Below are 72,089 nucleotides of genomic sequence, written 5' to 3'. Positions count from 1 at the left end.
TTTTTATGACTTACTATAATATATTCTGATGTGGAGATTTTGGAAATAGATTCCAAAAGAATCTTCATGTCAAACCCAATGACTTCAAAGTTTGTGATTTTTCAATTTTTATTTTTCCTCCCTCAATAAATTATTTGGAGTTAAATTCCCCTTTTCGTTTCTTTTATTTTCTTTCTTTTTATTTTTCTCAAAATAAATAAAGATTTGATGATTCAACGTTAGGATACAAATTCTTGATATATATATATATGTATGATATTATTCTTAAAGCTAAATGAAAATGCATGCATGAACCCACATATGTATATATATTAATTAAATAAAGAAAAAAAAAAGAATGAGATATGAGATTCTATATACATTCATAATGTTAATTTAAAATGTTATAATGTTGACTTTATAAATGGGTCTGCTTGACCAATTCGAAAACCTATGTGTGTAGAAGAATCATGTGCCATATATGTGTATAATATATATATATTATTTTTCATAGCAAATTGTTGAGAGAATATTCTAATGATACCAATGAGAGACTGAGATCGGGGTCGGTTTATGATGGGACCTCAATACAAAAAAATCCAAATACTATATATAAAGTTTAAATATTTGCCTTCAAATCTCTCCCGGCCCTTTTTTTTATATATATAATTATTATTTTTCCTCCTTTTTCTCATTATTCTTCTTTTGTTTTTGGTATTGTAAATCAAGTTGTTATATTCAATTCTGTAAATATATGTAGCATCAATATGTTAGAGATGATGTTCACGATTCCTTCATACTTTTATTCTACATGTTAATAATATTATAACTCAAACTTTTTTTAATCCAAAATGAATTATTTAAATAGATTTTGAACGAGCAATATAATCAGATGGACCAAAATATTTACTAATTTAGTAAAATGTAATGATTTATTAGCGATAAACATCGATGGATTACTATCATCTATCACTTGCTTAATAGTGCATGTCATGAGTATCTATCACTGGAGGATGAAATTGAGTTTTTATGGAGGGTATAAGTGGTAGGTTAGATTTTGAGATTTACCATATGGCAAAATGACCAAATTGATTGATTCATTAGGCAGTATTGCATGCTCAATTCTTCCACCGAAAGCTATGTAGACATTGTGTATAAATGTTCAAAAGAACCTTGTTGAATCCTTTTGCTTGATTTTTTAAGATTTGAGGCATATATACTGCCTTTTTGTACATTATCATATAGAATATGATAAAGAATCCCATATCAACTCTATGTTCTTTATAAATTTTGATTTTTGACATATTTTAAGGAATATTATCTTCTAAATTTGATATGAGTTTGAGAATTTAATCTTTCGTGCCAATATATTTAAAAATGATTAAGCGAACAGAAATCATACCTGCTTCATTTTGGAATCAACTTTTCTAAATACCTTATGCCATTGTTGAATTATGATGATCAAGAGATTGTGAAAGCTTTCACGTGTACGTAAAATGTATGGAAGTATGTATGGAAGTAAGCATGGATATATATATAAACCTTCTATTTTTCGATAAAAATTTATGTCTTAGATTTAATTGAACTATACTCATATTGTCATCAATACACAACTACTCATCATGTAAATCTAAGTTAGTATATATGTTTTAAGTAAAAATTCTAGTGACCGGTTGATATACATAAATGTGGTGGAAAGTTGCTAACAGTTATATCATAGGTTGATGTTTCTTAACCTCGAAATTTAGAGGGTAAGCAAAACTTTAATGTTAGAATTATGAATATGCTTTTATTAGAAAATGGGCAAAAAAAAAAAAAAAGTGCATATTGTAAGGATTTAAAAAGTATTGATAATAATGTTGACAAGATGAGGCACACTTTGAAGCAACTTGGCAGCATATGATTGTCTTTTTTTATCATTAACCCCTTGAGGTCATTGGATTTACCTCCTTTTTATCCATTGTTTTTCTTTTTAATCTATAAGCTTATCTTTTCTTTCCTCTATCTCCCCTTTTTTGAAAGGCTATGATGATGGGTAGATATATCCCACAACTTATAAACCTATATCTTTTATATTTCTATGATAATTAAGGAAAAGAATTCATCTCCATCCACACTAATTAAACTATCTTTTTTTTCTTTCTCAAATCTCTGCATCCACACATTAATGGTGTGTTTTTGGATAACGTCATGATTTGAAAAGTTGATTCGAATATAAAAGGATTAATTTTGTCCGTATCTACGTAACAAAAATAATTAACTTTGTTGCAATGAGATTTACATGTAATCAAATGACATGTAATATTGATAGAAATCTTATATGTAAACTACGTTTTAACGTAGTTGAATAACTATCATATTTTGATTTAGAGACTTTAATTTAATCTCACCATGAGAAATTGAGATACAATTTAAAACTTCATACTTTTAAACTTTCTTTTCTTTTGGTTTTTTTTTGTCTTTTTACAAATAAGTGTCTTTACTATATTATGCCATTTTTTCGTTCCTCTCATATTGAAATACAAGCATTACCAATCGTTAGAAGTGATTAAAAAGGTTTTGAATGAAACGTTGATTTCCCTTCTATTTCAAAAGAAATTACCAACCACTTTTCTTTTTTTCATTTTAATTGAAATTTAAAATAAAAGTAGAGTGTAACTACATATTTCTCTATATAAATATTGATGTTAAAATTTAGACAAGAGAAAACACACAATTAAACTTTCAATTTGACAATAAACTAAAAATTAAAAAATAATGTAAACTACAAAACAAAAAATGTCTAAACATTCCACAACCCTCCAATACCTAATTTAGTAAGAGACTGTTCGAGCATCAAAAAAATTATTTTTTTAAATACTTTAACTAGAATAAACTCTAAAGTTTTTGAAAGAGTTCAAATCACAATTTGATATGTTTCTATTACTTATTATACTATTATAAATTTCAATATTTCCAACCTTTTACAATATATTGTTTACTATGATGGGTAGCTTAAAAGGGGGAGGCCATATGATTAATTAAATCCATCATTTGGGTACTTCTATCATTGTATTATTTAATTATTAATAAACAAAAAGTTGAAATTCTTATCTCTCTGAAAAAAAAAAGTTTATATATTTAACATATGATGACAGTCGGCAATTCCCATCAAAAAATTGTGTCAAAAAATTTGAAAACAATGTCTTTTCATGTCTACGTCTATGCTTATGGTTTTTCTCCCCTTTTCCAGCGAATCAATCTCTCAACCTTTCGTGTAATCGCATTCTTTTTTCTTTCTTTTACTTTTCTTTTATCATTCTTTTCTATAAAAACTCACATACTAATTAAATTTAGATATTATTGTCATTTCAAACTCAAAAAGTCAGTTTCAGTAGGATTTTTTGTCCATTTTATAGAATGTTAATTGATTTTATGATTAAATTGTATGTTTATCTAATATGAAATCGTAGTTGAGATTATGATCCATTTAAAAAGTGACATGTAAATTTGAAAAAAAAACTAAAAGAAAGAAAGTTAAACCATAAACCTCATTTGATGTATCATCCAATTTTGAATTATAAAATAAAAATATTTATCAACCTTGTTGGAGTATCATTGTCAATATAAATGGTAAAGGTAATAACCAACCCATAGTTTAAAATTCATAAACTTGGTATAATAGTTGAAGATAATGAGATAAATTTTATAATATATAAAAAGAAAATCAAGTTCCAAAAATGTTTTATTTTAAAAATAATACAGGTCGGTATGTACAAATTTTTAAACAATGCATGCAAATAAACAGATTGAAATTTAAAACATAAGGAGTGGTTCCTTTTGCATATGGGTTTATTTAGTGCCACATTCTAAAAATTAAACATCTATCTCATTAAAAGTCTCTTTTCCTCTCTCTCTATCTGTTTGTATAGAAAAATACAATTAAAGAAAAAAAAGTAGTTTTCTTTTCTTCTTTTCCTTTTAGTATTATCATGTCAAGATGGAAAAAGGAATGAGGAAGAAGGTTGATTGGATATTTGAATAAAAGAAAAAAGAAAAAAAGAAAATAATGGCAACTGAAAATAGTTAAAAAGAAAAAGAAAAGGAAGAGTTTTCATAGTAAGGTCCAGATAGATATGATGGACTTCCACGTTGTCGGCATCCCTATCATCATTATTATAATATAATCCCAATTTCAAATTAACTAAATATGTCATTTTTTTTTGTTTCTTTATTTAATCCTCCAATCTTAACTTCAATATTTTCCACTTTTTTTCCCTTACATTATCTCGGGTCAAATCATATTTTTAAAAGAAAAAAAGTTATGAGGATATTTCATGTATTAATTTTCATTGACATATTATTATTTGTTACTAAAGATAAAGAAGAAAAATAAAGTAAGCAACTGAATAAAAATAATGTAGTTGATGTTTTCATCCACGTAGGAATTGAGAGTTGAATAATTTTGCTGATATTGAGATTTTAAATTTTGGTTTTACACAATATTCATTAGTGATGAAGATTCATTTGAATGGAGATTTATAATTTAGAGATAAATAAAATGGTAAGTTGATTAATGGATCCATATCTCAAACAAAATAGCACTTACCAAAAACAGAGAAAAAATAGTGATGAGCCTTATGAAAATAATTATAATACTACTGATTATCTAATAATCCTCTCTTATTTCAATAAATATTAGTTAAGTGTTCTCAACCACCCACATATACATTATTTCAAAACTCTTAGTTTGATACCGTTTTTACTATTTTACATTTATCATTTTTATAATTATTTGCTATAGTGGTTAATTACTATGTTATTTTTAAACTAGCTAAAATAGTTTATACATTAAGTACATATTATTACAATCGAAACTAAAACAATCTACATTCTTAAACACAAGCTATTTTAATCCAAAATAACGATAATAACTTAAGACGCCTTATAACTTGCCTCTCGCCTCAAACGTCCAGTAAGTGTTTAAAAATTTGTTTCCAGATACAAAAAGGTGTTTGAATCACTTAGTTGATCATTGTAGTTAGTTGATAATAAAAGTTAGTATTAGGAGTGTAGACTATTTTAATTAAGTTAATTATAATAGTCTGTGTTTGAGATATAAACTAAATATTTGTGTTTGATTGTGAAATATTAAACACCATAATAAAAAAAAGTGTAAGTAAAAGATAATAAATACTTTAGCGAGCAAGATTTTAATATGATATTGATTATACTTAATTGTCAGTTACAAACGTCGTTATCATATTTTGTGCTCTAGACATGAAGTGGACTATATTCAAATGGCTCCTAAATGCTCACGACCTATTTTATAACTATTGATTAGTATTTTTTTTTTCTTTTTAATTAGACAACGATATATCTATCTAATCTTATCAAGCTTTTTAGTTTTGATTTTAATTAGTGTATAGATATATATTTTTCATCCATACTATCTTTTTAAAGTTAACGATCACTCATTGAATTAAAAATTGATGCTTCATTTAGAACAATTGGCATCCAAATGACTAAATCCAACTAAGTCAAAAAAACAAATGATGGTTGATGAGTAGATACTAATTAAATAATAATTACATTGAACAAAAAGTACTTCGTGATATTATATCAACAACGTGCCTATCGAAACTACTATATATATAAATTTAGGATTCTACAATGAATATACGATTCCTTTGTTTAATTTTAATCTTTATATTTTTGGTTATCTAATAAATTAAATTTAAGATATTTTTAAATATATATATATATAAATAAAAATAAAAATATAGTAACTACAATTAAACTAAACAAAATATGATTATATATATCATTTAAGGGTAAAAATATGCCAATTTTCCTATATAAGTGAAAGAGAGAGAGAGAGAAATAGAAATAGAGTTTCACATTGAAGAGAAAGTGGGGAGGTATTAACTCATTGATTGTCCAATTATTATTATCAAGTTCCCATAGGAAAGTCCAAATACAATGAAACTAATTGGTTGGCAATGATAAATAATAAAGTGAAAAACAAAAGGGTCAAGATTTATAATGACCCTTCAAAAAAAGTTAGTGACTTCCATTCAAGAGAGAGATTATAATAATTTTCTTTTTCTTAAGACAAACAAAAAAATGAACATTTTGACTTGGGATTCTCTTCCAAGTTGGCCATGATTCTCCTCCTAATACTTTTCTTCTTCATCTTTTCCTCACGTTTTCAACTATTATAATACATACTTTGTTTTAAAAAATTATTTGAACAAGCTAAGCAGTCGGACTATCTCGACATTGTATAGATTGACTAACATTTAGTAAAACTATATCATGTGACACTTTAAACTTTTTTAAGTAGATAAAAGTAAAAGAATTAGGTTGTACCTAATCATTGCTTTTATATTCTAATATCAAAATTTTCTATAACTATTAAATTAGATATAGTTTAACTAATTTACGATATGTGTTATCAATCAATAGGTATGTGATTTGAATTCTTCTACCTTAATTTATTCTTCCATCGTAAACATTTGGTCGTATTTTTTATTTTTATAAAAATATTTTTATATTTTGAAAAGCTAGAGAGCCTTTTGTTTTTTCTCTTTTTAACATGTATTTTTATAGATCATTTCCAACAATCCATGCCCATAGATCCAAATCTCTTATAAGATTTGGATTAATTATATATCTTTAGTACATGGGAGCACTTTTGGGGAAATGAATACGAATTGTCTTCATCTAGCTTTACGTATCTTCAAGATTATTGATTATATATATTAGCTGATCATTTTGAAGAGTAATATTCCAATCAAACATCTGGTTCAAAATCTTTGAGTTGTATATTTGATTGCTATTGATTTGGAGAATGTGGACTATGTTATATTCTTTTGAAACTTTAATACCAACTTTCTATGTTTATGTTACACACACATTCTCAAAATCTTATTTTTCAACCTTTTCAAAAAAATGATACTTGGACTTTAAACTTTTTTAAAAATATAATTATTATTTGTCTTTACTATATTACTTTTATACTTTAATTCTTTGATTTAAATTCATGTTCATATTGACATATTAATAGTATATGTACTTGAAGCCCAAAATCATTAATAAGTTGAAATTAAAATAAAAGTTGGTACATGGCATATTTGGATAACCATTCTATTTTTGAAAAAATTAACCGTGGTCTATAACTTTCTTTCTTTTCTTTGTTATCTATATTCTACTTATGGTTTAAAAACTAAAAACTAAATTTGAAAACTAAAAAAGTTATTTTTGTCTATGGAATTTGACTATTTTTTTCAAGATTATTGTATCGAAGAAAGATAGATGAGGAAGAAATTAATATGCATGTTTGATTTTAAAAAATAAGAACAAAAAATAAAATAATGATCAAACATAGCCTTACACATCAAAATCAAAATATGATATATATATATGAATGAAGATACCAACTTACTTAATTGTCCTTGACACCTTGTCACATGCTCTACTAAACAAATAACTAGTTAGCTCTAGAAGGGAATATTTTCTTTGGGTCTCATTTGGTGTTTTTTAATTTCTACCTTTTCTTTTTTGTGGTCAACATTAATTTTGGAAAAACCATAGACATTAGCTCATTGTATACGTCATATGCACATGATAAACAAAAAGTTAGAGCCAAAGACAATGAAGATACCAACTTCTAAGCTAAATGTAGAAATGAGGGTAGCTAGATACCTCTCTTGATTATTTTTGTGGTGGAATTCTCTGACATTTATACATAGTTATTCATATTTCCATTCAAAGTCACATATTTGACCTAAATAAATACACGTAACAAAAGTTTGGCATGTTTTATATTGTTAATGAGTAGGTATATTTGTTTAAACCTTTAGATTATTTTTATGTTTTAAGTCATTTGAGTTATGTTTAGGTTGAGTTTATATGGTATGAGTAATTTTTTATAAAATGGTTAATGAATAAAATTTATTTGAAAAACAATACCATGTGGTATGAAAAACACTCTAATGGATTGTTTATAAATGGAGTATTGAGAATCACATACTGAATACTTTTATCCAAAAACAAAAGAAGGCCGTAGTAAAAACATATTATATAAATACATTTTCTTTTGAGATATTGGTCATTCTCATAATATATTAGACAAATCTAGAATATTGTATAGAATGAGACAAATCTACTACACTTTTACAAACATATATATGGTTCATGCCATTCTATATATACTGTGTACTACGAGAAAATAACGTAACATTGAAGCGATATGGTGGATATATATATATATGTAATACGATCGAGTTGATTAAACGTTCCAGTTTGAAATCTAAAGTTTTGTTTGATGATAAGTGTTTTTTTTTTTTTTTTTGGTTTTTCAAAACTAAACCTATTTTTGTTTTTAATTTTTTACCACGTTATGATTGAGGTTAGAGAAATTTGAACTTCTCATCTTTTAATTAAGAATATAGACTTCAATTATGTTGGATGACATGATTTTCTAATATTTGTCTCATTAAAAGTTATGGTTTGTGTGATTTATCACGATAGAAATACAAAATACACCCAAAAATTATTAGTTTACAGCAACTTCATGAATCTAATCAATAACTACTATGAAGTTTTTAGAAGAAAAATATTAATAGCTTATTGAATTTCTAATGACAGAAAAACAGACGTTTTGTTGTTTCGAACAAATCGGATTTTCTGGAAACAATCCCTAGCAAATTGTGTTAATCATGAGACAACATTTAAGATTTGAAATTGACGACTAACAAAAAGTTGGTAATGGTAAAAAAATCAACAATGATAAATTAAATTGTTTTAAATAACAAAGTTTCTAAAAACATTTACAAATACGACCAGATAAACTACGTACTATATATTTGTGTCTATCATGATACATATAGACATAAATAGTAACTTTCGTAATTCTATCATTTGATAGATTGTGATATTTTATTAAATTTTATAAATACATTCAACCATGTTGATATATTTGAAAAAAAAAGAGAAGAAGAAAGCATTTCGTGTACTCAAAAAACTAACCATTCAATCAATTATGAATAGAGAGATGAGTCGTTCAAAGGTTGAATATCTTTACCTCTTTCAACCCTTCTTAAGACTTTTTCTTTCCATTTCAAACATGCATGTGGTCACCTCATTTTATTATTAATATTATTTTGTATCATTATTTTACTTTCAAATATTAAACATTATTTTGCAAACTAATTAATTTGCTACCTAAACCTTTCTTTTTCTTTAATTTTTATTCATTATCATTTATAATATAGTTTCCATATCTTAAACATTTTTAACAATAATATTATTAATGATCCCTCTCATTTCAAAAATATGGTTCATGTATATTCACACAATACACCCATTTTTTAACTTTAAATTTATCCTCCAAAATTTTCAATCTTGAAAAGTCTTTTTTTGTTTCAAAACTTAGCTAAGACGTCACAGGTATACAAAACCATAAAAATAATAACCTATCAATTAAACATAATAAGTAAAGATTAACTTACTATAATTTAAAAGGAAAAATGACAAACTTTAGAAAGAAAAAAAAATACACTAAATGTTTGATCGATCATACACATATAAGATTCTTTATTTTTTTTATTTTTTGGAAGTTAAGTGAATGAAATAGATTAAGATGGATGAAACTAAGTTTAATTGAAGTGTTAGGTAATTGGATATTTATTGTATTACAATGGTGAATAACTTATCCCATTAAAGAGTTGTACAATATTATAGTTCCTTATATATACATATCCTTTGACCAATCCTCTTTCCAAACCAAAAGCACAACAATACAAAATTTACCCAACTCATCAATTATAATCAAAACATATTTATTGAATGTATTCAAATATATAAAATTTAATTTTTTTTAGTTGGGGTCCATGAGGGGTAGAAGAGTATAGTCAGTGTTGACTAGATTATGTGCAAAACCCACTCTTTAATTTGTTGGAAGTTGGAAAAAGATAGTTTTTAATTTAATTGTTATTCTTTCTTGGTCAAAAAGAGACAAATTAGGTTATTATTTCGATTCTAATATTTCACAATGGTATGATATCGATATCTCTATATGATTTTGTTTTATATTCCATTTAGAAAGACTTCTCATGCGGATTTAGAACGTATCACGGTGGGTCCTTGAATAATAATTGTCTTTAATATATATTTATACATTTTGTTTTCTCAAATGATCAAATTATGTGATCTTTGGCATGTGGTAGGGGTATGGTTAATTGATTTTTCTTGTTTTTTCTAAATTTACAATACACGTATTTATATATGTATTGGTTTTTTCTAATTTTAAATTATTTAAATTTTTATGAATTTCTGACCCTTTATGTGAAAATTTTGAATGCATCACAATATTGCCTCTTAAAAGGAGTGAAGGAAATGAGAAAAGAATAGAGCAAATTAAATTGTCCTTTAGTTTTGCCTCAAATTCAAAAAATCTATGAGAAAGCATTGTTTTCCTCCTGATTTACCTTCAATAAAAGAAAATATCATTATATTTCAATGGTTGTTTATTTATTTTGTAATAGTTTACTTTTTCAATTTCTACATGTAATCCATTTTATTTTTTAAAAAATAAATAAATAAAAAAAATGATAGGAATAATGATAAAACTATTAAAAATATTTTCAAAATATACTAAAATTTTATATTCTATGATTATTGATAAATTTGAAATTTTATTATATTTTAGTTTATTTTGTTATATTTAAAAATGTAATGCACTCTATTTAATGAAAAAAATTTAAACAAATTAAATTTCTACCCATGAGAATCTCACGAAAGTATAACATCTTTTATTATTTAACAACTTAGTTTTTCTTATGAATATTTGCTTTCTTAATTCAATTTATCAATTTACATATATGATAAAAAAATTACATTAAAAGTTAATAGTAGAGACATAATATTTTTCAAAATTTATCTATTTTTCATAGGAGAGACTTTTTTTTTGAAAGAAAACTTTATAAAACCTTGAAATCGAACCATGATGACAATGATCAACATTAATAACATCCAAAACCTAACTACGAATTAAAAGTCTCAACAACTCCCAAAACCATGTGCAACCAAAGAATTAAAAAGGAGAAATGGACATTTCATATTTCAAAAGAAAAAACTATATAATACATATAAATTTTTAAATATTGATGCATTTTTAGATGTATTTTTTCTCCAAATTATGCATTAATTCTGCAGTATTTTATCCTATGTGTTTACGTGTATGTTAGATAGAAATATTATAAATCAACAAACCAACGACACACATACATACATAATAAACCATAATTTACGTTGATACAAAATGTCACACAAAAAATTAAACCTTGATGACCAACCTAAAACTATCCAAGTTATAATTACTTATTTTTCTATGCATTTTCACTCATACATTCTATACACATGTGAGAGTACATATTTTGCGTGCGTGCATGTGTGTAATGTATGCTTATTATACTATGCACGATTTTAACATTGCAATTTTACTATCGTTATAAAATGTAGGTGTTTTGTATGTTTACCTTAGATATAAAAGTTACATGCATAAAGTTTTAATATATACAACGCGTGTGAAGTTTTTATGTTATTGATACCACAATCGAGTGTCGAAAATATATAGAAAAATACATATGATTGAACCATATGTAAAAAATTAAACAAATAAAGATTAGCTAACAAAAGAATCACAATTCTTTAGTTTACAAAAATCGCGTTGTATATAATAATTTCTTACTCAACTTTATGCATTCCAAACAAGTTGTTTTATAAACTCTATAGATAAGTAAACTCAGTTATTACCCATTTAACTCAACCATGCACTAAACACATCTATTGAAATTATTTCGAAATGATGTAAGAGTAGGTTTGCATCTCGAAGAGATAGAAGTTGCATCTGGAACGGATAGAGGGGGGGGGGGGGGGGGGGGGGGGGAAGGGCAGGGCAGGGCATGTTGAATGGTAGTAAATGAGAGTGGGTTGGGATTGTGATGTAAACATCAAAGGGATGGGGTTAGATTAGAGAGTCAAAATCATATATGGCATTCTCTTTTGCCCATGTCTTATTCACTCCATCCTTTCAAGAATATTTGTCCAAAACCCTATTTTCTACAACCCAACAATTCTCTTTTTTGGTAATTATGAATAATGCCAAAATGCATTTCTATAAAAACAAAAACATAATAATATTCATAATAAATCTCTATTTATTTTATTTAGTCCTTCTGTTATTTTGTTTTCATGTCTCTCAAAATTGAGTATATGTGTGTTTACTACATATTTGTTTATTCTTTTTTTAAATGTAATGTTAGTGTTCAAAGGCAGATTTTTTTAAAATTTCTTTTTCAGTCCATTTTGATATAATTTCTATTCTTTTTATTTTTTGAAAATTGTATTTGTTTGTTAATGATATTTTTGTTTTAAACTATATTTCTGAAGAACTACCTTTTTAAAGAAAAATAAAATAATAAAATATTGTTCATTCTTTTCTTCTCTTCTCATGGTTAAAGTTTTAGAAAGACTTGTTAAATACAGTAAAATGAACAAAAATATTTTAAAATATAGTAAAATATGACCATCTATTTGTGATAGATCATGATAGACTACTATATAGATATGTATAGATGATGATATTTTTGTTATATTTGTTAATATTTTCAATAATATTACAATTTAAAGACAATTTTTTGCTTTAGTAATATATAATAGTATTAAACTAGTTGATGTAATAATAATAATAATAATAAATACTCAAAGAAATTTGCTTTATTAATATATTTTTTCTTTCCAAAATCTTGTCACATATTGGAAAATGATTTAGCCGAATAGTGGGCTCATGGAGCACATATCAAGCATTGGGCTTTCTCTTGCTTGGAAGTTAGCGTGGGCTGAATTGTCTAAACGTTTTCCTTAATGTGAAAGGAAAAACATTAATATCGCTTAGCAATTTTGAAAACAAACTCATAATAATTAAACACTCATAGGCATCAAGAACCATAAATTCTTCACATTCAATAATAACAAAGATTTGAAGAAATAAAAGGAAATCTTCGTTTCTATGTGAATTTGTACAAAAGAAACCCCCACCCAACCCGGTTCGGTTCGGTTCAGTCGTACACAGACCGTGGCTATTTGGGTTGGGTCGATTTTGGAGGAATACAGACCCCTCCCCAGCCCAACTAAACAAGGGTTGGGTTGTTTATTTGATGTTTTTTTTTGCTCGAATCGTTTCTTCCACAATTCCCCCTGATGCAATTTTGAAGAATGCTTCTGGATTTTCTGCTCTCGTATATTGATTAGGATTTATTTCGTGAGTCCTAAAACCTCAGGTCAGAGGCTTATCTAGTTCCTTCTTTCTTTTTCTTATCTTACCATATTGTTTTTCGCTCTTTTCATCCAGTTTTTGGCCTATTCTCAGGGTTGGGTTCTGTTTCTGTATCTTACCTTTGTTTAAGACCCATTTTTGTTGATTGTTTGTGAGATTGAAACTCAGGCAAGCTGTCCCTTTTGGGCATGTTTCATTTTTTGAATTTGTTGGATTTGTTTTTTGGAATTTGGTGTTTTTGTTGTTGGCTTCTTCTGTTTTAGAAATTGGTGTTTATGAATGCGATGAACTTGATGAATTAATAGAAGTTGGCGCAATCCCGCTGTTATAGTTTTTCTTATTCAAATGTAGGTTCTAAGTGAATTTTGTTTAATCTTCTTGGATCAGTAGCTAGTAGTTGTTGAAATATGTGACATATTTGTCAGCACATTTCTCAACAGATTTTCTTGCTAATTTCAGTTGAAGCTTTATATCCATGACTATTTAATTTGTATCTATTTGGAATCTTTTTAGTTTCTGCCGATCATAAATCACTCAACTTGCTATAAGCTAGTAACCCGTTTATACCCCTAGCCCAACTAAAGAAGGGCGGGAGACTTCTTCTACACGTTTCGAGCGCACAGCCCTCCCCTCTCTTGAACTTCTCTTCCGCTCACTATCTCTCTCTCGCACGCCGGCCACGGCGTAGCTTGCCGTCGACAAGTCCAAAACCCCTCTCTTCCTCTCCTTCAGTCGACGCCACCACCCAGCCACCCTTGCGCCGCTTGACTCGCCGGACGACGACCAAATCGCCACTACTTGTCTTGTCTCATATTTGTCTTGTACCGCAGCTGTGAACACCACGTGGCTCCGCCGTTCGCGCTAAATTTTGGCTTTGGGGTAAGATCTATTATATTCTATCGTGTTTCTTGTAAACTTTCAAACACCCACCAAGTTTTGGCTTGAATTAAACATTATCCATTACATTTTGGTGTTAGATTTGGGTTCTCGAGGGGAATTTAATCGCTGTCTAGCTGTCAGGAAGTTCAAAATTGGGTGATCGACACAAATTTGTGTAAAATTTCAAGCTTTATGGTTTGGGTCTTGAGTACCCATTTAACTTTAGTGTTGATATTGAATAGCCCATAATGTTGAATGCTAGACTTTGAAGTTACAAGGTTGTTATGTGCTATCCATTAGAATTAAGGCTACTCTGATGAGTATTTAGTAAGATTTTGGGTAATTTTAGTAAGTTTCATGAATGCCCATTTAGTTTTGACATGAAAATAATGTCGCCACAATGTTTTGAATAGAAGAGTCGAGACTTGGAGAACTCTAAAGTATTGTTCACCACACTTAAGTTTGTTTGGGACAAGTTTGGATATAAACTCCAACTGAGACTCTGGACTAGTTTGGATGAGTTTGTGGTGAGACACCGTCGATGCTAATATAAGTGTGAAGATTATATATATAAAAGTGTAGTTTTCCTCTCTTTTCAGGTTTTGGCTAACGACCCATATTTTAGGGGAGATGCTGTCGAATTTTCTATAGAATTTTATAAAACTTGTTCGCTTGTCTTTTAGATTGAAAGGTCGTGTTCAAAAAGTATTTCCATGCCACGATCTAGGTTAGAGGGAAAAACCTAAATCGGGGTGTGGATAGGAAACCTTTTTTGTTATCCATTTGGCTTGGTGGGGATACCCCATCTCTTTTCTTTTGTACTCCTCTTTTTTGATAATTAAAGTTTTGTTTCTTATTTTAAATAGTAATAATCATAAAAGAGGAAATATTACTAAAGGATTTGTGGATTGCACTCCAATTAGAAGTTGTATACCATACATGGTTGCACCAGTTATTTAAATAGTTGAACTTGTAATGTGAAGGCAAACTTTTTCTTACTACCTTTCAGTCCTTTGATAGCGATTGTATTTCTTATTTTTTTAATTTATTTATTTTGAATCTGTGTTTGTATGATGGCCTTCTGGAGGTTGGTAATGGAATATGCGTATATTGGAACCACATGCTCCCATAGAAGAAAACAAAAGTGTTCTTTTAAAAGAAACAAGCTAAGGCTATTTACGTTAATTATGAAGTATGGTTATTTTGAGCTATGCCTGAAATGCTTATTTATCTTCATTTTTATTATTCTAAACTCTTTGTTTGGCTTCTTAACCAGCTTATGGAATACTTACTAAAATGGCTGGTGGAGGAATGATCGGGCAGTTACTAAGGAGGAAGCTTAAGACCCAGTCTACCGTAAGAACGTTGCCTTTTTTTTCTTCTTTTTCCCTGGAGAACTCATTTGACAAATCAAATCTGCAATATTTTGTCAAAATTGTGAAATTGTGCTATCTTAATTTACTCTAGATTGTAAATGAAGGTTCCATCTTTCTCAACCTTTCTCAAAGATTGATCAACCTGGATCTTCTTGTTTGATGCAGTCCTTTGGAGCACTTGCTTTTCTTGGAGATGGCGTGCCAGAACATTTGAGCTTTGCAACAGCAGCATCCTGCTATGAGGCTGATCATGGGTTACAGTGTCCAAGCTACATCTGGTCTCGCAATGGTAATCTCAGTTCACATGTTCATGCATCGTAAGTTTTTCCTGGGACTATGGTTTTCCCTTGATGAAAGATACAGTTCAATGTTTGTTACCGTTAAGATAGTTATATTAATTCATTAAACTTGCTGATAGTTGAGGAGTTTTTCTTCTCACTATAATTGATTTGACGTGTTAATACATAGTTAATGCTTTTAAAACTTACTCGTCCTGTTCTTTCTTGACAAGTCTTTTCTTGCCCCATAAGAACTTATGATATGGAATCCAAGTTATTAATTACATAAAAGTAGTGATTGGTGAATCAAATTTCTAGTATTTCCATATAAGCAGGTGGTCTGATTTGTCAATGACAGTTTATAATTGTTAATGGTGTATCTGTCTTATATATGCTAATTTCAAAACAAAATTTTCATTCTTACGTGAAAAGCTACAAAGTGAAATAAAATTCCACGTAACAGAATCGGAAACTGGAGCGAACCAAGAATTCTACAGAAAGCGCTCCCCAATTTGAGGAAAGAAAGAAAGAAAGAAAAAAAGATGATAAATGGAATTTTGCTATGTTGAACACCTTGCTTCAATTTTTTAGCTTTTCCATTGGCAAGTCTATTATTTCTATCTAATCAAATATCCTATGGACTATACTAATATTTCATACACCTGGAATTCTTACTAATTTTAAAATTGTTCCTTCCCGCTTACAGTACACCACTTTTATCATTCCTGATTTCAGTTTCACTCGATGTCCTCAAACAAACCAGTACACCTCGTTTATCTCTAAATCTCAGAGAACTAACATCTTTGGATCTCATATGTTATATGAGTTTTTGGCTAATCCTGTATGATCCTTAACTTAGGGTATTTTGTTATTATGAGTGACTTACTGACTAGAATTATTTGATTACTCGTGCTTGCCAGAAAGTATATTTTTAATCTATCTCCACTATCACATTGCTGATTGGTTATTGATTTTGTTGACAGATGCTCACTCTATGCTTTTTGGATGCAGGTTGACATCCAACTTTCTACTGCAGTCAACTTATAGTTTAAGTCGAACTTGTAATGTTTATAAAAGAGGTACTGGTTTAGATGTATGTGAATTAAAAATGGGACGCGGCTTTCATTCACAGTCATTTCAAAAGCATTGGTTTTCACCCCTTTCTACTCGTTATATTGGGAGGTATTCTTCCTTGCACAATATTCAGCGCAGCTACTCTACAGCTGCTATTGAACGGAAGTCCAAAAATATGCTTTTCTACCTTGTAGCATTGGTTCTTACCATGGTAGGATGTAGTTATGCGGCTGTTCCTCTTTATAGGAGGTTCTGCCAAGCTACTGGTTATGGGGGCACTGTTCAGCGCCGTGAGGTATTTTTCTTTAGTTTTTGTTATTGTGTCAGATTCCTCATACCTTTGCTTTTCAATTGAGAAAGGATTTCCTTTATGCAGAGTGTTGAAGAAAAAATTGCTCGCCATGCTAAAGATGGAACAGTAACTACAAGGTTTCAATTCTCTTTAATGTAGTTCTATTTTGAAGCAATGATTGGATTAGTTACGGTTTTATTTTTCAAGTATTTTGTTGCTAAACTAATTGTCCTGCTAAACCTTAGTACAAGCATTGCAATACTTTTGTGCATTGTATCTTTTCATGTTTGCACTAGATTAGATGTGCAGTTGCAAGCTGGTTTGTTGCAGAATGTGAGGCATAGATGCAAACGTTTAGAAGCCGATGGAAATTGAATAAATTAGGACAGTAAATGAAATAATATTTTGACTGCCTTTGGTTTTTTCAATTGTCGTTAGATTGCAATGCCTTACCATCAATAATACTTTTAGCAAGCAAAACAATCATAGTTTCTTCTTCATTTATATTATTATTATTATATAGAAAATATCCTTGAAGAAAAATTGAAGCACAAGTAGCTACTCACAATATTTGGATAAAATAATTACCTTTCAAAAGTAAACATGGTCTCAAGGAAAGAGTCTTTCCTTTTCTTCGATGTTGCAAGATTGAATGATCTAAAGATTTATGTATCCACCAAATGTATAACTTTGGGCAACATGCTGGAGAAGGTTACTCTTGCTTGTACTTTTAAATGGACACGTTAGTCAACCTTCTAAGGATCTGCAACAATGCTTTAAGTTAATTGTTGAATAAGCAAGCACTCCAGTCATAGAAGATTGTATTATTGTCATAGACCAAAATTTTGTTAATCATCTTCAATCGTGTGAGTGACCCTTGCTCTTCCCTTTGTGGAATTGATAAGGAATTTGTTCAAGGTTATGTTGCTCTTCAAGAGAGAGCTTTTAGTCTTAAAGTTAACTCAAATAGGTTGTTGGTAGGTTATATTGATTGTTTCAACAATCAAAGGTATTCCGAGTTTTTGTTATGATATCAGTTCTTTGCCACTCAAAATTCGTTGCTTTTTTCCTGGATGGCATCTTAAAATTGGATGTATTGATACTGGCTGTGGAGAGAATTTGTCGGGCTTTAAAGCATGAAAAACTTAAAGGATTTTTTGTGAGAGAGGTAAGATGGACTATAGGTGTTCGAGAAGGAGTCAATCAGCCTGAAGAGTTGGAACAACCACAATTTAATAGAGTCGATCTGGTTTAAATGAATTTATCTGTAAGAAAGATACTTGAAGTTTCATTTGTTACAAGAAAATGATTTACTGAATCACTTTTACTTAGAACAATCCACGTTGTAGCTATTTTACATTTGTTGCTGGTTCTGCGTTCTGGGCTTCAAAGTTTGTGGTTTTTAAGACCCTTCTTTGTGCCACCCTGGTGGATAATTTTCGGTGTAGTGAACAGGATTCTACATCTTGGTGGGCGTTCAAACCTTTTTTTGTAATTATAGTCTCATAACTAATGATTGGAATGGTTTGATGGTTTAGTTTGTGTGGGAGGGATTTCTTCTACACCCTAACCTTAGGTGGTTGGCCTTTCTTTCATGTTGTATTAATAAAAATATATAAAAAAAAAGTCTAATTTCTCAATGCCTGATAAATTTTCATTTTGTTACCAGGGATATTGTTGTCCAGTTTAATGCTGACGTAGCTGATGGAATGCCTTGGAAGTTTATTCCAACACAGAGAGAGGTGTTTCCTTATGCATATGCATGTATAACTCACACACGCTCATGCTCTGCGAAAAAATGTTTTAATCTTGATACTTCTGCTTGTGTGCGTGTAGGAATGTTTGCATTCACTTCTGTTCTAATGCCATTCATTTGTTGACTTGTCCTTAACTTCTGGCATCTCATTCCATCAACAAGAAACAATAAGGCACAAATATGCACGCTCCATAAGGAACAATACTTTCGATGGAGTAAAAACTAACTTCATCTGTTGTAGGTAAGGGTAAAACCTGGAGAAAGTGCACTTGCATTCTATACTGCTGAAAATAGAAGTTCAACTCCAATTACTGGTGTGTCTACGTACAATGTTACACCTATGAAGGTAACTAGTTTCCCTACATTGTATTGTAGAAACCACAATTTTAATAAATTTCAACTATTGTATGCTGTAAAGGAGATTATTGGCTTTATTTATGGAAATCTCGCTAGTGCTTGAATTGTGAAGTGTTAAGATGATCAATGAAGTTTGATCTTCATTGGCTTTTTCAGTTTGTTTCTCAAGTCACTGATCTTTTCATTGCGCTGTTCTATCATTCATTTGTTAAGAGTAAATTCTATCCAGGGTTAACAATCTACATGGGTTTGCTTGGTTTTTAAAAAAATGTTAGAAACTGCTTGTAGATTGATCTTTTAAAACTGTTGCCTATCTTTTTTAATTTTAGAATGGAAAAAAAAATTATGTTAATACATCAACGCGAATGAACAAAATCAAAGTTGCACCTGGAACTCTTACTTTATGAATGATCTGTAATATTCTTTGTAATAGTAAATCATTCTCCCTCTGTCCCTTCTGTAAATGCATATGAAAACACGATTAGTGAGTTTCGTAAACCTCTATGCTGACTGATTCTTTACTGTTTATGCCTCCTTATCCATCTTACTTTATCAATTTCATAACATAATAGTTGTTTCAAACTTTTGAGGCTGTCAGGAAATAGACAAATGTTCGTTTCTGTATAGAACTCATCAAAATAACAAAGAAGATTGAAACTTTTCTTTTGCACTTGAACTTTGTTACAGGCCGCAATCTACTTCAATAAAATACAATGCTTTTGCTTTGAAGAGCAACGTCTCCTTCCCGGGGAGCAGATCGACATGCCTGTAAGTGTATAAAATTCATTTTTGTAGTTGGAGTTTTTAGGGGAATCATATGGTTCATGACCTGATTCTGCAGGTGTTCTTCTATATTGATCCTGAGTTTGAAACTGACCCAAAAATGGACGGCATCAACAATTTGATTCTATCATACACTTTTTTCAAAGTCTCAGAAGAATAGGTGAATGAACACCGAACAGGGGTTTAGATATCCAATTTTTTGCCATTGATAGAGAATTGTCCAAGAAAGAAAATCGTTATTGAGATTCTATCATATGCCATTACTTCAGATCATGGAAATAATAGAAATTCGAGATTGAGATAATTTGAGGGACTGATGATTGATTATTGTCCAATGCACCACATTTTCATGAAGTAATTATCATAATAATTTGAAAGTGGAAATTGTCAATTTGAATGTCTCATTATAGTTATCCTATTTACGTCCCTTGATTTGGAAATTTTGATGAGTAAAACACGGTAAGGCCCTTCTAAAATTTTAAATACCATTTACTTACCAATAATAACAATTATCAATTGGATATATATTGTATTATTTCTTTTATATTTATAATCTAAATTATTAATTTATTGATTTTGTTCACTACAGTTGGAAATCGTAATAGGAATTAAATAGGTTTGTCCTATGTTTAATTTATTAACCGAAAATAAAATTTGAATTTATTTGATAGCAATATTTTTCTAACTCTAATAATTTATTTAATATTAACAAATAATAAGTAATGAAAACCGAAAAATATGACCTTCAACATAAATATATAATGTAAAGATATATTAAAATATAAAAACTAAAAATTGAATGAAATTACAGAAATAAAAAAGTCTATTCCTTCATAAGTTAGAGATTGAAAATTGGTAAATAAAGAGTAAAGATATGTTATAAAATGTGAAATGTGAATGTCCAAAAGCTTCTTCCTTTATCCAAACTGCTTTGAGAAACGCGCCAATTCAACTGGCACCCACATCTCCCAATCATATTTCGACACGTATATATTCAACGAACGCCACGTCTGCTCCCCTTCCTCTTTTAATCAATCCCCCAACCGCCTTCCGGTACCTTAGCTTCTATCTCTTTCTCAACGTGTTTGCGATCGTCGTCCGAAGACATGGCATCACCAAGAGAATCAAATCGGGCGCCCGAGGATGAATCTCATGCAGCCTCCCGGCGGATCGAGCGTCTGTCCTTGCACCTGACTCCCATGATTCCCCTTCCCGGAGATGATTCGTACAGAATGGAAATCGTAACGTGCGCCGGAAATTCCAAGGTGGGCAGAATGGATGTCGACATGGAAAGTTTATCAGTGTTTATGAGGGGGAAACATAGGGAGATTCAAGAGCGCGTTTTTGACTACTTCAATTCGAGGCCTGAATTGCAAACGCCGGTAGAGATCTCTATGAACGATCATCGGGAGCTTTGTATGAAGCAATTGATCGGTCTCGTGAGAGAGGCCGGAATTAAGCCGTTTAGGTTTGTCAATGAAGATCCTGGTAAATATTTCGCCATTATGGAAGCCGTTGGAAGCGTCGATGTCTCTCTTGCCATTAAAATGGGTGTACAGTTCAGGTCGTCTTTATTTTCATATCATATCATCTCCTTCTTGAATATTGAATCTTGGATCAAATTGTTTTGTTTCTTTCTTAATTAGGCTTTAGCTAAATCACTTCAAATATTATTTGGAGTTATTCTGTTTTTCTCCATATCAGTTTCTTTAGACCTTTTTTACTATAATTTTTTGTACCCAATATTTCATTAATATAAAATAAAACATATTATCTAGATTCTCGCAATAAACTTGGAGAACATATGAGAATAAGTTTCTCAATGTTGGAACTAATTTGAGAATTTATATATTGGATGTAAGTTCTAACAAAGAACTACAGTTTCTTGGGTAGCGTGTTTTAAGTTTCAATCTTTAATTTGGATTAGTTTAATCAGGAAAATCCTTTTGACCAAAACATTTGCTCACCATGAATTTAACTGGAATTTCTCTTCCAAACTTTTGAGCTCTTCTTCTCTAGAGTGAAGAAAATTTGCTGACCATGAATTTGAGTTAAGCTTAGTTATGCTATATTAATTGAAATTTGGCATATTTATGTTTCATTTTGTAGTCTTTGGGGCGGCTCTGTTCTCAATTTAGGAACCAAAAAGCACAGAGACAAATTCTTTGATGGTATTGACAATGTGGATTATCCTGGATGTTTTGCTATGACTGAACTTCATCATGGTAAGTTTAGAATGTAGAATTTTGTTGTTTATTTTTTATTTTTTAAAGAAGTTTAGCCTTATCTGTAGCACAAAGAACTTGTTTTCCACTAAGTTCACACCTCATTTTATGTTGTATGCTATACAACTTATATGGTAATATTAATTAGATGCTTAACTTTAGGGAATCTAATTAAATCTTGTGAGCTTATTTCAGATCTTGTTCAGTACTATAGGTTTGCATTTTGATATAGAATCTCTTCCTTTTACTTCTTTGAAGGCTCAAACGTTCAGGGTCTACAAACAACAGCTACATTTGATCTGATCACTGATGAATTCATTATCAATACACCAAATGATGGAGCCATCAAATGGTGGATTGGCAATGCTGCAGTTCATGGAAAATTTGCCACTGTTTTCGCTAAGCTGGTGTTGCCAACTCACGGTTCTAAGAAGACTGCTGATATGGGTGTTCATGCGTTCATTGTTCCAATAAGAGATCTTAAGACTCATAAAACTCTTCCTGGAATTGAAATACACGATTGTGGCCACAAGGTAGGCCTCAATGGGGTGGATAATGGAGCATTGAGATTCCGTTCAGTGAGAATTCCACGAGATAATCTCCTTGATCGATTTGGACAGGTTTCCCGAGATGGGAAGTATAAGAGTAGTTTACCATCGATCAATAAAAGATTTGCAGCCACGTTAGGAGAACTTGTAGGTGGAAGAGTTGCCCTGGCATATTCGTCAGCTAGTGTTCTTAAGATTGCTTCTACAATTGCAATTCGATATTCGCTGTTACGTCAGCAATTCGGTCCTCCAAAGCAGGCTGAAGTCAGTATTCTGGATTACCAATCTCAACAACACAAGCTAATGCCAATGCTGGCATCAACATACGCCTTCCAATTTGCTACTATACAACTAGTGGAGAAGTATACACAGATGAAGAAGACTCATGATGAAGAACTAGTTGGAGATGTGCATGCATTATCAGCGGGGCTTAAGGCTTACATTACTTCATACACAGCGAAGTCATTGAGTACCTGCAGGGAAGCCTGTGGTGGCCATGGATATGCTGCTGTCAATCGCTTTGGTACCCTTAGGAACGATCATGATATTTTTCAAACTTTTGAAGGGGACAATACAGTTCTTCTACAACAGGTTTTGCTAACATAATCATTTGCTTGTTGGCCATTGGTTTTCCCTTAGATGATAGTATATTTATTCTTCAATTCATTCATTCTGGGTTCTTGCTATTAGTTATTAGGCTCATCTCTATGATGCAAAAGAACTTCTAATAATTTTTAACCGTTGGATGACTAGAGCTGAACTTTTCTCTTTTTGTATAGGTCGCAGCATACCTCTTGAAGCAATACAAGGAGAAATTTCAAGGTGGGACACTTGCACTTACATGGAACTACTTGCGAGAATCCATGAATACATATCTGTCTCAGCCAAATCCCGTCACTGCACGCTGGGAAAGTGCGGACCATCTGCGAGATCCTAAGTTTCAGCTAGATGCCTTCCAAGTGAGTATAATAACAGTTGCCTCCTGAAAATGAAAATGCTTCTAATGTTCAAACTCAGAGTCCTTATTCTTCATGATATTCATCTCACAGTATCGAACATCTCGGTTACTTCAAAGTGTGGCTGTTCGTCTTCGCAAGCATACTAAAACCCTTGGTGGCTTTGGCGCATGGAATAGATGCCTGAATCACCTTCTAACTCTTGCAGAATCTCATATCGAGTCTGTAATCCTTGCTCAATTTATTGAAGCTATACAAAGGTTCCTCTCATTCCAACACCTGTAGTTGCTTCATATTGTTTTCTGTTCTTGAGTTTAACAAATTGTTATTTTACATCAGATGTCCCAATGCGAATACACAGGCTACTCTGAAACTCGTATGCGATCTTTACGCCTTGGATCGTATATGGAACGACATTGGAACTTACCGAAATGTTGACTATGTAGCTCCCAACAAAGCAAAGGTATTTGTAGCCAGCATCAAATGGTGTATAAATAACTAAATATCATACACTGTTTCCATTTCCTCGAGTTGAATTCGTCTGCTAATTTTCATTCTGCCCTGCAGGCAATTCACAAGCTCACCGAATATCTATGTTTTCAAGTGAGAAACGTTGCACAAGAACTAGTTGATGCATTTGATCTTCCAGATCATGTAACTCGGGCTCCCATTGCAATGCAGTCAAATGCTTACTCCCAATACACACAATACGTCGGGTTCTGATTGCCAACCCACGCAAATCGTATTCAAACTTGAAGGCGATTAGTAGGGGTGGTTAGGCTTCTAAAACCTCGATAAGTTCTACTATCACTTATACAAATCATTGACTGCCAATTCTTGAAACCTCAAATGATTCTGGTATACCCATTGTCATGGTGGTGTCTTTTCTCCTATGTATTGATACATAAAATATGGAGATCATAAGATGTTGATAGAAATGTCAATGATTAAATATTGGTTGCAATTGATATTTACGTTAAGAAATGACATTATCTAAAAGGATTTGTTCTGTCAAAGAAGTTTGGCCAAACTGTTACTCAATGTTAGCTTTTCTTCTACTATTTTGTTTTATATTCTTTTACATCTTAATGATTAGTTAATGGAAAATTTAAAGGAAGAATAAAGCAAGATACACTTTAATACTTTCAGTTCCAATTAAGGTGTTAAATTTTTGTTGACAATTTTGATCAAAACATGCTTTATGATGATGTAATGAAAAATTGAAGGAAGAATTAAAGCGAGAAGCACTTTATGCTTTCAATCTCGATTAAGGTGTTAAATTTTCATGGTCTCAACCATTTTTTTTTTCTCAACATACATTATTCATATTCAAGAATTTGATTATGGACTTTGACTTTGTACAAATAGGAATTCCTAACAGATATTGAGGCCTTTAGTTAGAACTAGAACGCCTTTCCTAGAATTCAATGGTCCTAAATTGATTAGATTCTGCCTAAGATCACAATAATGAAGAAAAAAGGAAAGAAAAGAATTTGACTTTCAAGAAATCAACAGGATTTCTGGAAGCAGAATAAAATGAGCATCATCATCATGCAACAAATTCCTCAAAACTATACAAATATTCCATCTCAGCCCAACTTGAGACATATTTGTACTTCCCCTTAATTACATGGTTAATATCTAACTGGCTTATAATTCAAATATGTTGATTGTGCGGCCTCGCTTTTCTGTCTAACATCTTCGTACATTTTGAGTGAGGCCTCAGAAAATTTCGTTAGTCGATCGAGAACTTTTGTTAAACTTGAATGTATGCAACTTATATTTGAAGAGAATGTGGCATTTTCGTCGGCCTTCCCTTCTAGTTCTTCACCAGTGTTTGCTTCGACAAGCTTCTGTTTCCTCTGTAGTTCAGCTTGTTGGGATATTGAACAGTTCAATTCTCCAAGAAGGCTCTGATGGCATTGCTGAGTTCATTGGATGGAAGGTCATCAATTCCGATTAACCAATCACGACAAAGGACAAAGATAGGTGGGGCAATGACACGGCGAGGAGAGAATGGCCTTCTGCTCTTTGAACGATCCTGTGGCTGAATACAATGCTGTAGCCAGCCGTTCAAAGCACCAACATACGATGCAAGGCTGTTGATCCAGTTTGCAAAGCTTAGGCCAAAACATTCGATTTCTTGTTGAAGTTGGATCGATATCTGCCTCTGTGCATCTGCTCGAGGTGTACCCATGGCAGTACTCTTTGAATGATATGCCAATGATATTGTTATGTACTGTGAGTGATGACATTCAAGCATCGCCTTCCACATCCTGATCAACCTGCACCGAAACAAAAAAGTATTGACAAAACAGCAAACAATCTATAATAACCGGCTACAAAATGAGTCATATCGCCTAATCACTTCGGTTGTGAAGAGGAAAATAAGATCCCTTCTTACCCCTGAATGAGCTCAATAAGTTGTGGCTGCATCTCTTCATCCCTCATTTTCTCAATGCGTTTTGATATTGAATCAACAGAATAAATTGCAACTCGTATCCGGGAGTGCAGATCCTTGACAACTGCCCTCGTTTTGTCGATGACTTGTGTACTGTAATCCTTTGCAAATAGATATCTGAGTTGATCACACTTACGATCATACTCCTTCCTAATGGATTCGCTTGCCTAAAAGCACGAGTGATATGAAAAGACAAATCTTATTAAAAAAAGAGGTCAAAATGCAAATTGATCACCAAAATCTTATTCAAGATTTCAATAACCTAAACAATCAGCTCAAGATAACATCTGTATGATAAACTTTTGCTAATGATACTTCACCATTTTGTATATCATAAAAATGGTTCATCAATCTATAAGATTTAAGCTAGAATGCAATTACTGAAATGATGAGCTCAAGATATCATCTATACGATAAACTTTTGCCAATGATACTTCACCATGATATCATCGACGTACCTTGACTTCATCGTAGAGTTTCCTCTCCCACGCGTAAAGCCGATCCAAGGTAGAGGAATGACTTCCAGAGATCATACAGAACTCTTCTACAAACTCACTTCCACTGTCATCGTCATCTTTGGCAGCAAGAGGATTCCTTGATGAAGATGACCGAGTTGATGTTGACCTTTTCCATGTAATCACTTTTGTCTTATGAGCTTCTTCTACATATACATTATGACTCTATTAATACAGCAGGCTTAACAAGGAAAGGGCTATATCAGAATATTAAATTCAAGGGTTCTATCTCTTTCATCCAAAAAGAACTTTACCATGAGAATAGAGGGCAGGTTTGCAGGACAACAAACAAGTCGTAATCGACGTAAAGGGTCGAGAAAAGCAAAACCGGATATACTTCCTGCAAGAGTTGAGATACAACAGTGGAAATTAATGAACTAATCAAATACACATATGAACAGCTATAACTAACTCAAGCAAATTAGTCAGTTAATTGACATTTTTTCTTCAATGTACCGTTTTCTTCAAGGTATCCAACTCTGATTTTATTGGCTTCAAGCATTCTAGAGATCTCCCTCCCAGATTCCGAAGCTCTCTGAAACCGATTATCGATCTCCTTAATGCTGGAAAGAAAATCTTTAGCTCTATGAGTAATAAACTCTGAGGGATCCTCTTGTTCAGTACACAATCTCTTCTCCAACTCCATCCCGCCTCTCGAAGCAGATTGTTCAAGCACAACTTTGTTTGATAAACTTGCCGAATTAACCTCTTTATCTTCCCGTCTCGTCATCTCCAAATTTCTTTCTTCAACAGCCTCAAAGGAACTCAAATTCTCACCATTATCACCAGCTTTTTGCACTGCTTCTAGCTTTGAAGTTCCTTCATGAGATTTATCTTTGGTGGGATCAATCATTTCTCCCTTAAATTGCTTCCACATTCTCTCATCCTCAAAGCTCACATCCATTCCACCAGTCCCCAAAAACCTAAAGCTCTCAATTTCATCATTGGTATCAAAGTAATCCAAGACGGCCCTGACTCGTGGAGTGGCGGCGGGGGTGGTGGAGGCAATGGGAAGAATCAGCAACTGATTCTTCATACACAAAACTATGGTTACTTGGCCGGACCTTGACAGTAAGAGGAGTTCCACCTCCGGCGACCATGTAACTAATAGTGGCTATCGGCGGAGAAATGGGGCTTTCCTGCAATGGAGACTCCGAAGCATCGGCAGTGTGCGACGGACATGGAGACGGATAAGAGGAATGCGACGGCGTTTTGTCGATCTCGGTAGCCGATGTTGACAAAGACGATTCTATCAACACCTCAGCCTCGGCATATCGTCGGAGAGAAACGCCGACGTTTCTGAGGGCCTGAACGTAACAAACATGCGCAGCGGCTAGAGCGTATCTCGAATCGATGGCCTGTTTGATGTACCGTTTTCGCTCCTTACAAAGGCGTAGGGCTTCGTTGTTCTCGATTTTGGAGTTCGTACCACCCATTTCTCGCCAAAACTTTCACTACCCAGGTCATGAAATTGAGGTCGAAGCCATAAAATACTAATTAAAAGAACACTCACTTTGTAATCAATGGCTTCCGGACTCGATTTTCAAAGAAATCCACCAGCATCAGACATTGTAGAGCATCGAGATGAATACGAGAAACAGAGCAAAACAAAGCGAAACCTGTATAGAAAAACAGAGCAGCCTCTTTTCAACGAACAACTCAAAAACTCAGCACGAAATCAAGAACCCACTACAGGAAAGCGTGTTTGTAAAGAAAAGGACAAGACACACAAAAGGGAATGTGCTTAAGAAGACAGAGTTTTCTTCACATTACATTTCACAATATGACAAAAGAAAACAGAGGATTATTACCTTGTTTTGAAGCACGAAAGAGAGCAAAGCTAGAAAGTTCAGTGAGCAAGAGCTCATAAATTCAAACCCATCAAATACAAAACTTGAAGAGAATGAAAGAGAAAAAACGAAACGATCTCAGAGATTATTAGTATTCAATGAACCTCTGAAACGAAGATTTTTGCAGAAATAGAGAGGGAAAGGCAGTAATGATGAAGCAAAATGGAGATCAATAAAACCTAAGAAGGAAAGAAAGAGAGAGCTTAGTGGGAATCTGCTTACACAATCACCATGGCAAGAAACTCCTCGAAAAATGTGTAGATTTTCACCCAAAAAAATTCAAAAGAAAAAACATAAGTTATTAGAAAACATTCATACTTCACTGTTTCAATTAAAGAATTATAATGGCCATTCCTTTTTATGGGAAGGACAAAAGAAAATGAAAGAAAAACTAAAGCAAAAACCTTTCACACTAAGCAGAACAGAGGAAATTAGTGTCAGAAAAGGGAGAGAGAGAACATTTAATGGAAAAGATGGGTAGATGACGGAATTGCCCTTGATTTTCACAAGAGAAAGTGCAACGGCTCCTTAAAATCCGGTTTTTAGGGAAATTGCGTTTTGTTTTGTAGCAACTTTTGCCAGCTAACTTCGCCATTTTTACACTAATGGAGCTCTCTGTACTGCTCTGTTTCTCTGTTTAGTGGAATGAGAGAGAAAGGGAAAATAAGATAAATTGAATTTTGAATATTCTTCTTCTTTTCTTTTCTTTTCTTTTCTTTTCTTTTTTTTTTCTACTTTTTATTCTATTATTGAATGAAAAAGGTTTTTTCTTTTGAAAGTTTTGAAAGATATTTGATCTAATTTATTTAATAATATGCAAAATTTAGATTATCAAGTCTGGAAATTTAGTATAAATTTGAGTATGGCAGAGAATCTTTGGTACATGATGACAACTTAGTGACATGGAAAGGAATGTTTACTTTTTCCTTTGTTATAAAGATTTGTGTAAATTTTATGATACATTTTTCTTTCTTTGATCTCTTTCTTTTTCTTTTCTCATCAAAAATTAACAAAGTTTTAGTTCAGTCCACCAGCCAACTTCTTCATTGTTTTATTGGTTAAAATCTTTTAGTTAGATCAAAAGTTCCAATATCATCTCCCCATCCATTCAAATATATAGCTTATTAACTTTAATATGTATCAATTTAGTTGATATTGTTAAAACTTATGTCTAAAATAGATAATATCATATAATTGTGAAAACCTTTACCTCATGGAGTGTTATAAGAATCATGTCTTTGACCTAATCGTGTTAATGGATCATCAAATGTCAAACCAATAAATTGTGAGCCACACTGATATATATAGTCTGGTTCAAATTCATGGTTATGCTCTATATATATGTACAATCTCTAACAAAAGTAGAAGAAGAAAAATTATGTCAAGAAATGTTTGAAGAAGTTTCTTTGTTCCATGGAAATCAAACTGCTCTAACACTGTTATAAATTAGTGCAAAGTGAATTTGCAAATAATTTAATTAGCATGTAAAAATTTAGTTTGTGTCATTCTTAAGATGCAGCTAAAATGGATGAGCCAAGGTTGATAGAATTCATAGCTAATCATTGCTTTAAAAGATCGATCCAGGTGAATTTGCAAAAAATTAGGGAAGACCTTTAGTCTCGTTGGAGCGCGCTCAACAAGACCTAGAGACTATCTTTACACTTTGTCAGACCAAGTGACTAGTTGAACTCCGACAATTATTGGTCCAAATTCCTTACAACGATATATATTCATAACAAAAAACCGCATTGAGAATTGAGTTGACACATAATTTGATTGGTTATTAGAGTAAGTAGTGACATAAGACAATCATTCAACCAATAACTCAATACTTCTAAAAATTAAAAAGAGAGCAACGATGAATTTGAGTGTTATCTTACCTAAAGGTAAGCACTATATAAGCAATAATATATATATAGAGCAATCACCATGGGTACACAAAAAATTCCATGCTCTTATTTGCTATAAAATTACTTAGTAATCTACTAGGGTGTGTTTGGGGTGGGAATTTAGGGGTTAGGAAAAGAGTTATGATCCAAACTTTATTTGGGCAAACGGTTTACATTTTTGGGATTAGGGTTTAATAAACCTATATATTTTCCTACTTTTATCTTCTCATAACTACAAATTTTCCTACTTCATCTTATTATTATACTACACTCATAACTTTTTTCCAAACACATCTTATAATAACACTACAATTATAAATTTTTCTCCAAACGCATATTATCATAATACTACCACAATAATTCTTTCCTCAAACAAATATTATCGTAACACTATCCTTCATATTGCTTCTTTCAAACAAATATTACCATAACACTACCAATAATAACTCTAACCTCAAACACGTATTATCATAACACTAGGATTATTATAATCCTAAGATTATCACAATCATTTTTCTTAATAGTTGTGTCCCTCTTCCAAACACATACTTATTGTTTTGAGTTAGGCATCAAAATATTGGTAGCTTGACATCACGTTAATTTTTGTTTTTATTATTTTGCAAGACACTTTTCGTATTATTTAAGAAAAAAATATTTCTAATGCTGATTTTTTTTTATATGAACACAATACTTTAGGTTGACAAAGATTTCTACGTTAAAAAACATTTTCATAGAATCTAAAAGTACACAATAATTAATTAAATATTACAAATTATTTTAAACTATTCAAAAACTATATCGTAAAATCTTTAAAATAATAAATAAAAAACAAAAAAAGAACTATATTGTTACGAAGTTCTATGAAAACTTTTTGTACTACTAATAATAATAATATTAAATTGAAATCAATCTTTTTACAAACAAAACCTTTTATACAACTCTTCTTAAACAGAAAAAAAAAAAAAAAGATCATGCTAAGTTAGAAATTTTCATTTTTTAAACAACTTGGATAAATGTTTTTGAAATCTAATGAATGTTTTTAACCATCTTTTAAGGGTATCTTATGACGCTTCCTAATTTTAGTCGTGTGTTGATTGATGAATTATTGAATTTCAAACTAAGAAACAACAATGAAAATTGCAAAGATCATCACTTTAAACTTTTAAAATAAAATTATTTTAGAATTAGATACCAAACCGCATTGTAGTCGAAATGAGATTCATTAAAAATAAAATTGAAGAAGTATCTATTTGTTTTAGTAGTGGTCGACAGGAAAGTAGTTCTTGTTTCAAAAGTCACGGTTGAAATTCTTGTTGAAAATTATCGTTCTATTAATTGATCATATATGAACTCATATTCACATTAGCAGGAGAAATGTTGGCATTTGAATGAAAGGTAAAAGACTATGTTTTCATAGCGAGACAACAAAGTCTAACTCTTTCTTCTCTTCATCTTTGCGTAAGAAAGTTACCGTTAGACCACACTTGGTGGAATGAATGCATTGCTTTTAATCGTGCTTACCTACCTAGAAATATATACATCTATCACATTTTACTGTTACCTTACCGTTATTGATTGACCACGACAATAACGATAACCGTAACAATAAATTAAGCATGACAATTTCATAGTTTTCATATTGTTATAGTAACAATATTTGTAACTGTAACAATAAAAATAGTGAATCTCATGTAATCTTCCGTTTCAATTCGATATAACTTTTATTCTTCAATCAAATTATAGAATTTGATTACAAATTTCAAAAACCACATTTGATTAAGATTATATATAAAAAAAAAAACAAGTAAACAACAAAAAGTAATCAATTGGTGTCCACTCTTTACATTACTGTTGATGGATTACTTTTGAACCGTGTAAATGTAGTTCTTAGGATGTGTATTATTACATAATACTTAAATAGTAATTATTTATTACATTTTAAATTATTAGGAAAGGGTAAATAAATCAATTTAATCCTCATCCCCTAGTGCTTAAGATTATACTCTAAATCAAAAAAATCAAACATTTTGAATCTATTTCTCTCAAAATGAAAGACTAAAGTACAAATCAAATGTATAGAGAAAAAGTTTACATGTATATATATATATATATATGTAAAGGAAACATAAATAATTTGTTGATGAAAGACATTATTGTTAAAGCTTAAACATATGTTTTGCTATGCACGTGATAAAAAATGACTAAGAGCAATTTGGGAAAGGATTCAACTTTATGTGGATAATAGCAATGATTTCCTCATCTCCAATTCCACTCATGTTTGAGTTGAAAGGGAGGAGACAATATTCTCAAATACTTTTCATCCAAACAAGTATAGTTTAATAGTTTGATTTTGTTTAGTTCAAACAATATATGCTTTACCGATGTTAAGTAGAATGTGGTTTCATTGATCTAATCCATAACCAACCTATATTCTTTTCTCTAATTCAGTTCACATCCATTTTAATAAAATTAATTAATATTTCACAAACTTAATTTGATTAGATACTCAAGCTTGTACCAATCTTTTATTTTAAGAATATATGTTTTTTTAAAAAGGATAGCATAGTTAATTGAATATGATCATTGCAACAAGCTTAATGATTTGATTTCCAATCACAATTGATTAGGTCATCTTTAATAACGACCTAGCTCTTTTTTTTTAAAAAAAAAATTAAAATTAAGTTTATATATATAAATGTTCGCTTAGTTATATTTACTTTTTACCGATGTTTTTAACGATTCATCCATGTTTTGAAAACAAAAAAAAAAAATTAGTTTTCAAATTTGACTAAATAATTTAACTCTTTTACTTTATGAAAATAAAATTCATTGTAATATGTTGAGAGGAAATAGGCTTGATTTTCACAAACGAAAAATAAAAACCAATAAACACGAGAGACATGAAGTTAATTATGATAGTTAGTGATTATTACAGCATATGTGGATCGTACTAATCTATAGATTGTAATATAATAATTAAAAACAAATTAAATAACTCCCAATCATTTTATCAAAATGGGGTCTAATTAAATAGTTTTTGAAAGAATGGAAGAGAAAAGAGGTGACTAATTAAGTGTGGGGCACATTGTGCCATAAGAGAGTGGTAATATTCTTTACTTGGCAAAGTAGATCACGAGACTATATTTAAATGTCAACTTTGAGCAAAGAATATTGAAGTGTTTTTTTGGTCGAGTAACGTAGTTTTAAACACTTATATAACTTATGAAACTGGTTAATATAATATGTGTACGTTTTAATAATCTTTGTCGATGTGAATATTATTTTAGTTTAGATAGAAAGTCATAAATGTTATAATAGAGAAAAAATTTAAATTGTATTCCAATTACTAATTGTATCACCGCTATTATTAATTTTACTTCAGAAATTTTTATATACTTTTCCTTCTAATAAAACTAGTTTACATTTGAATCTTTAGAATCAAATAGTTAAATGGGAAGCTTTTTTAAACAATGATATATTTTCTTTTTTGTTTAATTTCATAGTTTAGTTTGCTTTTATTCATTCTAATTCTTTTCATTATTAGTCTACATATATCACCTACATTCCTATACAAAAATTGAGTCTTATTAACACTAAAACGTTAATAAAATCTAGTTTCTTAAAAGCACCATATCAAAGATAACCTTTTAGAACCAATAATTATATCATGTTTTTAATCATCAAAGTTCACATTGGACGAAGTATACAAATTTGGTTAAATTATATAAAATAATATCCTAAAATCCTTTTTCATTTGCTTTAAAAATGCACATCCTTTTATATTTTCAAAGGTTACAATAGTCGTATATGAAGTCATGGCGTTACTGTTCTGAATTCTAATTTAAGTTTTCAAAACCAGCAACTAAATGCAGTAATCAAATATGCATGCATGACTCACGAAATTCCTTACGTAACTCTTTCTGATTAGTAAGTGGCATCTTACAAATATTTTAATGCATGAGTGGAGGAAAATATAATATAAGAACTTATCTATGAAGAATGAATTAAATAACATTACAAAAGTTTACACCGCTTAAGATCAAAGAAACCAACTTCACTCAGCTGTTGAGTGTCACCAAAAAGCTTCACCAGCCCTCTTAACAGTAACACTAGGGGCCTTTTCTAATTAATAAAAAGCAATAAAATAGCAAACGAAAACAAAAACAATCATAAATATTGAAGCTGCTTAACTCTTAAGGCTACGTAAAATAATTTAATTATTCAGTCGGTTCAAAAGAACTGACTCCATCCATGGATGTTGGAACACTGTCTCAAAGAAATTAAGAAAGGGTAGAAATATATGAGTTTCGACGACGACATAAGTGACATCATGGGTATATATAACAATTAATGTGAGGGTAAACAATATAATTTAATATACAAAGTCTGTGGATTTGACCTAAACTTTAGTTCCTTACAAATAATACTCCTACTACTGTTTTCTCAAATTACCATCTACAAAACTCAAAACTACTTTTCTTTTCTTTTCTTTTTAATATCTAAAATCATGAAAATCATGAAGGAAGTAATCATACCAAAGTTTCATTGATGGACAAACGATAAATGACTTGAATCGTAAACTTAATTAGACCATTTCTATTATAAGTTTTGCAAATTTACTGTTATTGTTACCTTTATCTCTACTTTTGAGGGTTAAGTAAAATTGATATCATTAATAGTAATTGTAAAGATGTCAAAATTGAAAATGTTCAGTTGTAATTAACTATATATATATTGATAATGGTAATGATCGGACATAATTTTTAGATGTAATAATCAAATTGAGCCTTCTTATAACTCACCAATTACATTGTGTTATTTCATTAAAGATTTGGATATAAACAATGCCAGATGTAAATATAATTGTATAATAGTAGTAAACAGGTTCAAAGTAATATACTTTTTTTAATTTTCATTAATCTATTATTTTTCCACTGCCATAAATAAAGAGTGAGATGAGAGTTATTTAAACTACACTAGAGACTCTCATTTTGATAAATGGAGCATGCTTCAACTTATAGATGACTAGCGACTCAACATAATTATGTTATAAAATTTCACTCAATTTTCTCTCAAATTCATCCTTTGTCACTGTTTTCCATTACTTATATACACTTATGCAATGTTTTGATTCCATAATTAAAATTAAAATTTAATATAGAAAACATACCTTTATACAATATATACTTCTATTAAAATGAATATTAAAATGAAAATTGACATGCATGAATTCTAGTTGCACTAAAAACTAGATAATTACTAAATCAAATAAAAGAATAGTTGTAATTATAGTAATTAAATTTAAATCATCCACGTAAATATAGAAAAATTTATATTTGATTATATTTGCAATTTTTTAAAAAATTATTACTATACAATTAATTATTATTTCTACAATTGTGATGGTAATGATGCAAAAGTTAACTTAAACCACTAAATCAATCAACTAAATTATTACTTTTTAAAAGTTTAAAAAAATGAGCAAACGGTTGCCAATGATGGGGTAATATCATTCACAAAATGATTGAATTTAGTAATGCATACATAATAGGATTCACAAAATGATTTATATAAATTAAGGTGGTAATAAAATTGATTTAGTTAATGATTTAAAGATGATTATTTTAGATGAAACAAATGATATATAACATCTTTTCATTTTCCAGTAACTTTTTAAATATTTGTTAAGATACAATTTAATTTTTTTTAAAAATGTTGTGCATAATTTAAAATTCAAAACTATCATTTTTAAAAAGAAATATAAATTAAAAAAATTACTGTAAATGGGTAACGAATATTAAAAAGAATATGTGTAAGTAGATTTAATATATTTTGGAAATGATAAAGTTAAAAATAAAAAAAAGTATTATTTTGTGTGACATAGTAAGAATGGAAAAAACAATAGTTGGTCAAATATAAAAGGAAAAGAAAATATATAGAGAAGGATTAAGTTGGTTTGTGTAAAAAAGAAAGAAATAAAACGATAAGTTAGTGATGTAATGAAATGGCATATGTGTTCAACATGCAAGCTCCCTACACCCATTCTTCAACCATCTCTTTCTCTCTCTTTTTCCTCTCTCTTCTTCCTCTCTTTCAAAAACCTCCAAAGTCAAATTTACTCCTCCTTAATGGCAAACTTTGTCTCCAACCTTCAATCACCGCCATTCTCAATTTCTTCCCATTATATATATACCCCTTCCCAACAATGGACCCAATTCACTGTATCTCAATTTCCCCCCCCAATTTTATAAACTACATATTACCTTCCTCATCTCACTTTAAATGATGGTGGAGTTCCATGGAGAAATCCGATCCCATAACGATGAAGACGACCGAGACCAAGAACCAGAAGAGGAAATTAGCTACGATGATCTCAAGAAACGAATGTGGAGAGATCGACAACGGATGAAGAAGATGAAGGAGAGGCATGATGAAGAAGAGCCTGAATCTGCTGCAAGAGAAGAAGCTTCTCGCCGTAAGAAAATGGCTAGAGCTCAAGATTCCATTCTTAAGTGCATGGATAAAATCATGGAAGCTTGTAAAGCTCAAGGGTTTGTTTATGGAATCGTTCCGGAAAAGGGAAAGCCGGTCACTGGCTCTTCCGAGAGCCTCCGTGAATGGTGGAAAGATGATGTCCGATTCGAACAAGATGCTCCAATGGCTATAGCGAAATTTCTCCCCAAAGTAATTGAAGAATCAGGGATTGATCCCAATTCGTTTTTGCATTTACTCACCGATTTACAGGACACAACATTGGGATCCATTCTCTCCGCTTTGATGCAGCACTGTATTCCTCCACAGAGGAAATTCCCACTGGAAAAGGGTTTAGCGCCGCCATGGTGGCCGACGGGTAACGAGCTTTGGTGGGGTGAACAGGGCGCCGCCGGTGGTCATGGTGTTCCGCCGTATAAAAAGCCCCACGATCTCAAAAAGGCGTGGAAAATCAGTGTCTTGGCGGCGGTGATTAAACACATGTCGCCTGATTTAGACAACATGAAGAAATTAATTAGGCAATCGAAGAATTTACAAGCGAAAATGACAGCGAAAGAGACAATCACCTGGGCTAAAGTTGTGAATCAAGAAGAAGCTCTGATGAACTTAACAAAAAAGAGCTTAAGAATCACCGACGAAGAAGAAGACAAAGAAGAAGAACACAACAAAAACAGAGATAAACAGAGCAGCGATGAGATTATGACGAAACGAAAGTGTGTATTCGAACAAGAACCCATATTGGAATCGTTGTTATACCCTTGCCAGAATCAATGGTGTCCGCAGAGTGAAGCGGTAATGGGATTTATGGACAAGAAAGCAAGAACAGAGCATGAGACACAGTGCATTTGCGGAGGAGAGAGGTCAGAGGAATTTTCGGACGAGCAATCGATGGACACGCATTTGAAGAGCGTGGTGGAGTGGATGAACTGGGAGCTGGGGAGGGCGGAGGCGGGGAGGGAGGAGGCGAGGATAGAAGATGCTGGAGATGGGTCGGGGAGCAGCACGGCGGAGGATTACGGGAGTGGGTACTGGAATATGGATTTGAATGCGAGTCCGGCGGAGGATTTGAGTGGGCAACAACAAGATTCTACTTCCATTTGGGATTTGAGATATGATTGGGGAGCTGAAGAATAATGAAGATCAACAATCACTCCCTTTTTATATCTCAATTTTGATGCTTCAAACGGAAAAATTAGTTTTGAAGAAGTTTTGAATTTTGAAATTTTAAATCTTTTCTTGGGGTAGAAGTTAATTGGACTTTAGGTTTGAATACTGAGGTTGCTTTAATCTTCTTCCATTATCATTAATGATTTCTATGATTAGAATGATTTCTATGATTATGATTCATATTAATACTATTATTAGTAGTGTGTTCCATTAAAGTCGGAAATGGATTATTTTGTTACTAATATAATGTTATCTTTACTTTGAATGTATTGGATATATCTATTTATTACGAGAGTGTTCTTATTACTACACTTTTTGGAAGGACAGAAAATAATTCTTTCACTGGGTGCACTTCGAATTCGAATTCATTTGAAGGTTGAGATTGTCTTGTTCAATCTTCTTCTTTAAATTGACAAACAAACAAACAAAAAAAAAGGACGTGTGATGGCCTTTTACTTCTTCATTCTTCCTCCCTATCTATTGCTTTTTTATTCTCTATCTTCCTTCTCCAGTTTTTACCAACTTTAATTTGGATTATATGAATCATAGAGTCTTTTTGCTTATGCTTCAAGGATTATTTCACACATGTTCTCTTTCAACCATTATTTCACACATGTTCTATACAAATAGAGGTTGTGTCTTCATTTATAAACGGAACCAAGCAAGTAAAACAAGCAAAAAGAGAGTAAGAGAGTTAGTGAGAGACTATGGGTGTTTTGAAAGTAAAATAGTGCTAGCTCTTCCAAAAAAATGGTCAATTCTTTGTAAAATTTCAAATATAACATTCACATTAATCACAAATTCTCATGATATTTACTAAGTTAATAATAAAAATACAAATAATTAAATTTGAGACTAATTAAAAAATTGACATCCGTCCAAATTAAAATGATCAACTCTGATGCTGCCACATAATTTTATTATGACCGTTAGATCAAGTTAATTATTTTGGTCCAATTAAATATTATTTATTTGAGTTAAAGTTCAATTGAGTAAAAAAAATGTAATTGTAATTGACGACTATTTTAAAAATAATAATTAAGAATATAACAATATTTAAAAAATTGCAAATATAGCAAAATTATCGTCGATAGACTTGTATTATTGATGGACTCGTATGATCTATTAGTGATAGATCAATATTTGCAACATGATCTATCACTAATAGATTTTCATCATTTATAGAATTTGACAAATTTTGCTATATTTGTAATTTTTTTAAAATGTTGTTATATACTTAATTATTTTGAATCTAATTGCTAAATTTGCAACTGTCCTAAACAAAATAAATTTAATTTAGTTCAAAAGTTAAATATGATCCAAATCCATGTGGTTGAGTATATGGTCTAGCCCATGGACCAAGCTTAAGTTCAGAAAAGACTAGGAGTTAAGAGGGCAGTTAGAAAGTGGTTAGAGGTATTCTTGCAATTCCTTGGAAGATAGGAAGGCAGAATAGAGAGAGAGACTTTCGAATTGAGATCTCCTCAATTCGATTTTCTTGTATTAATTTATGAATCTGAAGCAATAAAAGAAATTTGTTACGTGGTTCAATTTGGTGTTCTATCAAATTCCACCAAAAAATTCTATAATAGAAAAGTTCTCCTTATTTGGAAAGAGTTGAATTTTTTTTACTCCACATCTTAAAGAAAATTCTTTTAAAAGCTAGAAGACTCTTTTAGCTTCTGAAGCCGACCATCCCCTCTAACTTCAAGAACATCATGTGCTCTGCTTCCTCCAAATCAAGTATAGACGTTCAACCGAGAGAGAAACAGATGATCAAATTCTAGAGATGGAAGTATATCACGTCAAAGTAACATAAATACAACATCAACACAAGTTCAACTACACGAATTAAATTTCTCAAAAAATCTCGTGTGAATAACGTGAATTAAGGACAAGAAGATTTATGACCATACGAAGAAAAAAAAACTATTTATTGAATTTATATGCTTTGGACAATTTAAATACATAACCTCAAACTAAGTAAAACATTAAAAAGTAAATACTCGAGCTTTCAAGAAAATGCATGGAACTCAAGCTAATTTAACAAGAGGTTAATACATTATTATCATCATATCCATTTTCCAACAAGTAGTTAAAAAGAAGAAGAAGAAAGAAAACTATAGCGCAATGCATCAAAGAAATCAAACCCTGAAAAACCAATCCTTTGTAGTGAGCTTAACAACTTTATTTTTCTCAAATCACTATTTCTAATAGCTAGATATATATATATATTAGAAACCGTTAAGCGAAAGACAACGCTTTCACAACGACTCATCGAAGTCGAGATATTGTTTGAGAATTGTGGGGCAGAAAGCAAGAGGACGTCGGATCAGGAAGCCCATTGCATTTGCATAGCGGAAGATGCTAGTGAGGCCATTGTTGTTGGTGAGAATGACAGTAGCACTGTTTCGACCTACATCGGGACGGTTGCACCCAAGATGAGGACTACTCACAAGAACTACCTTACAACTCTCATCCTTGTGGTCTTCATACACATTGATTTTGTATTTTCCTTTAGAATCGGTAATAGCTTCTTTGGTGAACTTCAACACCCATGTGGCTCTATCTCTACACTCCAACCTCACTTTTGCACCTGTTTCATTTCATTGATTAATTTTCTAGTAAAACAATCGTCCATTTCATTACTTGTTATAAAAGAGAAGCATTACAAACAGAAATATAAAAGAAGCATTACAAACAGAGACATAAAAGAAGCATTACCAGAAATGGGAGTGGAGACGTTTGTCTCGAAACCACACCGACAAGTGTCGCAGTAGACACAACCATTGACGACGAAAAGCTGCGCGGAGGCAGGAAGGCCGTGAAGAAGCACGAGAAAACAAACACCAATCAATAACTTGAAAAGAGTAGAAGTAGGCATGATTAGGAAGAAGAATGAAAAGAAAGATTAAAGGGGGCAAGGTCTCAGATTTCCAATGGTTTATTCATATTTAAAAGGGGAGTTTTGAAGATTGGGAACTTGGATTTGTGTGAGACATTAATGTTACAACGTGCTCTTTCCCTTCTCTTCCGCATATTCTCACAACTTCTATTATTCATCACTTTTTCAACACTCACATGCCCCTTCTTTCATTTTTCTTTGTTTACAATCCAATGGAGGAATAGTCGGAGGTTGACTTTAAATTGAAGTGAGAGAAGTCCATGCTTTATCTACGGATCTTGTCCTCTCCTCCCCTTTTCACATTTTTTATTTTTCTATCCATCCAACAGTCGAGTTGAGATCTTCCAACTCTAAATGGCTGAGATTGTTTTGGGACAGGTATTTTAATTTCTGTAATATATATGCACTCCTTACTCCTTACTAACAACATTTTATCATAACGTCTTTCATCAACATTAATCAAACCATATACACTACTCCCATGGGTGTATTGATCTGAAATACTGAACTTGGCTTCATTCCTACTCAACTTGGTTCACTTGTTTGGTCGACTCTTAACATGGCCCTTGGGTTTATATATTTTCATATATGGTTTGAGACTTGCAAGATGAGGTTCACAATATAATTTTTGGAAGGTGCTTCAAAGGTTGATTTCAAACAAGTTACTGCAGTTATTATGTTTAATAAATTATTTGTGCCCTATTTGATAATTGTTTTTATATTTTCTTTCTTTTAAAAACTAAACTTATACACGCTTACACCATTCAATTTGTTTTGTTATTTAGGATTGATTTGATAACGTTCTTGTTTCTTCTTTTTTTATAACAAAAAATAAATCTATGTTTAAAAAAAAACAAATTTCGTTTTTTGAAAAAAAAATAAAAACATGAATTGTTCGATAATTATCGTTTCTTGTTTTTTGTGTTATTTTTCCTATTTTCACTTATTTTCTAGTTTAAATATAATTTAATTGTGTACAAATTAATATATATATATATATAAATAAAAGATAATTATAAAACATTGACATTATCAAATATTCATAAATCCCTCTTTGCAAAATTAATAACTTATAATATACTATAGTTTTTATTATGTCGTTCAAAATTATTTGGTTTGAGGTATTTTTTTTTTCATTTAATTCATTTATCTTTAATAATGTTAATTTAAATTAAGCTATATTATTATATAAATAGGGTGGTTGTAAAATATTAAAGAAAATTGAAATGATTATCTTACTAAAAAATTTATATAATATAAAATTCTAAGATATACTAAAAATAATAATTTTAAAATTTAAATAACATATAAATATGCATGTTAAAATCTATTTTAAAAATTAGATATAAAATTTAAAATTAAATAATAGGTTAATCTAAATATTAAAAGTTTAAGATTTAAAATTAAATAAACATACAATTATGAAATATTAAGTGAAGAAAAAAAATGGTTAATTTTTAAAAATAGAAGAATTGACAAATTATTTACTAAACATACAATTATGAAATATTAAGTGAAGAAAAAAAAATGGTTAATTTTTAAAAATAGAAGAATTGACAAATTATTTACTGTCAATAGCAAAATTTTAATCCAAATTTAATATGGATAACCAAAATTTTAACCAAAATCTAAAATATAAAAAAAAATAAAAATTGCTATAAAATGTAAATACTTTCTATTTTCTTCTATTTATGTAAATTCTCTAAAATAAAAACTAATTAAAAAATATTAAACATATATAAAAATTAATAAATAAAGAAAAAATAGAGATATTAAATGTATAAATATGAAAAATTAACCTATAATTACGAAAAATTAATAAAGAAAGAAAAGAAAATAAAACAAGTTAAGAAATAAAAAAACCATGAAAGTTGGAAATTGAACCTGTTAGTTTCTCTATTTTTGTATTTCTAGAAACGTATCTTGAATATTAGAAACAAGAAATAGAAATGGTTATCACACATGTATGTTTCTTAAAAAAATGAAAAGTAGAAATAAAAATTACTAAAAGAATCGTTTAAAGTATGTATCTAAAACTTAACTCAAAGTTAATGAAGAAAAATATAGAAGTATGTATACTGTAGTTGTTAGTAGTACATTATACATATAAACAGCAAACATTTAAACCCTTATACCTAAGATGTATTTGTCCCTTCAAATTTTTGTCACGAGATCACAAAATATGTAGTCAAGAAGCAAGCATTGTGCAAAACAAACAAACTCTTAGAAAACACAAAATTTGGAGCTCACCATAAAATTTTTAACTACAATCAAAACTTGAACAAAAGCAATGTGGGGGGTTTGCATGGAAGTGAGTTTCAAGGCTTCTTGGGTTGCTTTGATGAGGTTGAGGTCAATATCATGAGAGGAAGGCACCTTCCTTTGATCCCACCATTCTCATTCTCATTCTCTTCATCTTCATCTTCATCTTTTTTCTCTTCCAATTCTTCCCTTTTGCTCCTAAATATAAAATCTCATAATATTCTCAACATTTTCATAACTATTCAAATGGACAAATACTAAACAAACCTATATGATTGTGACATTTTGATAGTTATTATTATATAACAATTTTGGTACTCATCAATATCAATAATTTAGTTTTAGAAAATGTGATAGATTCTTTTGTTCTTTTTGTTTTTAATTTTTTTTAATGGTATGACTGTTTTATTAACGATGGTTGGATACACCGAATCTTATCATTCCCTCTCTTTTACACACTTGAAAATAATGTTGTTTGACACATTCCTATTTAGTGCTAGTCAAAATGCACGAAAGACTGGTGCCACTCGATTTTTTATCAAAGTCTTTTTTTTATATAGGTGATTTTCATGAATCACAAGGTTAAATTTAAAAACAATTACAAACTACATGTTTCTTTCAAAGTTTTTGACCTTGTAAAAAGTTAAATTAATTAAAAAAATTGTAAAAAAATGGACAAAATATTTATATTTTATAAAAAAATTAAGTGTAATTGATTTTAGTCCTAAATAATTTGGACTTTTTTACCAATTTTTTTTAAGAAAAACCCAAAAAATTAAGTAAACAAAGGAACTCATAGTTAAAAATAGTATCTACAGCCCAATTTTGCAAAATTAAAAGTCGAAAGCCAAAAAAAAAAAAAAAACCTTTTCAGCCTGAATAATAATGCAAAAAAAAAAGTAAGATTAATTTTCAAAACCAAAAATAAAATAATTAGGCAATGCTTAATAATTGCTGTATTTATCTAAAATTGTTTTTATAGGACTTTTATTGTATTAAAAAGAATGGAAAATCGTACTTACTTTTCTTCTTTATAGGAGTTGGACTTGTTGAGCATAGGTGGGATGACATGCCGATCTTCTCTAATGGACTCCACAATGGAGCCACTAAAATACTCCTTCTCCTCTCTCTGCAATTTCCCCAACCTCGGATTCTCTGACATATACTTTATCATTTCCTCTTCTCTCATCATATTTCCCCCATTTTACACACAACCCCTTTCCCTATCCCCTTCTCCGTTCTTCTCACGGTTTTCCCCTTCGAACCCACTGACCCACCACACCCTATAAACTGCATCAGAACCGAATTCCGACTCGGACCCGACTCGATCCCTAGTTCGTCGTCGTTATTCAAGGCAAACCGTTTCGAAGTGGAACATCGAGCCGACTCGGTCGGAGTCTGAGTTGTCCCGGGGGTTCCCCAGCGTTCTTATCGCCATCGTCGTATTCGTAATCTTCGTCTTCGTCGTATTCTAAATCGGAATGTGGGTGGTGGGGGAGTGGAGTGGGTGCGAGTTGCTGTTTCCGAGTTTTAGTTGGGAGGTTGGGTTCTTGAACCGGTTGCCTTGGGTTGTTGTTGGGTATGTGTACTTGCTGCAATTTTTCTGAGAAATAAATATAATATAAACTATTTTGAAATGAATTATGATACAGTATTTCCGTGACATCACAAATTGTTTTATAATTGGTAGCCCAAAATTTCATATTTTTTTAAATTTTTTTAATAACTTTATAAATTTGAATTTAATTTTTATAGCAAATAAAACTGTTCAAATATAATATTATTATAGTACAATCATGAGTTAAAAATTGAAAGACCTATTAAACATTATTTAAAAGCTTGACACATCATTCAAATTTCAGTTACTTTTAAAACACTTAACCAAAAGAAAAGAAGCTCATTAATGAGAATTCAAGAATCATGAACTCATTAATTCAAGAATAATTATGAATCTGCAAAATCTCTCTATGATGATGAGCATGTAATTTCATTTTGCCCATCATATTTCACCGATCAAATGTACACCATTCGTACACCCATGATCATACTAAAAGCAAGTTGAATTTAAATTATAACAAATTAAAATGGTGATTTCTCCCAATAATAATAATAATAAATAGTAATCTCTTCGCAATTAATTTTTAAATATATGTAAAGTTTGAATATTAAATTTAAACTGCAAAATCATTTATGAAGAAAATTATAGATAGATATAAAGACAAAAAATCACCACAGGAGGCATGAAGATCAACAAGTTGAGATGCCTTGAGAACGTATTCATAACCTTCAGCGGGATAAACCACGTCATTTTCCGACAAGTCGTTCCACACATATCCACTTTTATAGTTCCTAAAATAAACCAAACAATAAAAATAAAAAGAACCCTGAGACTCGCTAAACGACATGTCGTCTTACAGAACAGAGAACCCCCTGTTTTTATTTTTCCTCCTTTCTCTTTTTCATTTTTATACCTTTTACAGGACCAAGAATAGAGGAAAGGCATGGCGTTGCCCCTGAGAACAGCGAGCCGATCCAAAACATCTGTCGTCACATTGAATACGATGAGACCCAAAACGACGTGTCGTTCGAAATAGTAGAAGAAGCGTACCTTTGAGACGAAGAGGGTGGTTGGGGAAGAGAGGGATTTCGAGAAAATGGGGTTGTTCCAGACGGCCGTTTCTGGAGATATAGTAAAAAACTTGGGCTTTTTTCATCGGAGTGGGAGAGTCGCGGCGACGGTGGTGACGGTGGTGGTGGTCTCTGTCTTTCTCCTCCATGGTTATGGATGGGTGAGAGGGAGAGAGGTTGTCCAGTAGAAGAAGAAGAAGGAGAAGAGTATTAATATTTTACGGGAAAAAGATGGGATTTGGGGGAATTGGAAGAAGCTGAGGGTAATTGTAGAGAAGGGGAGAAGGCTCGGATCCCTATGAATGAGGGAGGAAGAAGTTAATTTTGAATCCAGAATCTACGGATGTGATTTTTTACATGCTTACATTACCTCTTACAAAACAAAGCAATTTGTACAAATCTATTCATTTTCTTTTTTATTTCAAACAATTATTATTATTATTATGTTATCGATAGTTTGATAAGTTCAAAAGGTGCAACAATAAAGTTAGTGGAGTTGATAGGAATCAAGAAAAGAGTCTAGTAATTAAGAAAAAAATAAATAAATCAAATAAGCTATATGAAGACTAGGGCCTTTAAAGGGACCATGAAAAAAACACAGTGAAACTTCTCCATAAGAAAAAGAAAAAAGAAAGTTAGATTTTCATTTATGTATTGTAAAAGTAATAATAAGAACGACATGAATAATAATGATAATAAATAAAAGAGTAAACTGGAGGGATGGCACCGTATAGTTGGTTTGTTTGGGGGTTGGGGAGGTAATAATTAAGAAAGGAGAGTAGGGTTTAGGGTAAAATGCGTTGGGTTTTGGTTACTTTCTTCACAACTTACTGCTTTTTATGAGAAGCTTTAAAAATTGGAATTGCCAAACCAAATGTCATGGGGTTTCCCCCTACGTCACCCTTTTAAACTCTTTTTTCTACATCACTTTTCTATCTTCAAACTCAAAACACTCACTTTCTCTCTATTTTTTTCCATTCAACATCAGTATCCACAAATTTTGATCTCAACAGTACCTAGTTATAAAGTCTACCCGGCATTTCAAACGTATTATAATCTGTCGGTTATAATAGTTTGTGTTTCAAATACAAATTATTATAGTCTCTGTTATTATAATCTACGTTTAGAAAATGAAAAATAGTGAAACAGGAGAATGAAGAATAGTGACATTTTATTGTTCTCGTTGTTGAAAATAATGACGAAAGAAGCACCCAACGACACATAAGGTACAACCTTTGTATAAAGAAACAACAAATTATATTGAATGAAGAAAATGAAAGGGAATTTAGATTTTCCTTTCTAAAATGTTAATTAATCAAATCATTTATAGTTGATCCCACCATTTTCCAGCTGTCAACTTTAAATTCCTGGTCAATTATCAAGCGCCTAGTTTGGACTTGAGTTTTTCTGCAGTACAAACACATAAAAAATCAAAATAACTCACACAAGAAAACAAAAAAAGATTAAAAGAAATAAAAGTTGGAAGAAATAAACAACTAAATTTAATTTTCGTTAAATTTTGACACATGAAATTTTTGCCTCGCAACTAAAACTGACCACACACAATAAAATTAACTATTGTCTTGATATAACAAAAAAATAAAAAAAAAACCATTTCTCCAGAGATTGAAGACAATACCAACAACTTCATTTTTCATGCAATCTTTATCACATATAGGATCACACAAATCGTTAGCAACGCCTTTTGTCGTGCATGTTTTCTTGCACGTTTCTACACATGATTTGTATTGAGGCTCTAGATTGGATATTTCGTTAAACAAAGTATTAGATTTCCTCTCAATCTCAGCATCCCTTTCAGCGGTCATTTGTGCCTTAGAGAATTGCAGTGATCCCACCACAACAATGGACATAAAGAAAACAATCGTAATGGTTTTTGCCATTTTTTAGTTTTATCTTTTAGTAATTAAGCCTACTTTTTTCCCTTATGGCTTTATCGTATGAGAAAACGAGGGAAGACCATTTTATAGCAATTTTCGTTGTTAAATTTAGATCATTGAGCGAAAAGTAGGTTTTTATCTCTCTATAAATATTTGTAACAAGTGGTGAATATTTGTTTGTTCTCTAAAAACCAGTTTTTGTTCCTTAATTAACACGTGAATAGAGGAAGAAATGGTAACGATAGCAAATAAAATGTCGGTGTTGACTAAATATGGTGTCTCAATTTAAAGGAGATCAATCAAAATAATGAAAACATATGTAGCTTAGATCGAGTGTGTAAACTCAAAGGTAAGGTTGACATTAATTTTATGGTTTCACGAACAAATAATTGATGTGGATAAATTAGCTTTACCAAACAATAAAATTATACTAATTATTTCGAAGCAGTCTTAATTATGTTGTAAAAAAACAGAAAAGAAAGAAAGAAAGAAAAAAGGCGTGGTTTAATAGAGAGTGCAACGAGTCAATTATATAGAATTTAAACACCCATGACAAAAATAATCATAAACATACCTCAAACCCCTATTTATTGAAGGCATTAATATGATTTAAATTTGACACAAAATAAAATACAAAAAAGTATCATTCCTCTTCTCAGCACTTCAAACACTCAACACACATACACACATATAGGCTGCAACATATAATTATTAACACAAAAACCCACAAACATTGTTTTATTTAAAAAGATAACTTTGGTTTTCAAGGAGCGACACCATGAAGCTTAGTTTATATCGGTCCCAATACAATGGACATCAATAATCGTGGCTTCTTTCGGTTTGAAGTCAATGAGTTTTAAGCAAATTTGGCAAATTAACTTGGATTTGAATTTTATAGCGATATCAAATTCTTTTAGAATATCATCCCCTAAAATCATGACTAACATAAATTCAATATTTTCAAATTATTTATAGTCATCAATATTTATTTTATGAGTTGAATTGAAAATTTGCGTTGAAATATCTCCAAATTTTGAATTTAGAATTATATTCATCCCTAAAATCGTGCATTTAACATAATAACAACTTGAAATTAAGATTTTTATGGGACGTTGTTTTTTTAATTACATTAATATTTTATTTTATTTTCATTTGGCAGGATATTTCTGGGTTTGCCTACGACTTTCTTTTACGGTTGAGTTGCTTTTCTTTTACTGTTATTATTTAGCGTTATGTGTCATGGCACTACAACGTGTGAAGACTACGTTCGATGGAAGATGGATCGGATCTTTCCAATATATTGACTACCACGTGGTTGATGTAAATGTTCCATGTTCATCTTCGTATTAAGAATTTAAACAATGCATTCAAGGTAGAATTTTTCCATCTTCAGATCTTTCTGTATATCGGTTGACTCTTTATTTAGTACGGATGCAACAATTCAAACCTTGGCTTGTTCGAATTGTTGAAGAAATAGACATGTATTGGCTTAAATATGTTGGTTTTTTCGAATTTTTCCAATAATGATTTAGTGGTTGTCGCCACGTGCCCGAGATGACGTGGAGCGACCGATGTCCTCAAAAGAGTTAGTGTTTTTTTTTAAAAAAAAAACAGTCGCCACCAATCTTTTTTACGGTGTGATTGGACATCAAAATAAAGTAAACAATTTTAAAAATATGGTCTGCGTAAAATAGAGATGAGTTCAGGAGTCATTTGTGTGTGAGGAAGGTATTAGCACCCCACAACACCCATTTAGAAAACGGTGGGCAAATTTCAAATCTCGAATTGAAAATAATTTTTTATTTATTTTAAAACTAATGTCTTATTTTACCCCTCATTACTCCAATATTTAAGCAATGATCTCATAAAATAAGTGGAATAATATTCCCTTAATTAGTCGGTATATTGAAGGAAACTTCTCACCTTAAGAAAAAGAAAAATTATTACAATTTCTCAAAGTATATCATGGGCTAGTTTTCGAATAAAGATTTTTTTTTTAAATATTGATTAAATCCATTTTTTCTTGAGATCAAATTTCAGACTCCCAAAGATATTGATCCCTCACCTTAAGAATTCTAGGAAATCGGACTCCAAAATTTACTAGATTCCTTCTTAGTATTTTTCTGTTAGCGAAATAAAAGTGTGTTGCTAAAAAAATTGATTAGGATGACTTATGAAGTATAAATTTATATTTTAAACTTTTTTCTAAAAATAAATTAAAAATGATAGTTTCAAAGTAAAAATTTATAAACGGCTAAAGAAGAAAATTTAAGAAATGATTCAAAATTAGGTCAATAGGAAATAATGCGCAATGAAATCAAATGTATTATACAACGAATTAAGCAAGTAAGATAAGATTTTGTTTTTTAAAAAAATATTGGGAATCAAATCTTGGACTCCCAAAGAAACGATTCTCTCACCTCAAGAATATTGAAATAACGAATTCCAGATAATTTTAATTGCATCGTCGAATTTCTTTTAGAATGGTAAAATGTAAAGATAAATATGATGTAAGAAAAAAGAACAATTAACTGATATAAAATACCGTGGCAATATTGGTAAGCATAAAAGAAATATTCATGAATTTAATATTACATGATAATAAATATTGTGCATGCAAGAAAAATATGTTAAAATAAATAAGAAAATAAATAAAAACCATCACCAACCAAAAAAGGATAGAAGAAAGAAAGGAAAGTTTTTAAAAAAAAATTAAAAATGATAGTTTCAAAGTAAAAATTTATTAAAACTGTCAAGTATAACAAAACTGCAGGGGTCAAGTAAGGTTGTTTTTGTAGTAGTGCCATTACATTTTAATGTTAGATTTGAATTTTGGAAGAGGTCAAGCTGCTGTCTAGCCCGCTCGAATTGAAATAGTGTTTGAGAAAGCTTTGGATATATTTTGTTGAGTTTTTGCAAGTACGTAAGGTTGTATTTAATCCCTATCAATTGTTGGTTTCAAATTGTGGATGCTCAATTTGTTTTGGATGTTAGGGTTGAGTTTCAAGGGACTAAAAACCATATTGTCCTACGGTTTAAAAGCGTAAATTTATGGTGCCTTCAATTGTGATACTTAATTGGAGTTGGAAGTGACTTTTCGACTTAAGGTTGGCTTAAGTTGCGGGTACCCCCATTGTGTAAAAATTTTGTATTTGAAGGCTTGAGGGATGTAGGATAAAATCTATGCTAAAAATAAGGCATCTTGGGAGTAGTTCAATTTGAGGAGTGGAGGATCAGGGTCACTGAAACATAAAATAGATTGAGTTGATATTATAGAACGCTTTGGGGATAGTTATGTCATGATCTGAACATGTGAGGATAACTTAGTGGCCTCATAAATCATTGTTTTCCTATCAAACTGAAGTAGGGAAAGCTTATGATCCTGGAGAATTTAGTCGTTGACTGGGAGTGGGTTATTTTCAAGTATTTTCTTATTAATCTATGTATGCTATTATAGTATGCCATGATTTCAAAAAATTCCAATATGAGTGTTTCTTGAACTACATGTTAGAAATAATTTTAAAATATGACTTTTGGTTTCCATGTACTATTATATTTTGGAGTGAACCCGAACTTATTAATCATGATTTAAATGACAACTGGTTTAAAAGGATACCCCTTGATCTGTAATTAAACTTGGATGGTTTGAATGGCCTCTTCTAAAAGTATGTGTCTGATCTTTCAGGACTGAAAACGACTTTACGAAAATGTATTTCTGACCATGATTGACTTTTAAACATGAAATATGTGATCTTAATGAATGTTGGTGATTTACCCATAAGTTATGCAAATGTGTTTTGGTAGCGCCACACCTATGGTTGTTAGGGGATTTCAAGGCTGAAAGAGGTCGTGGCCAGAGATTCAGGAGCCTGAGAATAGGTGAGGACGTGGATGAAGGATTGTGATTGGCTTCTAGCCTAGCTCAACCCACATGATGGATGGCTCTATGTGCACATAGGAGCGTAGATATGGCGGTTGCTACTGCGGTAGGTACTAAGTATGCATGAGCTCAGTTTGACCACGTGTTTTCCTGTCGATATGGATCGCGTGTGACCTATTCTCGACCGTGTATTTAGTATTCTATCATGCTTGGATTGGATGCAGGTTGCTACTGTGGCAGATACTAAATATGCGTGAGCTTAGTCTAGTCGCGTGTTTATTTGTGGATATGGATATCGTGTGAGCTATTATCGGTCGTGTATTTAGTATTCTACCATGGTTGGTTGGATGGATGTCGCTATTGTGGCAAGTACTAAATGTACTCGAGCTTGTTTTGCCACGTGATTTTTCTTGATCGTTTGCGAGCTATTATTATCTCGACCGTATATTTAGGCGCTCTGCTATGGCCGACCCTCATATGGTACTGGTTTGTTGGCAAATACTTGCGATTTATCGTAATATGTGATAGTGACGTTTCAATTATTAATTCATTATCGATTCCTTATTTAAACAGTTGTTAGAGTATGTTTACGAGCTTTAATTCTAAAAGAAATAGAGAAAAACAGTTTCAATGTATATACTTAAGTTTTATATATATTGCAGCATGGGGTGGTTAGAAGTAGCGATTGTAACATTATGGCATGTATTTGAGAGATCTCTTAGTGGACTGTAATTCCTCTGTAACTAAATTCCTTGTTTGGATATAAACTCTTATTGAGACTCTAGACTAGCTTGGATGAGTGTGTATGAGACGCACTCAATGCGGTTATGAGTCTGAAGATTATAATTAAGTATAGAATTCTCTTTTAAACTCTTTTATCACTTTCTCTACCTTCAATGTCAAACCACTCACTTTCTCTCTCATTCCTCTCTATTTTTCCCATTCACCATCAGTATATACCCACAAACAAGCTCTAATTTACAGTGTTAAAATAATTTAATTTTGATTAATGAATTCATTTTAAAACAAAAACATGAAAATCAAATCTAAAATATAAACAAACCTCTGCTCCTTCATTGTCCGCCATTAACTCATCTTCTTCTAAATTCCTCTTAGCATTTGATCCTAATATATTATTGAAGAGATGTCTTGTTTGATGATACATTTTTTTTGCAAAACCCCCATTGAATAAACTAATGAATTCTTAACCCTACCTGTTCAATTTTTTCTAAATTTCTCCCTTCATATATTCCTCACCAATTTCCTAATTTTCTCAACCCATCTCCTCCTCTCCATTTTCTCTTCTTTTTTTTTCCCATCGAAACACAATTTTTCTCTTGACAATCTGAAATACCAATTCAAAATAAACTTATCTCATAATTGTAATTATAAAAAAAGCAATAAAACATATCTATAACCACAAACTTCATCTCTTTTATAATATATCAAAAACTATCGAGGGAGATTGACCAAACACACATGTGACAAAACTGCTCGCAACTTGAATAATAATGTGATATATTCACAAAATTTCTTCTACACGGTAGGATTATATGATAAATGTAAAACGCATAAATAATTATGTGAATAAACACAAAAGGCGTAAATAAACTTTATTGATCTCGTTGTTGAAAATAATGACGAAAGAAGCACCCAACGACACATAAGGTAGAACCTTTGTATAAAGAAACAACAAATTATATTGAATGAAGAAAATGAAAGGGAATTTAGATTTTCCTTTCTAAAATGTTAATTAATCAAATCATTTATAGTTGATCCCACCATTTTCCAGCTGTCAACTTTAAATTCCTGGTCAATTATCAAGCGCCTAGTTTGGACTTGAGTTTTTCTGCAGTACAAACACATAAAAAATCAAAATAACTCACACAAGAAAACAAAAAAAGATTAAAAGAAATAAAAGTTGGAAGAAATAAACAACTAAATTTAATTTTCGTTAAATTTTGACACATGAAATTTTTGCCTCGCAACTAAAACTGACCACACACAATAAAATTAACTATTGTCTTGATATAACAAAAAAAAAAAAAAAAAACCATTTCTCCAGAGATTGAAGACAATACCAACAACTTCATTTTTCATGCAATCTTTATCACATATAGGATCACACAAATCGTTAGCAACGCCTTTTGTCGTGCATGTTTTCTTGCACGTTTCTACACATGATTTGTATTGAGGCTCTAGATTGGATATTTCGTTAAACAAAGTATTAGATTTCCTCTCAATCTCAGCATCCCTTTCAGCGGTCATGTGTGCCTTAGAGAATTGCAGTGATCCCACCACAACAATGGACATAAAGAAAACAATCGTAATGGTTTTTGCCATTTTTTAGTTTTATCTTTTAGTAATTAAGCCTACTTTTTTCCCTTATGGCTTTATCGTATGAGAAAACGAGGGAAGACCATTTTATAGCAATTTTCGTTGTTAAATTTAGATCATTGAGCGAAAAGTAGGTTTTTATCTCTCTATAAATATTTGTAACAAGTGGTGAATATTTGTTTGTTCTCTAAAAACCAGTTTTTGTTCCTTAATTAACACGTGAATAGAGGAAGAAATGGTAACGATAGCAAATAAAATGTCGGTGTTGACTAAATATGGTGTCTCAATTTAAAGGAGATCAATCAAAATAATGAAAACATATGTAGCTTAGATCGAGTGTGTAAACTCAAAGGTAAGGTTGACATTAATTTTATGGTTTCACGAACAAATAATTGATGTGGATAAATTAGCTTTACCAAACAATAAAATTATACTAATTATTTCGAAGCAGTCTTAATTATGTTGTAAAAAAACAGAAAAGAAAGAAAGAAAGAAAAAAGGCGTGGTTTAATAGAGAGTGCAACGAGTCAATTATATAGAATTTAAACACCCATGACAAAAATAATCATAAACATACCTCAAACCCCCTATTTATTGAAGGCATTAATATGATTTAAATTTGACACAAAATAAAATACAAAAAAGTATCATTCCTCTTCTCAGCACTTCAAACACTCAACACACATACACACATATAGGCTGCAACATATAATTATTAACACAAAAACCCACAAACATTGTTTTATTTAAAAAGATAACTTTGGTTTTCAAGGAGCGACACCATGAAGCTTAGTTTATATCGGTCCCAATACAATGGACATCAATAATCGTGGCTTCTTTCGGTTTGAAGTCAATGAGTTTTAAGCAAATTTGGCAAATTAACTTGGATTTGAATTTTATAGCGATATCAAATTCTTTTAGAATATCATCCCCTAAAATCATGACTAACATAAATTCAATATTTTCAAATTATTTATAGTCATCAATATTTATTTTATGAGTTGAATTGAAAATTTGCGTTGAAATATCTCCAAATTTTGAATTTAGAATTATATTCATCCCTAAAATCGTGCATTTAACATAATAACAACTTGAAATTAAGATTTTTATGGGACGTTGTTTTTTTAATTACATTAATATTTAATTTTATTTTCATTTGGCAGGATATTTCTGGGTTTGCCTACGACTTTCTTTTACGGTTGAGTTGCTTTTCTTTTACTGTTATCATTTAGCGTTATGTGTCATGGCACTACAACGTGTGAAGACTACGTTCGATGGAAGATGGATTGGAATTTTCCAATATATTGACTACCACGTGGTTGATGTAAATGTTCCATGTTCATCTTCGTATTAAGAATTTATACAATGCATTCAAGGTAGACTTTTCCAATCTTCAGATCTTTCTGTATATCGGTTGACTCTTTATTTAGTACGGATGCAACAATTCAAACCTTGGCTTGTTCGAATTGTTGAAGAAATAGACCTGTATTGGCTTAAATATGTTGGTTTTTTCGAATTTTTCCAATAATGATTTAGTGGTTGTCGCCACGTGCCCGAGATGACGTGGAGCGACCGATGTCCTCAAAAGAGTTAGTGTTTTTTTAAAAAAGAAAAACAGTCGCCACCAATCTTTTTTACGGTGTGATTGGACATCAAAATAAAGTAAACAGTTTTAAAAATATGGTCTGCGAAAAATAGAGATGAGTTCGGGAGTCATTTGTGTGTGAGGAAGGTATTAGCACCCCACAACACCCATTTAGAAAACGGTGGGCAAATTTCAAATCTCGAATTGAAAATAATTTTTTATTTATTTAAAACTAATGTCTTATTTTACCCCTCATTACTCCAATATTTAAGCAATGATCTCATAAAATAAGTGGAATAATATTCCCTTAATTAGTCGGTATATTGAAGGAAACTTCTCACCTTAAGAAAAAGAAAAATTATTACAATTTCTCAAAGTATATCATGGGCTAGTCTTCGAATAAAGATTTTTTTTAAAATATTGATTAAATCCATTTTTTCTTGAGATCAAATTTCAGACTCCCAAAGATATTGATCCCTCACCTTAAGAATTCTAGGAAATCGGACTCCCAAATTTCCTAGATTCCTTCATAGTATTTTTCTGTTAGCGAAATAAAAGTGTGTTGCTAAAAAAATTGATTAGGATGACTTATGAAGTATAAATTTATATTTTAAACTTTTTTCTAAAAATAAATTAAAAAGGATAGTTTCAAAGTAAAAATTTATAAACGGCTAAAGAAGAAAATTTAAGAAATGATTCAAAATTAGGTCAATAGGAAATAATGCGCAATGAAATCAAATGTATTATACAACGAATTAAGCAAGTAAGATAAGATTTTGTTTTTTAAAAAAATATTGGGAATCAAATCTTGGACTCCCAAAGAAACGATTCCCTCACCTCAAGAATTTAGAAATAACGAATTCCAGATATTTTTAATTGCATCGTCGAATTTCTTTTAGAATGGTAAAATGTAAAGATAAATATGATGTAAGAAAAAAGAACAATTAACTGATATAAAATACCGTGGCAATATTGGAAAGCATAAAAGAAATATTCATGAATTTAATATTACATGATAATAAATATTGTGCATGCAAGAAAAATATGTTAAAATAAATAAGAAAAAAAATAAAAACCATCACCAACCAAAAAAGGATAGAAGAAAGAAAGGAAAGTTTTTTAAAAAAATTAAAAATGATAGTTTCAAAGTAAAAATTTATTAAAACTGTCAAGTATAACAAAACTGCAGGGGTCAAGTAAGGTTGTTTTTGTAGTAGTGCCATTACATTTTAATGTCAAATTTGAATTTTGGAAGAGGTCAAGCCGCTGTCTAGCCCACTTGAATTGAAATAGTGTTTGAGAAAGCTTTGGATCAATTTTGTTGAGATTTTGCAAGTACGTAAGATTGTATTTAATCCCTATCAATTGTTGGTTTCAAATTGTGGATGCTCAATTTGTTTTGGATGTTAGGGTTGAGTTTCAAGGGACTAAAAACCATATTGTCCTACGGTTTAAAAGCGTAAATTTATGGCGCCTTCAATTGTGATACTTAATTGGAGTTGGAAGTGACTTTTCGACTTAAGGTTGGCTTAAGTTGCGGGTACCCCCATTGTGTAAAAATTTTGTATTTGAAGGCTTGAGGGATGTAGGATAAAATCTATGCTAAACATAAGGCATCTTGGGAGTAGTTCAATTTGAGGAGTGGAGGATCAGGGTCACTGAAACATAAAATAGCTTGAGTTGATATTATAGAACGCTTTGGGGATAGTTATGTCATGATCTGAACATGTGAGGATAACTTAGTGGCCTCATAAATCATTGTTTTCATATCAATCTGAAGTAGGGAAAGCTTATGATCGTGGAGAATTTAGTCGTTGACTGGGAGTGGGTTATTTTCAAGTATTTTCTTATTAATCTATGTATGCTATTATAATATGCCATGATTTCAAAAAATTCCAATATGAGTGTTTCTTGAACTACATGTTAGAAATAATTTTAAAATATGACTTTTGGTTTCCATGTACTCTTATATTTTGGAGCGAACCCGAACTTATTAATCATGATTTAAATGACAACTGGTTTAAAAGGATACCCCTTGATCTGTAATTAAACTTGGATGGTTTGAATGGCCTCTTCTAAAAGTATGTGTCTGATCTTTCAGGACTGAAAACAACTTTACGAAAATGTATTTCTGACCATGATTGACTTTTAAACATGAAATATGTGATCTTAATGAATGTTGGTGATTTACCCATAAGTTATGCAAATGTGTTTTGGTAGCGCCACACCTATGGTTGTTAGGGGATTTCAAGGCTGAAAGAGGTCGTGGCCAGAGATTCAGGAGCCTGAGAATAGGTGAGGACGTGGATGAAGGATTGTGATTGGCTTCTAGCCTAGCTCAACCCACATGATGGATGGCTCTATGTGCACATAGGAGCGTAGATATGGGGGTTGCTACTACGGTAGGTACTAAGTATGCATGAGCTCAGTTTGACCACGTGTTTTCCTGTCGATATGGATCGCGTGTGAACTATTCTCGACCGTGTATTTAGTATTCTATCATGCTTGGATTGGATGCAGGTTGCTACTGTGGCAGATACTAAATATGCGTGAGCTTAGTCTAGTCGCGTGTTTATTTGTGGATATGGATATCGTGTGAGCTATTATCGGTCGTGTATTTAGTATTCTACCATGGTGGTTGGATGGATGTCGCTATTGTGGCAAGTACTAAATGTACTCGAGCTTGTTTTGCCACGTGATTTTCTTGATCGTTTGCGAGCTATTATTATCTCGACCGTATATTTAGGCGCTCTGCTATGGCCGACCCTCATATGGTACTGGTTTGTTGGCAAATACTTGCGATTTATCGTAATATGTGATAGTGACGTTTCAATTATTAATTCATTATCGATTCCTTATTTAAACAGTTGTTAGAGTATGTTTACGAGCTTTAATTCTAAAAGAAATAGAGAAAAACAGTTTCAATGTATATACTTAAGTTTTATATATATTGGAGCATGGGGTGGTTAGAAGTAGCGATTGTAACATTATGGCATGTATTTGAGAGATCTCTTAGTGGACTGTAATTCCTCTGTAACTAAATTCCTTGTTTGGATATAAACTCTTATTGAGACTCTAGACTAGCTTGGATGAGTGTGTATGAGACGCACTCAATGCGGTTATGAGTCTGAAGATTATAATTAAGTATAGAATTCTCTTTTAAACTCTTTTATCACTTTCTCTACCTTCAATGTCAAACCACTCACTTTCTCTCTCATTCCTCTCTATTTTTCCCATTCACCATCAGTATATACCCACAAACAAGCTCTAATTTACAGTGTTAAAATAATTTAATTTTGATTAATGAATTCATTTTAAAAGAAAAACATGAAAATCAAATCTAAAATATAAACAAACCTCTGCTCCTTCATTGTCCGCCATTAACTCATCTTCTTCTAAATTCCTCTTAGCATTTGATCCTAATATATTATTGAAGAGATGTCTTGTTTGATGATACATTTTTTTACAAAACCCCCAATAAATAAACTAATGAATTCTTAACGCTACCTGTTCAATTTTTTCTAAATTTCTCCCTTCATATATTCCTCACCAATTTCCTAATTTTCTCAACCCATCTCCTCCTCTCCATTTTCTCTTCTTTTTTTTTCCATCGAAACACAATTTTTCTCTTGACAATCTGAAATACCAATTCAAAATAAACTTATCTCATAATTGTAATTATAAAAAAAAGCAATAAAACATATCTATAACCACAAACTTCATCTCTTTTATAATATATCAAAAACTATCGAGGGAGATTGACCAAACACACATGTGACAAAACTGCTCGCAACTTTAATAATAATGTGATATATTCACAAAATTTCTTCTACACGGTAGGATTATATGATAAATGTAAAACGCATAAATAATTATGTGAATAAACACAAAAGGCGTAAATAAACTTTATTGATCTCGTTGTTGAAAATAATGACGAAAGAAGCACCCAACGACACATAAGGTACAACCTTTGTATAAAGAAACAACAAATTATATTGAATGAAGAAAATGAAAGGGAATTTAGATTTTCCTTTCTAAAATGTTAATTAATCAAATCATTTATAGTTGATCCCACCATTTTCCAGCTGTCAACTTTAAATTCCTGGTCAATTATCAAGCGCCTAGTTTGGACTTGAGTTTTTCTGCAGTACAAACACATAAAAAATCAAAAATCTCACACAAGAAAACAAAAAAAGATTAAAAGAAATAAAAGTTGGAAGAAATAAACAACTAAATTTAATTTTCGTTAAATTTTGACACATGAAATTTTTGCCTCGCAACTAAAACTGACCACACACAATAAAATTAACTATTGTCTTGATATAACAAAAAAAAAAAAAAAAAAAACCATTTCTCCAGAGATTGAAGACAATACCAACAACTTCATTTTTCATGCAATCTTTATCACATATAGGATCACACAAATCGTTAGCAACGCCTTTTGTCGTGCATGTTTTCTTGCACGTTTCTACACATGATTTGTATTGAGGCTCTAGATTGGATATTTCGTTAAACAAAGTATTAGATTTCCTCTCAATCTCAGCATCCCTTTCAGCGGTCATGTGTGCCTTAGAGAATTGCAGTGATCCCACCACAACAATGGACATAAAGAAAACAATCGTAATGGTTTTTGCCATTTTTTAGTTTTATCTTTTAGTAATTAAGCCTACTTTTTTCCCTTATGGCTTTATCGTATGAGAAAACGAGGGAAGACCATTTTATAGCAATTTTCGTTGTTAAATTTAGATCATTGAGCGAAAAGTAGGTTTTTATCTCTCTATAAATATTTGTAACAAGTGGTGAATATTTGTTTGTTCTCTAAAAACCAGTTTTTGTTCCTTAATTAACACGTGAATAGAGGAAGAAATGGTAACGATAGCAAATAAAATGTCGGTGTTGACTAAATATGGTGTCTCAATTTAAAGGAGATCAATCAAAATAATGAAAACATATGTAGCTTAGATCGAGTGTGTAAACTCAAAGGTAAGGTTGACATTAATTTTATGGTTTCACGAACAAATAATTGATGTGGATAAATTAGCTTTACCAAACAATAAAATTATACTAATTATTTCGAAGCAGTCTTAATTATGTTGTAAAAAAACAGAAAAGAAAGAAAGAAAGAAAAAAGGCGTTGTTTAATAGAGAGTGCAACGAGTCAATTATATAGAATTTAAACACCCATGACAAAAATAATCATAAACATACCTCAAACCCCCTATTTATTGAAGGCATTAATATGATTTAAATTTGACACAAAATAAAATACAAAAAAGTATCATTCCACTTCTCAGCACTTCAAACACTCAACACACATACACACATATAGGCTGCAACATATAATTATTAACACAAAAACCCACAAACATTGTTTTATTTAAAAAGATAACTTTGGTTTTCAAGGAGCGACACCATGAAGCTTAGTTTATATCGGTCCCAATACAATGGACATCAATAATCGTGGCTTCTTTCGGTTTGAAGTCAATGAGTTTTAAGCAAATTTGGCAAATTAACTTGGATTTGAATTTTATAGCGATATCAAATTCTTTTAGAATATCATCCCCTAAAATCATGACTAACATAAATTCAATATTTTCAAATTATTTATAGTCATCAATATTTATTTTATGAGTTGAATTGAAAATTTGCGTTGAAATATCTCCAAATTTTCAATTTAGAATTATATCCATCCCTAAAATCGTGCATTTAACATAATAACAACTTGAAATTAAGATTTTTATGGGACGTTGTTTTTTTAATTACATTAATATTTAATTTTATTTTCATTTGGCAGGATATTTCTGGGTTTGCCTACGACTTTCTTTTACGGTTGAGTTGCTTTTCTTTTACTGTTATCATTTAGCGTTATGTGTCATGGCACTACAACGTGTGAAGACTACGTTCGATGGAAGATGGATTGGAATTTTCCAATATATTGACTACCACGTGGTTGATGTAAATGTTCCATGTTCATCTTCGTATTAAGAATTTATACAATGCATTCAAGGTAGACTTTTCCAATCTTCAGATCTTTCTGTATATCGGTTGACTCTTTATTTAGTACGGATGCAACAATTCAAACCTTGGCTTGTTCGAATTGTTGAAGAAATAGACCTGTATTGGCTTAAATATGTTGGTTTTTTCGAATTTTTCCAATAATGATTTAGTGGTTGTTGCCACGTGCCCGAGATGACGTGGAGCGACCGATGTCCTCAAAAGAGTTAGTGTTTTTTTAAAAAAGAAAAACAGTCGCCACCAATCTTTTTTACGGTGTGATTGGACATCAAAATAAAGTAAAAAATTTTAAAAATATGGTCTGCGAAAAATAGAGATGAGTTCGGGAGTCATTTGTGTGTGCGGAAGGTATTAGCACCCCACAATACCCATTTAGAAAACGGTGGGCAAATTTCAAATCTCGAATTGAAAATAATTTTTTATTTATTTAAAACTAATGTCTTATTTTACCCCTCATTACTCCAATATTTAAGCAATGATCTCATAAAATAAGTAGAATAATATTCCCTTAATTAGTCGGTATATTGAAGGAAACTTCTCACCTTAAGAAAAAGAAAAATTATTACAATTTCTCAAAGTATATCATGGGCTAGTCTTCGAATAAAGATTTTTTTTAAAATATTGATTAAATCCATTTTTTCTTGAGATTAAATTTCAGACTCCCAAAGATATTGATCCCTCACCTTAAGAATTATAGGAAATCGGACTCCCAAATTTCCTAGATTCCTTCATAGTATTTTTCTGTTAGCAAAATAAAAGTGTGTTGCTAAAAAAATTGATTAGGATGACTTATGAAGTATAAATTTATATTTTAAACTTTTTTCTAAAAATAAATTAAAAATGATAGTTTCAAAGTAAAAATTTATAAACGGCTAAAGAAGAAAATTTAAGAAATGATTCAAAATTAGGTCAATAGGAAATAATGTGCAATGAAATCAAATGTATTATACAACGAATTAAGCAAGTAAGATAAGATTTTGTTTTTTAAAAAAATATTGGGAATCAAATCTTGGACTCCCAAAGAAACGATTCCCTCACCTCAAGAATTTAGAAATAACGAATTCCAGATATTTTTAATTGCATCGTCGAATTTCTTTTAGAATGGTAAAATGTAAAGATAAATATGATGTAAGAAAAAAGAACAATTAACTGATATAAAATACCGTGGCAATATTGGTAAGCATAAAAGAAATATTCATGAATTTAATATTACATGATAATAAATATTGTGCATGCAAGAAAAATATGTTAAAATAAATAAGAAAAAAAATAAAACCCATCACCAACCAAAAAAGGATAGAAGAAAGAAAGGAAAGTTTTTTAAAAAAAATTAAAAATGATAGTTTCAAAGTAAAAATTTATTAAAACTGTCAAGTATAACAAAACTGCAGGGGTCAAGTAAGGTTGTTTTTGTAGTAGTGCCATTACATTTTAATGTCAGATTTGAATTTTGGAAGAGGTCAAGCCGCTGTCTAGCCCACTTGAATTGAAATAGTGTTTGAGAAAGCTTTGGATCAATTTTGTTGAGATTTAGCAAGTACGTAAGGTTGTATTTAATCCCTATCAATTGTTGGTTTCAAACTGTGGATGCTCAATTTGTTTTGGATGTTAGGGTTGAGTTTCAAGGGACTAAAAACCATATTGTCCCACGGTTTAAAAGCGTAAATTTATGGCGCCTTCAATTGTGATACTTAATTGGAGTTGGAAGTGACTTTTCGACTTAAGGTTGGCTTAAGTTGCGGGTACCCCATTGTGTAAAAATTTTGTATTTGAAGGCTTGAGGGATGTAGGATAAAATCTATGCTAAAAATAAGGCATCTTGGGAGTAGTTCAATTTGAGGAGTGGAGGATCAAGGTCACTGAAACATAAAATAGCTTGAGTTCATATTATAGAACGCTTTGGGGATAGTTATGTCATGATCTGAACATGTGAGGATAACTTAGTGGCCTGATAAATCATTGTTTTCATATCAATCTGAAGTAGGGAAAGCTTATTGTAGATACCGTATTTTGTCCTATATTTATTTATTAAAAAGAAAAAAGAAAAGAAAAAAAGAAAAGAAAAAGAAATTAAAAAAGAATTAAATTTGAATTTGAATTTGAATTTGAATCTTAAATTTATATTTTAAAAAAACAATAATAATAATAATAATATATTTAAAAATAAATAATAAAAATAAAAATAAAAGGTTTGATTTCCTTCCTATTTTTTCTCAACCATCCCTTTTTCTTCGTCATCACTCTCCCACTTTCTCCCACTCTATCACTTTCTCCCACTCTCCCACTTTCTTCCTATTTCTCTGTAATTTGCACTCCATCTCGTGATCTAAAAAAAAACAATGGAGCTTGCCCTATAAAAAGGAAAGAGGAAAAAGAAAGGAGGAGGATCTTTTTTTTTATTATTGGAGGATTTAGAAAGAGGTGAAGAGTGAAAGAAGATCAAAAGGAATAACCTTTGGCATTGAAGGGCAGACCTGCTGGTAAGTTTTTTTTCTTTTTCCTCTTTCTATTCTTATTCTTGTTTAATGATTTTTTTTTTCTTGTTTGATATACTGCTTTTAATTATGAACTATCGTGTTCATCATTTTACCATCATTTAACATGTTAATTTTATTATTTGTATCTTTCTTAATACTGAGCATTCTACCTTCCATTCTATATTAAATTTTTTATTTTTTATTTTTAAATATTGAGCATTCTGTTCCGTATTAATTTCTTTTTAAATATTGGGTATCCATTCTGTTTTGTGTTAATTTCTTTTTAATTGTTGGGTATCCATTCTGTGTTAATTTTCTTTTATTACTAGGCATCCATTCTGTGTTAATTTCTTTATAATTAATTAGCATCATATATTTGTATTTGGATACTCATTCTTCATTGACACCCATTTTACAGTTAATTACTTATATCCATATGGCATCATTCTTCATTGGCATCCATTTTACCGTTTTTGTTAATTACTTTATCCATGTATCCATATGACATACTCTGTTAATAATTACTGTTATCCATATATTATCCATGTTAATAATTATGCATGATATAATTAAATTTTGGCAACAACCATTTTTCATTTGGCCTATTAATTAATTAGCAACTTTATGTGACATTTTCATTCCCTCATTCTAATTATTTGCATGATGTATTAATTAATCAGTATGCATATGTGGCTATAATTATTTGATATTTATTTTGGTGTGATTATTTATTCGCAATATTATTTATTTGCATATTGGGCCAAACCTACTTTAGCATTCAACTGTTAATTATTATTTGATATCCATTTGGCCTCGTTTAATTATGCATTAATCAATTATTTTGCATCCTGCATTAATCAATTATTTTGCATCATTTTGAATTAATTAATTATGTTGCATGTGTTGTATTAATTAATTATCTTGCATCCTACATTAATATCTTTTACATTTTGCATATATTATCAATGTATTTATTTTATCTCAGTATATTACACCTAAGTATTTTTCAAATTTCATAATGTTTTGTCATTGTTATTATTTTTTTTTATAATAATGTAAATTGGAGAAAAAGTATTGTTTTTTATGGATTTTATAATTTAAAATCCATAAATACATGAAATTTTTCCGTTTGAAATTTAATTAATAGATTATTTTTTTTAAATTAACACATTTCATATTTTAAATGAGACTGAGTAGTATTTTCTATGAATTTATTAATTCTAGATATATGAAATTTTTCATTAAACACCTATGATAGAGATTAAAATATCAAGTGTTGGTATCTTAATATTCTTAAGGTGAATAAAAATATTTTAAAACAAAAATAAACTTAATTTTTCTAATGGCTCTTATGCCACTCATAATCATCAATTCATGCTTAGGTTTTACTTTCTTCGATATGAATTGATAAACATGGGACATTTAAACAAAACCTAAATAAAATTTTATTTTGTGAACCTCTATAATTTAATTTAAAAGATAAAATTGGGTAACCATTTTTTGGGTGTTGTAGGGTGCTAACACCTTCCCTACACACAATTGACTCCCGAACTTAAATCTCTGAATGTACGCAGACCATTTTTTTTTTTTTTTTTGGGTGACCAATCACACCCTAATATGGTTGGTGGCGACTCCAAAATTATTTATTAAAATAAAATAAACGGAGAGGTCGGCCGCTCCGCGTAGCGATCACGTCGCGACAGCTTGGCGACTCCACTGGGGACATTGCAATGTGTAAGAGAGTCAAGCCAGTACATTTTTATCTTTTATTCTTATTATATTATAATATGTTGGTTCACTTAATTATTTTTTTTTTATTGATTCATATGTAATATTTTGTACTATGTTATTGGTACATTTTTTTTTCCAACATGCATTTACACACACTCACAAGCCCTCTACCCGGGCTACAACCTTATAGGACTAGAATTGAGGATGGAGTAGTGTTGACCTTCGAGGGGTTTCGACTCCCGTGTAGGCACATGAAAAATCCTCGCTCAGATTAATTCTTTTGTTATTTCTTAAATAACATTAGAATAAGTTTGAAGACCTTTAATTTCTAAGAGTTTAGATGATACCAACACCATGTCAGTTTCTTTTTGACATATTTTATCCAAAAGTCAAATATTCAAATTATTTTTATTTATTTATTTTAACAAAGTTTCACATTTTCCTAAAATTTTAAATAATACATATTTCATTTAAAAAAAAGAATTTCAATAACAGTATTTTCTATATTATTATTATTTTGAGTTTGATATTTAAATTTTATTTATCTTAGTTCCCTAGAAATTGGGTCATTTGGCTTCATGCAATACTTTAAAGAAAGTAATGTTTACATTGTAGAGGTACATGAAAACCTTTATATATTCTAAAATTAACTAAATATTAAAAAACAATTAAGCTAAAGTACATAAAATTCTTATTTCTTTTCTTTTCATGTTTTTTCTTTTTTTTTTTTTTTTATTTTTGATTTTTGATTTTTGATTTTTGATTTTTGATTTTTGATTTTTAATTTTTAATTTTTAAATTTTAAATTTTAAATTTTAAATTTTTTAATTTTTTCTTTCTCTTTCTTCCCTTGCTCTTTAGTCTTCAAAGTTTTCAAAATAATCAAAGTAAAACATAGCTCACCCTACTCCAATTCATCATCCTTACAATACGATGCATAAAAGTCGAATCGAAGAAGAACAAGATAAAGACATGGATAAAATGAGACAATATATTAATAGTCTTGGGGAACAAGTTTCAAAAATACTGGAATTGCTTTCAATAGGAAAAGGAAAAGTCGTCATAGAAACAGCACAATCAAGCAATCCAATTCAAGACACCAATGATCCCATTTATCCCCCAAGATTTATGTCACGCCACATGAACGTTACACAGTCTCAAACTGCTCGACACTATGTTGCTATGAATCCACTTTTTGATGTTCCACTTCCTGTCCCAGATATAGAACAATTGGAAGCTCAGGCTAAAATTCAAGACATAAGGCAAAATGAGAACACTTCGGCTAAGCAAAAACTAGATGTTTTGGAAGAAAGATTGCGAGCAATTGAAGGGACTGATGTTTATGGAAATATAGAAGCAACACAGTTGTGCTTAGTGCCAGACTTGATCATTCCAGCAAAGTTTAAAGTTCTCGAATTTGACAAATATGATGGATCATCGTGTCCAAGGAGTCATCTTATAAGGTATTGTAGAAAGATGACAATGCATATTGGTAATGATAAATTGTTGATCCATTGCTTTCAGGACAGTTTGACTGGTCCAGCTACTCGATGGTATATTCAATTAGATAATACACACATTCATGTTTGGAAGGATTTAGCTGATGCATTTCTAAAGCAATATAAACATAATATTGATATGGCTCCAGATCGTTTAGACTTGCAACGTATGAAGAAGAAGAATTCAAAAAACTTTAAAGAATATGCTCAACGATGGAGAGATATGGTCGCGGAGGTTCAACCACCATTAACAGACAAAGAAATGACGTCTATGTATATGAATACTTTGCGGGCTCCATTCTATGATCGAATGATTGGTAATGCTACAACCAATTTTTGTGACATTATTGTTATTGGTGAAAGAATTGAATATGCGATAAAGCACGGGAGATTAGCAGAGGCTTCAGCTGAGTATGAGGGATTAAAGAAAGGAACAACATCTAAGAAGAAAGAAGATAAGGTTCATGCATTTGGTTTTCCTAATTTAGGGAACCACAAATCAACTTTTGGCCAAAGAAAACATGACCAAAGTTTTCCTTCATATATAAGCAATGTTTCTCATGTCCCACATAACAACTATGTACCAACTCACTCTTTCTCTAGAGCCCAAAAGCCTATTAATTCAAACTCTTCTCAACCATTTGTACAAGGTCAAAGTAGCGAGACCAACTCAGATACATGACAATTTGATCCAATTTCCATGACATATACAGAACTTTTACCTCATCTAATTCAAAATCGACAGTTGGCTCCTATCCCAATGAATCCTATATAATCTCCTTATCCAAAATGATATGATTCAAATGCTCGATGTGATTATTATGCCGAAGGAGCAGGACACTCAATTGAAAATTGTTTGGCTTTAAAAAGGAATGTGCAATCTTTGATTAATGATGGATGGTTAAGCTTCAAAAAAGTTGGTGAGAAGCCGGATGTCAACAACAATCCACTGCCTAATCATGAAAATCCAAAAGTGAACATTGTAGATTGCTTTGTTTCAAAAGTGCAAAAATGAAGGAGAAACAGTTTATGCATGTCCACCTGATTTCGAGCTTAATACTTGGGATGTTGTAGATATACCTACATTTTCAAAAGAATTTCAAGAGTAATGATTAAGCTTTTATTTGTCAAATTCCTTTTATTTTATAGTGGCTCTACACAAGGCCACAATGTTTTATTTGCTTTACAATATGAATGTACTGTTTTATTTGTTATTTAATGAAATCTTCGCATTTTCCTTTCGTTCTTTCCAACTTCTTCTCTCTGCTTTCTTTCTTGCATCTTGCAAATTAAACACAAAAGTCCAAACTTTTTCATAGACAACATTCATAAGAACGAAGATGTTAGTAATTCCAGTTCTACCCTTGATACCTTAATATACACTATGGAATCTGACAAAGAGAGTGACGATGAAAATGCTGGGAGAATATCCTCAGAACTGTTAAGATTAGTAGAAGAAGAAGATAAGGTCTTAGGTCCTCACCAAGAGCTAGTTGAAGTAATCAATTTGGGTTCTCAGGAGGAATTAAAAGAGGTAAAAATTGGCACATCAATGACCAGTGAAACTCGAAAAAAAATAATCAATTTGTTACGTGAGTACTCAGATATTTTGCTTGGAGTTATCAGGATATGCCGGGGTTAAATACGGATATTGTAGTACATCGTGTTCCTTTGAAGCCAGAATGCAACCTAGTAAGACAAAAGCTACGTAAAATGAAGCTTGATATATTGTTTAAAATAAAAGGGGAAGTACTTAAACAATTCGAAACAGTGTTCCTCATAGTCTCCAAATATCCTGAACGAGTGGAAAACATTGTTCCAGTATCCAAAAAGCAAACAAAAAGACAGAAAAGTGAGAATGTGTATGGATAGAGATTTAAATCGAGCTTGTCCAAAGATAACTTCCATTTACCTCATATCGACATGTTGGTGGATAACACTGCAGGATACTCAACTTTCTCCTTCATGGATGGTTTTTCAGAATATAATCAAATTAAAATGACTGAAGAAGATAAAAAAAAAAAAAAAAACAACATTCATTACCCGTTGGAGAACATTCTGCTACAAAGTAATGCCTTTTGGTTCAAAAAAATGCTGGGGCAAATATCAGTGAGCAATGGTTACACTTTTTCATGATATGATGCATAAGGAAATAGAGGTGTATGTTGATGATATGATTGCAAAATCCAAAGCAAATGAAGATCATACAACTATACTCCAAAAATTATTTAATTGGTTGAGAAAGTATCAATTGAAATTAAATCCATCCAAATGTACATTTGGGGCAACCTCGGGAAAACTGTTCGGATTCATTGTCGGTGAAGAAGGGATCAAAGTAGACCATGATAAAGTGAAGTCTATCATGGACATGCCATCCCCTGAAACAGAAAAAGAAGTTCGAGATTTTCTTGAAAGACTGAATTACATATCCAGATTTATCTCGCATTTAACTTCAACCTGCGAACCAATCTTCAAGCTTTTACGTAAAAACAATCCAAGAAAATAGAATGAGGATTGTGAAGAAGCTTTCAACAAAATTAAGCAGTATTTGCAGAGCCCACCTGTATTATAATAAGCCATGGTATTTTGATATCAAGCAATACATAAATTGTAGAGAAATATGGAGCTTCAGAGAATGACAAGCGCACAATAAGAAGGTTGACCATGAACTTTTTCTTAAGTGGTAAAGTTCTTTATAAAAGAAACCATGATATGGTACTCCTTCGATGTGTTGATGTGGAAGAAGCAAAACAAATTATGACAGAAATTCCTGAAGGAATATGTGGAACACATGCGAACGGACATATTATGCCTAGACAAATACTTAGATCTGGTTATTATTGGACAACGATGGAATCAGACTGTATAAAATATGCAAGAGAATGTAAAAAGTGTCAAATTTATATGGATAAGATTCATGCAGCAGCATCTCCATTGCATGTCTTGTCAGCACCATGGTCGTTTTCTTTATGGGGAATGAATGTTATTGGACCTATTGATCCTAAAGCCTCAAATGATCAACATTTTATTCTTGTGGCGATTGATTACTTCACTAAATGATTAGAGGCAACATCTTACTGCAATGTTACAAAAGGAGTGGTGCTCAAGTTTATCAAAAAAGAGTTGATCTGTCGTTATGGTCTACCAGAGGGTATTATTACAGATAATACCAAGAACCTTAATAACAAAATGATGGACGAACTTTGTGAGAAATTCAAGATCAATCACAGAAATTCGACTCCATATCACCCCAAGACAAATGTGGCAGTTGAGGCAGCCAACAAAAATATTAAAAGAGTCATTGAGAAGAAGACAACAACATACAAAGATTGACATGAAATTTTACCATTTACACTGCATGGATATCATACATCAGTTCATACTTCAACAGGGGCAACACCATTTTATTTGGTTTATGGTATAAAAGTTGTCCTACCTTTAGAACTTAAGATACCTTCATTGAGAGTTATCATGGAAGCTAAGTTAGATGAAGTTGAATGTCGTTATGAGCAGTTGAATTTCATTGAAAAAAAATGTTTGGCAGCATTAAGTCACAGACAACTTTACCAAAGAAGACTAATCCGAGCATACAATAAAAAATTGCACCCTCGAAGTTTTTGAGAAGGAGATTTGGCGTTAAAAAGGATATTTTCATTTCAAAAGGATCATCGAGAAAAATGGACTCCTAATTATGAAGGTTCGTTTGTGGTGAAAAAAGACTTTTCCAGGAGGAGCTTTGCTTTTAACCAATATGGATGGTGTTAAGCTAAAAAAATCATGTGAATTCAGATTATGTTCGAAGATATTATGCGTGAGGCCTTTTCATAGAAAATTTCGTAGTGTTGAAAGAAGTCAAGGGTATTTCTAGGAAACTTACATTTAGTTCTTAGAATGTTATTTCATATGTATAAATTGTCCCTTACCTCCTCTCTTTGTACTCCTATTCCAAGAATCGTTGTTATCTTTTCATTTCTTATCATATTTATCAAACACTTCTTTATTTGTCAATCCATTCTTTCATCTTTTTTTTTTAAATATCATCAACTTATAGTAAACATCAATTTATTCATTAGTTTATTGTTCTATCTATTTGTTAATTAACAATGATTCAGTACAACTTATTGTATTTGCAAACCAAGTAAAAGCTATGATTTTCTCTTGTTAAGACTTAAGGAATTGTAGGTGTTTACAAGTCCAGACAAATTTCTCTATGATTGTGAGTTGTTGCAATTGGAAGTCTAATCCTAAAGGATTCATGTTTTGTGAAGTCCAAAACTAAAACAATATTATGTTTTTACAACATAGTACAATCTATCGCAGTTGGATTCATTTGTTTTGATACGAAGAGAGGCGAGTTCGACAGCTTAAAAAAAATTCTCGTGATATATGTCTTATTCTATCCTATGACGACAATGCTCATAAATTGTTGATGGTATTGGTAAAATGGAGTAGTGAGCTATTTATTCCTTTGAAAAGCACAATATATTTAAATTAAATTTCAAATAAGTTTTAAGAGAAGGATGAGTCCACTTTATCAAATTTAGCCTTACAGCTAAGATTGATGTTTTTTTTACAAATTTGGTTAAATCGAGCCCAGATATGAAGCTGAGGCTGAAGCCTGTCTATCAGGTCCTTTCTCATTTATCAAACCTAGTCCTAGAGCTAAGGTTGATG

At 31.1% G+C, this 72,089-nt stretch overlaps 5 protein-coding genes, 3 long non-coding RNA genes and 1 pseudogene across 15 annotated transcripts; 3 read left to right on the top strand and 6 right to left on the bottom strand.

Moving 5' to 3' along the window:
- Positions 1-13,211: 13,211 nt before the first annotated feature.
- LOC116406128 (cytochrome c oxidase assembly protein COX11, mitochondrial-like) lies at positions 13,212-20,486 on the top strand. 5 transcript variants are annotated; one of them, XM_031889833.1, is made up of 11 exons: positions 13,216-13,304; positions 13,814-14,179; positions 15,267-15,371; positions 15,456-15,535; positions 15,721-15,872; positions 16,845-17,202; positions 17,284-17,336; positions 18,869-18,941; positions 19,197-19,301; positions 20,000-20,080; positions 20,154-20,486. In XM_031889833.1, the coding sequence occupies exons 4-11, from the start codon at positions 15,476-15,478 to the stop codon at positions 20,253-20,255; spliced, it is 984 nt and encodes a 327-aa protein (XP_031745693.1). In that variant the 5' UTR covers positions 13,216-13,304; positions 13,814-14,179; positions 15,267-15,371; positions 15,456-15,475; the 3' UTR covers positions 20,256-20,486. The 5 variants fall into 5 exon arrangements, with proteins under 5 accessions (XP_031745694.1, XP_031745693.1, XP_031745690.1 ...); XM_031889830.1 differs by lacking the exon at positions 15,267-15,371; XM_031889832.1 differs by lacking the exon at positions 15,267-15,371 and having other exon boundaries at positions 13,218-13,304; positions 13,874-14,179.
- Positions 20,487-21,140: 654 nt separating this feature from the next.
- LOC101218159 (acyl-coenzyme A oxidase, peroxisomal) lies at positions 21,141-24,895 on the top strand. Its single transcript, XM_004146824.3, has 7 exons — positions 21,141-21,659; positions 22,205-22,320; positions 22,579-23,459; positions 23,648-23,827; positions 23,918-24,084; positions 24,164-24,287; positions 24,392-24,895. Exons 1-7 carry the CDS (start codon positions 21,202-21,204, stop codon positions 24,545-24,547), a joined length of 2,082 nt encoding a protein of 693 aa, XP_004146872.1. The 5' UTR covers positions 21,141-21,201; the 3' UTR covers positions 24,548-24,895.
- Positions 24,896-25,122: 227 nt separating this feature from the next.
- On the bottom strand, positions 25,123-28,838 carry LOC116406109 (annotated as a pseudogene).
- Positions 28,839-36,563: 7,725 nt separating this feature from the next.
- On the top strand, positions 36,564-38,408 carry LOC116406095 (putative ETHYLENE INSENSITIVE 3-like 4 protein). Its single transcript, XM_031889799.1, has one exon. It carries the CDS (start codon positions 36,822-36,824, stop codon positions 38,163-38,165), a length of 1,344 nt encoding a protein of 447 aa, XP_031745659.1. The 5' UTR covers positions 36,564-36,821; the 3' UTR covers positions 38,166-38,408.
- Positions 38,409-40,101: 1,693 nt separating this feature from the next.
- On the bottom strand, positions 40,102-41,230 carry LOC116406093 (major pollen allergen Lol p 11-like). Its single transcript, XM_031889797.1, has 2 exons — positions 40,923-41,230; positions 40,102-40,794 (listed from the first exon to the last, which is right to left on the bottom strand). The coding sequence occupies exons 1-2, from the start codon at positions 41,080-41,082 to the stop codon at positions 40,463-40,465; spliced, it is 492 nt and encodes a 163-aa protein (XP_031745657.1). The 5' UTR covers positions 41,083-41,230; the 3' UTR covers positions 40,102-40,462.
- A 1,921-nt stretch (positions 41,231-43,151) lies between these two features.
- LOC116406091 (protein UPSTREAM OF FLC-like) lies at positions 43,152-46,622 on the bottom strand. Of its 4 annotated transcripts, XM_031889791.1 has the most exons (5): positions 45,974-46,604; positions 45,837-45,906; positions 45,596-45,714; positions 44,388-44,968; positions 43,152-43,563 (listed from the first exon to the last, which is right to left on the bottom strand). In XM_031889791.1, the coding sequence occupies exons 1-4, from the start codon at positions 46,140-46,142 to the stop codon at positions 44,715-44,717; spliced, it is 612 nt and encodes a 203-aa protein (XP_031745651.1). In that variant the 5' UTR covers positions 46,143-46,604; the 3' UTR covers positions 43,152-43,563; positions 44,388-44,714. The 4 variants fall into 4 exon arrangements, with proteins under 4 accessions (XP_031745651.1, XP_031745649.1, XP_031745652.1 ...); XM_031889789.1 differs by having other exon boundaries at positions 44,388-44,957; positions 45,596-45,906; positions 45,974-46,622; XM_031889792.1 differs by lacking the exon at positions 45,837-45,906 and having other exon boundaries at positions 44,388-44,957; positions 45,974-46,617.
- A 539-nt stretch (positions 46,623-47,161) lies between these two features.
- Positions 47,162-47,967, bottom strand: LOC116406123. The gene is made up of 2 exons (XR_004219160.1): positions 47,633-47,967; positions 47,162-47,400 (listed from the first exon to the last, which is right to left on the bottom strand). It is a non-coding gene; the product is annotated as an uncharacterized LOC116406123 (long non-coding RNA).
- A 5,399-nt stretch (positions 47,968-53,366) lies between these two features.
- Positions 53,367-54,187, bottom strand: LOC116406119. The gene is made up of 2 exons (XR_004219156.1): positions 53,853-54,187; positions 53,367-53,620 (listed from the first exon to the last, which is right to left on the bottom strand). It is a non-coding gene; the product is annotated as an uncharacterized LOC116406119 (long non-coding RNA).
- Positions 54,188-59,567: 5,380 nt separating this feature from the next.
- LOC116406124 lies at positions 59,568-60,403 on the bottom strand. The gene is made up of 2 exons (XR_004219161.1): positions 60,069-60,403; positions 59,568-59,835 (listed from the first exon to the last, which is right to left on the bottom strand). It is a non-coding gene; the product is annotated as an uncharacterized LOC116406124 (long non-coding RNA).
- Positions 60,404-72,089: the final 11,686 nt, after the last annotated feature.

This window comes from Cucumis sativus, unplaced genomic scaffold, assembly GCF_000004075.3.
Source record: "Cucumis sativus cultivar 9930 unplaced genomic scaffold, Cucumber_9930_V3 scaffold66, whole genome shotgun sequence".
NCBI classification, from domain to species: domain Eukaryota; kingdom Viridiplantae; phylum Streptophyta; class Magnoliopsida; order Cucurbitales; family Cucurbitaceae; genus Cucumis; species Cucumis sativus.
This window is presented reverse-complemented; position numbering and strand designations above follow the sequence as displayed.

Coding starts and splice junctions, on each gene's coding strand:
- LOC101218159 (XM_004146824.3), top strand. CDS start 21,202: ATGGCATCACCAAGAGAATCAAATCGGGCGCCCGAGGATGAATCTCAT. Junction 23,460..23,647: donor ATACAGTTCTTCTACAACAG/GTTTTGCTAACA, acceptor CTTTTTGTATAG/GTCGCAGCATACCTCTTGAA. Junction 23,828..23,917: donor TTCAGCTAGATGCCTTCCAA/GTGAGTATAATA, acceptor TTCATCTCACAG/TATCGAACATCTCGGTTACT.
- LOC116406095 (XM_031889799.1), top strand. CDS start 36,822: ATGATGGTGGAGTTCCATGGAGAAATCCGATCCCATAACGATGAAGAC.
- LOC116406128 (XM_031889834.1), top strand. CDS start 15,476: ATGGCTGGTGGAGGAATGATCGGGCAGTTACTAAGGAGGAAGCTTAAG. Junction 17,337..18,868: donor GATGGAACAGTAACTACAAG/GTTTCAATTCTC, acceptor TTTTGTTACCAG/GGATATTGTTGTCCAGTTTA. Junction 19,302..19,999: donor ACAATGTTACACCTATGAAG/GTAACTAGTTTC, acceptor ACTTTGTTACAG/GCCGCAATCTACTTCAATAA.
- LOC116406091 (XM_031889789.1), bottom strand. CDS start 46,142: ATGGAGGAGAAAGACAGAGACCACCACCACCGTCACCACCGTCGCCGC. Junction 45,907..45,973: donor CCACCCTCTTCGTCTCAAAG/GTACGCTTCTTC, acceptor ATGTGACGACAG/ATGTTTTGGATCGGCTCGCT. Junction 44,958..45,595: donor TGATCTTCATGCCTCCTGTG/GTGATTTTTTGT, acceptor GAAAAATTGCAG/CAAGTACACATACCCAACAA.
- LOC116406093 (XM_031889797.1), bottom strand. CDS start 41,082: ATGCCTACTTCTACTCTTTTCAAGTTATTGATTGGTGTTTGTTTTCTC. Junction 40,795..40,922: donor CGTCTCCACTCCCATTTCTG/GTAATGCTTCTT, acceptor GAAATGAAACAG/GTGCAAAAGTGAGGTTGGAG.